Source organism: Capra hircus, chromosome 4, assembly GCF_001704415.2.
Source record: "Capra hircus breed San Clemente chromosome 4, ASM170441v1, whole genome shotgun sequence".
Lineage (NCBI taxonomy): Eukaryota > Metazoa > Chordata > Mammalia > Artiodactyla > Bovidae > Capra > Capra hircus.
This window is the reverse complement of record NC_030811.1, coordinates 1-72089: the sequence shown is the minus strand read 5'-3', so window position 1 is coordinate 72089 and position 72089 is coordinate 1. Positions and strand designations below refer to the sequence as shown.

Here is a 72089-nt window from a genome sequence, read left to right as displayed (position 1 = left end):
TTTTTGACAAAGGAGCTAGGGTAATTTTACAGAGAAAAGATTATCCTTTGACATATATTATCAAAAATATTGAATATTTATATGGATAAAAACAATATTTACCCTTATTTCACACCATAGTAAAAAAAAATTAACTGGAAATGCATCATAGATGTAAACTTTAACATAAAGCTATAAAACTGCACAAAACAGTAGGAGTAAATCTCTGTGACCTTGTTGGGAAAGATGAACTAGATATGACATCAAAAGAACAGATCATAACAGAAATAATTGATAATTGGGCTTTCTTCAAAATTAAAATACTTTTCCCTTTCAAAGATACTCTTTAAAAATACTGAAAAGGCAAGGTTCAGACTGGCAGAAAAATATATCTGAGAAAGCACTTGTATCCAGACTATGTAAAGAACTCTCAAAAGCCATTAATAAGACATACAATCTGAGTTAAAGTATTTGTGGAAGATTTGAACAGGCACTTTAACATTAAAAGATACTTGCATTAGGAAAATGAAGACGAAAAACAGAAACAATTCCCTAAAGAACAGCATGCCTAGAGTAGAAAAGAGTGGCAAAGCCGAGCGTTGGAGAGGGCATGAAGAAATGGGAATCTGCCTATTTTGCTGTTGGGAATGCACAATGGTGCGCTTTAAAAAGTAGTTTAACAATTTCTTACAAAATTGAAAGTACACTTACCATTTAACCCAGCAATTCTACTCCAGGTTTTTACAAAGTCTTGGGTAAAAGTTCCACAATAGCTTTTTTCACAGTTGCCAAACCTGTAAACAGTTAAATGTCTTTCACTTGGTAAACGGATAAGCAAAATATGGTATATCTGTATAATGTTATATGATTAAGCAGTAAAAGGGAGTGAACTCAAAATAGATTGAGGATCTAAACATAAGACCAGAAACTATAGAACTCTTAGAGGAAAACATAGGCAGAACACTCTCTGACGGAAATCACAGCAAGATCCTCTATGACCCACCTCCCAGAGTAATGGAAATAAAAACGAAAATAAACAAATGGGACCTGATTAAACTTAAAAACTTTTGCACAATGAAGGAAGCTGTAAGTAAGGTGAAAAGATAGCCTTCAGAATGGAAGAAAATAATAGCAAATGAAGCAACTGACAAAGAATTAATCTCCAAAATATACAAGCAGGTCGTGCAGCTGAATACCAGAAAAATAAGTGATCCTATCAAAAAATGGGCCAAAGTACTAAACAGACATTTCTCCAGAGAAGACATACAGATGACTAACAAACACATGAAAAGATGCCCAACATTACTCATTATCAGAGAAATGAAAATCAAAACCACAGTGAGGCACCATCTCACGCTGGTCAGAATGGCTGCCATCAGAGAGGCTGCGAGCAGTAAATGCTGGGGAGGAGGTGGAGAAAAGGGAGCCCTCCTCCTCTGGATATCTGTTTGAAAAGAAGCTTTTTTTTAATATACCGAAGTTAATGCCAAACAGATGAGAGATATAAATGCAAAGAATGAAACCATATAAATATCAGATGGAAACACGGGCACACTTTCTCAGAGTCTGGAACTGAGGGAAGCCTTTGTGACTCGGCCTCTGAGTCCAGGAACAGAGGCTGACGTGGCAAACAGAGCGAAACGCCACAGACAACGTTAGAAGCTAAATGACAAATATTTACAACTCACAGCACAGATAAAGGGCTCATCTTTGCAAAATATAAAGAACTCTTTACTTAGACCCACTAGTCACACCTGTAGGATAGGTCCTAAAGATGTTGTTGGTGTTTAGTCGCTGAGTTGTGTCTGACTCTTTGTGACCCCACGGACTGTGACTTGCCAGGCTCCTTTGTCCATGGGCTTCCCAAACAAGAATACTTGGGTGGGTTGCCATTCTCTCTCCAAAAATAAAAGGAAGAATAAGCAAAAGAGAAAAGAAAAACAGAAAGAGATACAGTTGCCTAAATAATAGACTACCTAAAGTGGAAAAGACCAGCAAAACCGAGTATTGAAGAGGATAGAACAAATGGGAGCTTGCATATTTTGCTGTTGGGATGCAAAGTGGTGCAGCCGCTTTGAAAAATAGTTTAAGAGCTTCTTACAAAACTGAAAGTACACTTACCATTTAACCCAGCAATTCTACTCCAAGTTTTTACAAAGTCTTGTGTAAAAATTTCATAGTAGCTTTTTTCACAGTTTCCAAACTTAGAAACAGCTGAAAGTCTTTCGCTTGATAAATGAATAGGCAGGATATAGTCTATCTGTATAATGTTATATGGTTAAGCAGCAAAAGGGAGTGAACTCATAAACAGCAGTGTGAATGAATGAGTCTCAAAAGTGCTATGTGATAGGAAGAAGAAGAAAGGATGATTCCAGTAATATGAAATTCTAGAGAAGGCAAAATCAGATCAGGAAGCAGGGCCGCGGCTGCCTGAAGAAGGTGTGATGGTGGAAGGCGAGGACAGTTGGGAGGCGTGGCGGGAATGGGCTCTGTGTTGATGGTGCAGTGTCTACACCACTGTACACAGTTTGCAGAGCTCATTGAATTTCCTGCTTCCCATAAGTGGATTTGATTGCGTTCACACTAGACGGCAACGCAACAGGTTATAAGAGAAAGAACACACACTCCTTGTAGGAAGCAGGAGTGTCTATTTGCTTCTCTTAAATGAAAATAATCTGAAAAAATTCCTAATAATTTGATGCATAGTCTTCTGGATTGCCAACAAAGGTCCATCTACTCAAAGCCATGGTCTTTGAAGTAGTCATGTGTGGGTGTGGAACTGGACCATGAAGAAGGCTGAGCACTGTAGAACTGATGCTTTTGAACTGTGGTGTTGGAGAAGACTCTTGAGAGGTCCTTGGACTGCAAGGAGATCCAACCAGTCCATCCTAAAAGAAGTCAATCCTGAATTGGAAGCACTGATGAGCTGAAGCTCCAGTACTTTGGCTACCTAATGTGAAGAACTGACTCATTGGGAAAGACCCTGGTGCTGGGAAAGATTGAAGGCAGGAGGAGAAGGGGACGACAGAAGCTGCAATGGTTGGGTGGTATCACTGAATCGATGGGCATGAGTGTGAGTAAGCTCTGGGAGTTGGTGATGGACAGGGAGGCCTGGCGTGCTGCAGTCTGTGGGGTCACAAAGAGCCAGACATGCCTGAGCGACAGAACAACAGCAACACCAGCAGCAACCTTCGGGACTGCTTTTTATCGACATGTGCTAAGTACACTGCTCATGAACTTTTCCGTATGATTGCCATCGTGATCACTTCTGCATGTCAGTAAATGCCTCATGTACTGTCTTTTGAAAGTTCAGTTTATAAACAAGTATTTAACACATCACCCATGTTTGAATATTTGAGTACTCTTTCATTTTTCAGTGTTGAAGACTATGTTATAGCTTCAAGTACTCTGATTTTAGTGCAGTAATTTTGGTCACATTTGGCTTACAGTTTCGTGAGCTTGATAATGGCTATGAAAGGTTTGTCAGAGGAATGGTGAAAGTCCTGTTTGGGTCATGGGGCTGACTCATGCATTTCAAAGTGTGATTACAGACAACTGTGGCTGTCAATGGAAGACACATTTTTGGTTAATGGAGATTTTTATCTGCTTCTGTAGACCACTGTGTAGAAATGACCACTTCAACCCTGGCTTGTGAAGGCAACTCTAACAGAGAGAGACCTCACTAACAGCTGACACTTCAATACAAGCCAGTCTTGCTGGGAGATGAAGGTCCACAGAGTTACATGTCCTCATTTTCAGCCCCACCCTTTACAGCTAGAAGGTTACACTGTGAAGACAGGAGCCAGGGTCTGCAGTGAAGCTCGGGAGACTCTGAGCTTTATTCCCCAGTCTCTGGAGATCACACTGTGATGGCAGGAGTCAGGCTCTGCAGTGAGGCTCGGGAGACTCTGAGCTTTATTCCCCGGTCTCTGGTTGCCAGATGGTCACAACACCCGACACTTTTATGTCCACTAAGGACTTTTGCGTCCATCAGTTCATCTACCACTTGTCACAACCAACCCATGAACAAACAAGGAGCCCACAGCAGAAGCGAAGGAGACTCATGCTCAGGATGCTCATGGATGAAGGAACCAGGGTGAGCACTGCAGGTTTCTCATGTCAGATTCGACAGTCCTCGTTGTAAGCATTCCCTGTGAGAATGATTGCCTGTTGGGAGAATGTACCACCTTTCACTCTGAGGTGATGGTTACATGAATCTACACTCTGGATAAAATGGCTTTGGGTGGTATGCACATGTCCCAATGTCCCTTTCCCTCATGTTGAAGACATTTGTTACAATACACAGGACCTCTCTGTATTGTCTTTGCAACTTCCTACGAATCTAAAGTTGTTTCAAAATTTTTCCAAAGTCAGTAACAAGTCGAATTACTGTGTGAGATGAAGAATAAATAAGAAACAATTCTTTAAAGATAGCTAGCCATTCTATGCCCAGTTCTGGTTTCCCTCGTGGCTCGGTGGTAGAGGGTCTGCCTTTCGATGCAGGAGTCCCAGGAGAGGCAGGTTTGATCCCTCAGTCGGGAAGATCTCCTGGAGAAGGAAATGGCAAGCCACTCCAGGGTTCTTGCCTGGATAATCCCTTGGACAGAGGAGCTTGGTGGGCTGCAGTCCATGGGGTCACAAAGACTCAGACATGACTAAAGCAGCTGAGCGTGAACACACAGACATATACCAATTCAGGTGTCCAGAAACTCTGATCATTATTCTTAGTTTCACTGAAAACTGTTAAATCCTAAAGCAGTTCTATTCAAGTGAAAACATTTATTGATCACTGTTTTGTTTCAAGATGGTCAATTTATTCAAATGATATACTTTTAGGTATATTTATCTGCCTTTTATTCCCAATTTAAGTTCAAGGAGTTTGTTTGGTATGAGGAGAGTATATCATCCCATCTACCCCCGTGATAGCCCCAAGATGTAGGTAACAGCCTTACCACCAGATTACAGGTGGACAGACTACTCATTTAAGGAAAAATTTCCACACTATTCCAGTTTTTACAGGAATCTGGGGTGGTAGCCTAGCGATTTCAATCTAATTTTATTCAAAGCCCATAATGTCTTTCAGGGAACCAGCTCAGGCAATTTCAGCACTGGTGGCTCAGAGGAACAAAGTGTTTGCTTTGGACTCACATTGTCCTGAAGCCGTGGCGTGCCAGATCACATGCACGCGTTCGGAACAGTGATGCAGTCAGCAGCGGGGAGCTGCTCCTCTTCCCCGGGAAGGGGCAGCTTCGAGCTTGCCCTCGAGTAGACGCGTAGACGGCAGTGACGGTGAGCTTAGACCATTTTGTTCAGCAAGTTTGAGGAACCATGGCCTTGCTGGCTGCCAGGCAGGGACAAATGGGGGATTTGCACAGAACCCTACAATTCAGTCAGCTTCTCAGAGGACAGAAGAGGAAACTTCTGGGCAGCCAACCCAAGATTCGGAGGCATTAGCTGCTGGACCCCAAGTCCTTGGCTGTTCTTTGTTCTTGTCACAGGAGAGAAAGCAGCTGGCCCACACAAACGAGGTTCCTTCCCACAGAGCTGTAGCCTGCTTTGCCTGGGAGAACTTCAGACAAGATCTCATTTCCCCCCAAGAGGTTCAGTGTCTGCTTTGTCCTGTGGTTGCCTGCAACATAAATCACAACACAGGATTGTTCCACAGGATTCTCCCATCTTGCATATTAGGGGTCATCTAGACAGCAAATCTGAAGGGAACCTGGAGTGGGCAGCCAGATACAGGCTTTACCTTTACTTATTGAAGATAAAAAGGAAGAAGCCGGCTAATGTTTACAACAGAGAGGAACCATGAAAAAACTTTTACTTGTTGAGTTTGCGAATGTCTTTATTGTAGTTTTTTCCTTTGACAAGAGGAATTAGCACTCAAATGTTAGCTGAGCCTCACTTCTGATAAAAGAAAAAAGCAAAAACCATAAACTAGGCAAATAAAATTATGTTTTAATCTATCAAAACCCGAACTTTACTGAAACAAGTGATTGCATTTGGCAATAAGAGGTAAAATCAAAAATAATTAATTTTTATCCTTAACTTACTGCTATAGACATTGATTTTCAACTTGCAAGGTATGATTCTCACCATATAAACAACAAAAAATAAGTATTCCAGAAAAGTTGTGAAGAAAATGAAGCTAGATGTAGACTCTTTCCTTTGTGTACTCAACCGCAAGTGCACATTCAAACGCAGTGAACCAACACAACATTGCCTGCATGAGTTTGAAGTTCATGGTTTAGAGATAGCCACTGTAGCTCAGACCAGAAATGAGACAGAAGCTACTCTGGACAAACAATGGTTCTCCTGAGATAATCATTAACTCTGCTGAGAGTACAAAGTCAGATGAAAGATTCCCTTTCTGGAAAAGCTATGGTGAGTTCAGTGAAACTCTGGCAGCCTGATTTGAGAAAGAATGCTCTGTTTTCACTCTGGGGAGACAACTAGAGCAGCATTGCCTGTGAGCTATAGAATGTCTTAGTTTTCAAACACATCAGCTCCATTTCTGCTTAAATAGCCTGAACAAAACTCCCAGGGTACCTCAAGGTATCTTTTGGGTTCCAGGTATTTGTGACTGGCACAAATAAGACTGGGTGACGACTGATCTTAAAAATATTTTAAGACAAAATAATGGTAGGGCTGCAAGACACTTTTCCAAGTAAATCAACTTGAACTTCATTGACCACATTTAATTTATTTTCCTCTGTGTATTCATGGCTAGAAAATTGAATACTCATGGGATATTTGTTTCTATTTCATTTTTCCATGCCATCTTATTGTTTGCCCCACTGTTTTCCCATATAGTCATAATGACTCTATTTATGTAGGTGCTACATGGTGAATAATTGGTCATGGGTTAGGAATAACGCATAAACTGTGTTTAGACTTGGATGATGAAAGAATCAATGTGTAATATTTGATCCATGCATATGTGTTTTGTCTATACAAATCTAAGTGTTATAACCAGTATGTTTTGGTAAATTATACTTCCTTTTTAAAAATTAAATAGTAAAAACAAAAGTTAATTGATGTGTTCTAAAGTTCAAATAGTATATCCTTCTTATGAAACATGCTCAGCCCTACCCAGCTAAACTTTTCTCTAACCCTCGTGGTGGCCTCAGGACGTTTTCTTGGCTTCAGCTCCAACTCTTTGTATTATTCCTGGATGTCCACATGATTTGCCAACCAGTTTTTCTTCTCCAGATTTATGGCTGGCTTGTTTTCTTAATCCTTACCACTGAATTTCCACTTTCAAAATAGAGACACACAATGCTTTCAATCTGCTAACTTCTCGTGACTCATCTGGAGCCTCTTTCTCCTAGGAAGTTGAGCCTCCATTTTATTGCTTTGTCTCTTTAAGAAGCTAGACCATTTTCTCCTAAATATTCTAAGCTACCCAACATAACACAGCAGTTTATAAGTAGGATTAGTGGCCTGTTTGTAATGAATATGATATCATTTGCAGACTTTATGCCCCAAGTTTTTGTCCCACTCTATTACCAGTGGTGGTAACCCCACCTCACGCAGGTTTGTGTCCAGTCATTGACCTGACTCTTGCCAATGTTATCATTTTGCTAAATGATGCTAAATAATGGCCTCTCTTTTGCTAAATCCACTAGTCACCTCATCGTCCCCAGCTGTTACTCAAACTCTCAGCAACATTCAGCGCAGCTGGCCACTCTGTCCTTTGACGCTTCCTCTCCACTTCGAGCACTTTCTTCTCAACAGCGTGACCTTCCGGGGTTTGCGCTGGCCTCACTGGCTGTGCCCTCTCGGTGTCCTTGCCTAGGGTCTTCTCCTCCACCGCGGTTAGAGAGCACCCGGGTGTGTCGTGCGCCACCTACCTCTGTCTTCCCTGTCTGCAGGGCCTCTCTGGGAATTCCCATCCAAGGCCATGGTATCAAGTGACATGAAAGTATTTACTAAGTCTGTACCTCCACCTTTCAGCCTACATGGCTTGGCCACTGGATGTGTGCCAGATTACCAGTGTGGCCCGTCCCAGGGAGAGTGCTCGCTCCCTCCGCAGCCTGCTCTTCTTCCTGGTCCCCTGGCAATTCTCGGTGCCACCATCCCCTACGTGCCTTGACCTTGGTTCCTATTCCCATCCTGCCTGGCATTCAGTCTTGCAGCAACTTCCGTCATCTCTATGTGCAGACTCACCCTTGGTCCTCCCACCCAACTCACCTCCCCTACTGGCCTGGGCCATGACCCCCTAGCACACCTTGATCATTCAAAGTCTTCAAGCTGTCTGCCTGTACCTGCCTTTGCTACTCAATCTTGTTTTCTACAATAAAAAGTGACCTTTGAAAACACAAGATGGAAGTCACAACAACTAGATTCTTTGTTCCCTAACCCAAACAACACCCTAAACCAGCCGTTCACCTGTTTCTGCAGTGGAAACACAAGTGACTCCCGCCGCCTGACACAGACCCCTGTGCTTTGCTTGTTCTTTTCAGCCATTTTGGCCACTTTGCTGTAAATTTTGGAACCACCCCCTGGCCCCTGCCATTCTGGAGCCCTGTAATCCTGAATGATACAAGAAAACCCAGCTCAGCTTCACTTCACACTGTCAGTCCCGGACTTCAGCACTCACACCATGATGCCGTACGATGCCAGCATCTCTTCATCAGTAGACTTGTCAGCCTTGAAGGGGACGCTCTCCTTGGTGTCTCAAAGGAGTATATTGGTATCGCTCGATGAATCTGCTTTAATATTCTCACCACTCCAAAACCATGGTCTCTCCTCAGCACTTGAGCAAGGTGGATCTGCCATCCCTGCTCTTTCCTGGAGGACGTCAGTGCCCCGGGAGCCACCCTGGCCACACTCAAGAACCGGCCGCAGGGGTTCTTGGCGGGGCCGGTAGTTCCTAAGCCAATCACCTTCTCTTTTTCAAGTCTTCCAAGCAGTTAACAAAAGCCGACTCTGTCCGCGATCATTTCCCTTATGTTGTTCCTAGATCATCTAACTCCCAGAGCCCAGCAGGGCCTGTGTTCCAACTGCTTCCATCCCAGCTACCAGGGAAGTGTCCTAGTTGGGGTACTTGTGAGTGGCCTGGCTAGCAGCTCAGCTGGTAAAGAGTCTGCCTGCAGTGCGAGAGATCCCAGTTTGATTCCTGGGTTGGGAAGATCCCCTGGAAAAGGGATAGGCTACCTAATCCAGTATTCTTGGGCTTCCCTGGTGGCTCAGCTGGTAAAGAATCCTCCTACAATGCAGGAGACCTGGGTTCAATCCCCAGAGAAAGGAAAGGCCACCCACTCCAGTATTCTGGCCTGGAGAATCCCATGGACTGTATAGTCTGTGGTATCGCAGAGTCAGACACGACTGAACTGCTTTCACTTCACTTTGCTCGCAATGGGGTCCTCGTTGCTGTTAGACCTGGCTCCAAAATCTCCCATTTTAAGGGCCCATTTTAGTCTGCGCTCTCTCAAAACAGAACCAAAGGCAAGATTTTACATGCACACTATTTACCTTGGAAGTGACTTCAGAAGCAGAAATGAAAGACCAAGGAAAGTGAAGCAGGAAAACAGGGATAGTTTACACAAGAGGGCAGTATCTGTTGGTCACTAGGACCTTCTGCAGTGTATATAAAATGCCTTCCAAAATCATCCGCTAAAGAGGTGAAGGCAAGGGGCATCCGCTCCGGGCCTTTCCCACTCACACTGGCAGGGAGACGGCCTCCCTGTGCTTACAGCTTGTGTGTGCCTGAATGCAGGGCAGGCGTCAAGAAGCCTCAAGGTGGAAAGTGTAGCTCGAGCCTGAGATGAGGCCCAGGCATCACCAGGTGGGCAGCAGTGTGGGGTGACCTGACGCTCTAAGGTGCGGCTGGGGTGTGAGGTCTGTCTGCGGAACAGCCAGGCCTGGGCAAAGTCAGTCCGCCAGCAGTGGGAGGGACATCAGATCCTTTCTGCTATGACACTTCAGACGGTTGCTAAAGTGCCCTGGCCCTCACTCAGCTTATTCATTTGTAAATCGTGAAATGCGGGCTAAATTTGTGGCTCCGAAACCTATCTTTAGAACAGAACTACATTGGGAATTCTTAAAGTCACATGAATTTGGGCCCCAGAAATCCTGTTTCAGGGAGTCCTGGCTACAGTACGAGAAATCGCGTCTCATAAGCCTCCGGGGTGATTCCGATGTAGTTAGTCCCTACACCCACTTCCAGAGTCCCTTTCCATTCTGTGACTTGGTGGATTATTTAGCCATTGGATAAATGATGTTGCAATTTCAAGATAGATATAGCATGGAATTATTCCATTTACAGGTTTGCATTTGGATGAGTTTACAGAAAAGAAGCAGTACGTTTGTAACATAGGACGATATCCAGCCAGATGTCACAGACCACACAACTTTCACCTGTGAAGGTGGCTTTTCGGCAATCATCACATTGCTCTCTTCATTCTTTTTTACCCGATGTAATAAATACTTGCTGAACACATTCTATCTAGCAGATTGTACTGTTTGTTGATACTGATCGTTGCTATTATAAAAAGACAAATAAGACATTGTCCTTGTATGAAAGAAGTGTGTTACAGCGCGACAGATAAAGAATTACGGCAGAATGAGGTGTCCTGGTCAGGGGGTGGGGGAGATACAAAGCCTGCAGATTCTTCCAAGAAGGAAACAATCACATTTCACCAAATAAAGAATGTAAGATTTTTTGGCTATAGTTTATTAATTCCTCCAGCTATGTTCAACAACCAAGGACAGCATAGAAGAAAGCAGAATGTGAGGGAGATGGACATGGAAGTAAAGACAGTGAAGAGTCCTCAGGACCCCCCAAGAGCATTGTTGGACTGAGTTGGAGGCCAGTGAAGCTAGAGTCAGAGGACATGGACTGCCCTGGAAAGATGAAGAAACAAGGCATCATGATGCGGGGGAGTGAGCACAAGTTTAAGGTCACCGAGTGACAGACTTCAACAAAATTCTGGGTGTGAATGAGGAATTTTCAGTTCGAAAGCTTGAATGGTTGGCAGCTTCAAATAATGGGTGTGGTCCGAAGGTTGCCCTAGACCACAGTCGAGGCTGCCTGAGCGGCAGGAGCAGTCCCACTGATGTGGGCCTGACAGCCGTGACTTCACGAGGGTGCACGCTTGGCCAACCAGACCCGGGCTTCAGGACAAAGAGGCTTCTCGTCCTCAGTTTATCTCATGATACCATTAAGATGCAGGCTATGGATTGAAAGTCAAGGACAATCTCTGACACCAGGACTTAGAGGTTTGCTCTGCTTAATTGTGCTGGCCTCATGACCCCACACTCCCAGTGGCCCTTAGGATGTTGCCATGCCAGTAACTTACAGATCAGGGACCTCCAGACGGGGTGGGGGGGGGGGCGGGGGCTTGCTCACTCACTTGGCCCAAGTGCTCTGGACTGAGTGTGGCTGCTGGTCCTTCGCACCCCCGCGCGCACCTCCTTTCTTCCGGAGATCTGGGTTTTGGGACGGGTCAGTGCAGACTCTGCTGCAGGCACGCACACTTGGCTTCTGTTTCAAAGCACCCAGATCAACTTGGCGACCCTGAGGGACCCAAAAAGTGTCTGTTAATCAGCTGGCAATCAGCAGCCCTGACCCTGATGAACAGCAGAGGGTGGCCAGGCTATTCCGGGAAGCCCGGCCTCTGTTTGGAACACTTGAGATCACAAACGCTCCCCACGCGCAAGTGCTCCAGCTCACTCCATCACTGGAGACTAACTGCCCTCAAACTGTCACTCCTCTTCCTGAATCATCAATTTTCTTGGAAAAAATAATTAGACCCATAAGAAGAAGAAAAGAAAAGAAAACACTATGAAAGGCAAGATAAGCCAAAATGAGCAAAATGTTTCCAGTCAAAGAGTAGGGAAAGTAAGGCTTGTCAGCAACCCCTCAAAAATAACATGATTATGTTTTATTGCCCCCTTCTTTTTTTCCTGGCATTTCTGACGTAAAGACTTTGTATACATTAGAGAAGTTGTAAAAAAAAATATTTCAGAGTGCTGTAGCTTCCTACTGGGGACAATGTAAGTCTAATCTTGCCAGCAGGCAACAGGCAAATTACTACACACACTCCAAGCTTTCTGTGATGCTTAAAAATAGATGCTGAGAAAAGTTTCTGAATGCTTCTTCTCAGGAACATAAGAAATGTTGAAATCATTATGTGATCATTCAAAATATAGGCTGCCATATAATCCAAGTTAATAGAATTTGCTATGTTCATTTTGCTTTTAAGGCATAACCTGCATAAACACACTCTGCTCTAATGGCTTGCTGCTGCTGTACATAACAGGCACAAATAGGAATTTTGGAAACAGTATATTTTCACTTGATTAAAACCAAGGAAGAGTTCCAAATATGAAAATGAACTAAATAAAAAATGAGATTGACCTCTTCATGAATAAAAGATGTATATGTTTATGAATTTAAAAATGAGCCCTCAAAGACAGATTATTAAAGACTTTCATATTTATCATTATCTTCTGGATAATAAACCTGGAATTAAATTTAATTCCTATAACATAGAAACTCACCATAAAGGAAAGGCATTAATAAGAAAAATAATATCACCCAAAATATCTGATAAATAAGTTTGATGGTTGCAGAATATAGCTTGTGTTGAGGCTTTTTGGTCTTAGAAATCTGTCAAGCTTTCTCTACTCAAAACACGCTGCTGAGGTGGGGAAAGCTCTAGATACTGTGCTTTGGGAAGTATTCCATTCAAGGAGGAGTGAGTCTCCTGTGTGCTCTGCACAGTGAGGGCTTGGGGGATACCTTCCTGTCACGTCTCCTGAGTACCAGCAATGCGCACAGTTTAGATGCTTTAGACAGACACCAGACACCACGTGGGAAAACTGGCAGGGGCGTCTCCAGAGGGCCTGGCATTCACGAATGCACCTTATGATGAGAGGCAGAAGTGTCTGCAGATAAAGGGGTCAAGGTGTGGACAAGCAGCAGATGTGGAGAAAAGAGAGACAGATTTGGGGTCCAACAGCAGGGAGGAGAAGAGCCCTGAGGCAACAGAAGCTGCTGCTCGGGGTCCTGTGAGCTCCGCTGGGCTCAGGGGCTTGGGTCAGATGTAAGACCCGTCTGGCGAGTTTTATTTTGAAAAGCTAGATCTAAAGTTTCAATTCCAACTGGCACTGATGAATTAGGTTATACATATTTTTATATTGTCCACAGTTTCAAGCAATAAAAAATTTAAAAATACTTTCAGGAGCCATTGATTGAGCACTCAGTCTGTGCTTTACGTCAGCTTTAAAATCTATTCTCCCAACAATCACATTATCACATTTTGTATGGAGAACTGAGGGCTAAGAGAGAAGGAATACCTTGCCCAGTGTCGTGCAGGAATATTAATACCAAAATTGAGTTTGAACCCAGTTCTTCCCGACTCTGAAGATCACATAATTAAATGTGACATTATGCCAAATTATTTCAGTTCATAGATTAAAATATAATGCTATTTTTGGTCCTAAATTCAACCTGATTCAAGTCTCTAGCAGTTTAGTCAGAATGACTGTATTTCAGGCGTGTGCACTATACTCACACACACACAGCAGAAGCCTAATTGCTCATCGTCTGATATCTGCCTACACTTTTGTAATTGAGCAAAATACCTACAACCTGATTTTTTAAAATAAAGAAAATCCCACAGAAGGAAAAAAACAATCATTTTCCATATAAACCTTGATGGAGTTGGGTTTCCTCTATGGTGTGGTAAAGGAAGACGTCTTGTTCTTTCTGTAAATTGCTTTCCAGCGTTCAGGGATCCTGCCTGCAGGGTACCCTTCAGATAACACCTCTCGGATTTTTATCTGTCATAGTATTATTATGGCACTCTTTATTTATAATCAATTAGGGGAAAATGTAAAGAATAATGTGCTTCAAATGTTTTTTGAAGTAGCGCCAAATCTTCACATATGTTCCTGGCAGATCACTCCTCTCTGCAGAAGGGTATCTGCACACGGGACTTCCTCATGTGGCATCTGCAGTCACACTCCACTTTCCTGCTAACTGAAAGAGACTAAATGACTACTTTTTGCTTCACGCTACCAAATGCACAGTTGAGAACAGAAGCACCCTTATTTTCTGATGCTGCTTTCAAAGACATCGACAGCCTTGAAGAGAGTTCACTCAGGCTGAAAAGTCTTTCCCAGCTGTGAAATGGGGCAGTCACTCACCACAGAATTGCTGTGGCCTCTCAAATTCTTGCAAGGAGTTGTGTTCTCTAAATCTGCTACCAAGCTCACAGAATCTTCATTCTTACAAAAGAAAATGTAAACAGTACAGGAAAATGATAAATCTATTACTCACTGAATCTGTCCTGACCATTAACACACAGAATTGCTTCCGACTCAACCATCCTACTGCACCCTTCCTCCAAAACTAACAATTTCCTTTTGGTAGGTCAGCTGAGCCCACGTGACCATTCACCAGCTACCAACAATTGTCTATGTATGTGGAAGCTATGGCATCTGATAATTATTGCTGGAATTCTTGGTGGAAAATTTAACATGCCTAGACATTTCTGAGAATAATATGTATTAACAAGTTCAGATACAAAAGACCTAAAGAGATGCTTCCCCAAAGTAGACACACACATTGCAAACAGGTCTATGAGAAGACGCTCAACATCATTAGTCATCAAGGAAATGCAAATTAAATCCATGAGATTCAAATTTTACACGCTTTAACTTGGCTAAAATAAAAAAGACAATACAAGTCTCAGTGAGAATATGGAGCACCTGGAACTCTCAAGCACTGCTGATGTGAAACAGTGCCACTATTTAGCAAAACAGTTTAGCAGTTTCTTTAAAAGTTAACATACTCCTCAGTTCAGTTCAGTCACTCAGTCATGTCTGACTCTTTGCGACCCCATGGACTGTAGCACGCCAGGCTTCCCTGTCCATCACCAACTCCCAGAGTTCACTCACATGCTTGTCCATCAAGTCGGTGATGCCATCCAACCACTGCATCCTCTGTCATCCCCTTCTCCTCCCGCCTTCAATCTTTCCCAGCATCAAAGTCTTTTCCAGTGAGTCAGTTCTTCTCATCAGGTGGCCAAAGGATTGGAGCTTCAGCTTCAGCATCAGTCCTTCCAATGAATACTCAGAACTGATCTCCTTTAGAATGGACTGGTTGGATCTCCTTGCAGTCCAAGGGACTCTCAAGAGTCTTCTCCAACACCACAGTTTAAAAGCATCAATTCTTTAGCACTCAGCTTTCTTTATAGTTCAACTCTCACATCCATACATGACTACTGGAAAGACCATAGCCTTGACTAGATTGACCTTTGTCAGCAAAGTAATGTCTCTGTTTTTTATATGCTGTCTAGGTCAGTCGTAGCTTTTCTTCCAAGGAGCAAGTGTCCTTTAATTCCATGGCTGCAGTCAGCATCTGTAGTGATTTTGGAGCCCCCCTGTCCCCCCTGCAAGTGAAGTCTCTCAGTTTCCATTGTTTCCTACTATACAGCAGAAACATTCCACTTCTGGATTTTATTTATGTATATATATATATATATATATATATATATATATATATATATGTCGTCCATGACTGCTCATTGCAGGATTTTTGTTTTTGTTTTTGGCAATAGCTCCAAACTAGAAGCAATCCAAAAGCCCATAAACAGGTGAATGGGAAGCAGATAGCTTCACTTCATATAGTGGAATGCTACCCAGCAATAAAAAGGAGTGAATCATTGATAGATGGTACCACATGGATAAATCCCAAAAGCCACCAAGCTGAATGAAAAAAGTGAAGCAAAATGAGTACATACTGCATGGTTCACTTACAAAACATCTATAAAATGCAAATTATGACTCCCCTAGAGGATATTTGTGGAGGACAGTGTTCCTAAGACTTATGCAGAATCAAGGGAATGCCCACACACTCTAACATGTTGCATGCAGAAAGGCATTTGTTGAAACTTAAGGCCCATCCCTTATTTGTAAAGCATATTTTAAGCAACTCTAATCTCACCATCCCAAATATGACTCATCTTTCAAGCTCCAATCAAGCCTAGGACTCTTTCTAGCCCTGTCTCTAAGACAGGGATTGTGCAATTGTTGGCCAGTTGCAAGGCTGCTTCCATTTGGCCTTCTCCCCAGAAACGATGCTCACACCTAGGAGTGGTCCTGACTCCCAGGCCACGGCCTGTCAGTCCAACCTGACTGGGACCAAATTCCAGTGTCCTCAGCATCTCTGAACACTGGCATCTGCTCTGTGCTGGCCTCCCATGGCTGTTGTCTCAGGCCCCGTGCGTCTGCTGCTCTGAGTAAGCCAAGGGCACACGAAAACCACACAGACTTTTGGACTCCCTTCCCTGGAGCTCTGTGCTCTCCCTTCCCTAAATCACAGCCACTTAGCACTGAGTTCTGGCCTCCATTTTTCTGTCCAGAGAGCCTGTGGTCTCCACGTGGGCTCCAACCCCTGTGCTAGAGTCTGGAAGATGCTCTCAGGGAGAAGCAAGGACGCATGTGAGGCTCACATGTGTGCTTCTCTCATCTCGGGGATCACAGCCTGTTTGTTGTCAAAAGCCTGCAAAGAGCAGCTTTGAATATTTAATTTAGCTTTTCCACTTGTTCATGGCAGGATAATAAACCCAATATCATCCATTCCATCATGGGCAGAGCATGGTGAGATCTTTTATGTTGAGAATATTACACTTGGAAACTAGCTGTAGAGATAATTTGTGTCTTAGGAGGACACTGTCTTCTCTCTCAGGGGTATTTTTTGGTTTGCTCAGCCATATGTCAGGTTTCCAGGGCTGAGCTGGGTCACAGCTAGGTGGTGGTAACCACTGCAGTCAGCTAGTTACTTCCAGTTCTCCTTGTTCCTGCGGGACTGATGCTGTAACCCTCTGGGCCCTGGACATCAGCGCCCCCTCCAGTCCAGGGTGTCAGCCCCACAGGCTGTCCCAGGGGAAGAAAGGCCTCAGAGTCTGGGCACTTCTCATGATTCCACCCTCTCAGGGAAGTTGTGTACACCGACCTACATGTACATCAAATGTCTGCATTGATTCAGCTTTTCTAATCATCTTCAGCAGGGGGCTGTCACGCGATCTAGACCAGGGCTTGGCAACATTTCTGTGAATGGCCAGACAGTGCACGTCTGAGCCAGCGGGACACACTCGCCACCACACCCCTCGACTGTGCTGCGCAGCACCAATGCAGCACAGAAATGCGTGGGTGCAGCTGTGCTGCAACAGACCTTCACATGCATTCAGGCGTGGGCCGGAGGCCACTTTTCCCTTATCCGGGGGGCTGTTACCAAGGTCCCAGGTTTCTACCTTGTTTGTTGGTATGGTCTCCTCATCAATGAATTAGTTGAGAAATGAACCATGTTTCCTATTTCTCTGGCATCTTCTTTAAGCTGACGCTCAGAGGGACACACGCCGTCTGTCCTATGGACACTGTTAGCTGTTTAGGAAGATGGGAGGGCGCAGGTGTCCAGTTGTGGCTAGAATCTAAGCTGAGAAAAGTGCTGTGTCATGGGAAATCAAGTTTAAAATGGTCAAGCCAAGATCTTTTTCGAGGTTTTGAAAACTCAGGGTTTGAAACTCTCAAGGGGTAATCCTGTTCTTTAGATTTGAACCAATTAAAATTCAAGAAGGAAGAGTAGGCATTAAAATGTACTCTAAAGGTTTCTTATCAGAAGGCTTGAAACGCACGCAGTCATGCATTCAGCTTCAGTCGTTTGCAGCTTACCGTTCTAAGAGCTATCAGCTCCGATCAGATATCAATTGCATATCTAAAGACTGAAGTGCTTTCAGAGCTACTTTATAAGTGTGAGTAATGTCTGTGCATCTTTCCTTGGGTAAATTCAATGGTTAAAGTACATTCAGACTACAAAATTGGATAGAAAAGATACTGTTAGTGTTGTTTATAAAGTGAAAGAGCACTAATGGGACGTTTTGAAATGGGACCCGATAAAGTGGGTAAAATTGATATCTCTTTGAATCCAAAAAACGTTTACAAGATTTAAAAGCATTGAGCTAGCTTGGTATTGAAATATTTACCTGAATAAAAACAGCTATAATACAGTGAAAGTTCTTGAATTAATATGAATCATTTTTTTTGTCATCATAGTGATGAGGCAGAACATGGCTTGAAACCTAAATGCAGTTTCAAACTAAATCCTTGCCATTTACCTTGATTTGTTTTTACTTAGTTTTGCTACTTCTACTTTGTAGCTTAAAATAAGGCTGTTGAAAATGTTAGACGTGTTTTATGTTCCTTTTTTTTGGCTATGAAAATGGAAAATATTAGAATAAAGTAATATCCAGCATTAGAGTTTGAGTGAATACTCTGACACATGGATGTAATCTTTCTGCAGAACAATTTGTTGGGGCATAGCAAAAGTCTTGGAAAACTAATCATAGGCTCTTTAACCCAAATTTATTATTTCTAGGCATATATCCTAAGGAAACATCAAGGAAATTTAGCTTAGGTAACAATAATATTATACAACCATCAAATTATACCATGGCAGTGAGCTTATGAACCTGAACAGACCTTGTGTGGGTTAGTTCACTCTACGTCACCCTATGTCTTTATTATTAGATACAGAAATGGAAATCAGTTAGATGTCCAGACTCCCTTGCAGCTAGGGATCCACATATAACCTGAGGTCTGCCAAGAAAGTCCACCCATCTGGAACTGGATGCAGGAGGGAGTGATGGGAAGGGACGCAGTGAAGTGTCAGCAGTGTTGGCACTTACTTGTCCCTGAACTCACGTGGCTGGCTGGCTTCATAGGCAGCTGACAGAGAACGGCCAAGATCATCCCCATTCCAACTGCAGGGTGCTCAGGGCCCATGAGCACGTGGTGATCCGCACAGTCGGCATTCTTCTGACCGAAGCCAATGCCATATTCCATCAGCACAGCGGATAACAGAGTTACAGCCTTGCACCTCCAGGGAGGCTGTATCAGTGACTCAGTCAGGAGGTGGAACGTGGAGAGCGATCAGCTGTGCCCCACAGGCCTCAGTCCTATGAACAGCTCTGAGTCACCAGCTGGTGACAGCTTTCTCTTCAAGTTCACAAAGTGGAGTCAAAGTTTAAACCAGAGCAGGAGGCGGGGGGCAGTGCTCAGGAGAGGAAGACTCTTCGTGATGGACTCTAGTCACCAGCAAGCGGCCCGACAGCTCCCCACCCACCGCAGCACGTGGTGCAGACCCTCTGCCTAGGCACCCGCGTGTGCCTGAGGGTGCGTGTGCATGCACTTGCGTGTGCGTGTGTGGGTTTGTGCACACACACCCAGGCTCAATTTGAGAAGTGGTTTTCAACATTAAACTGTATAAATCTGGCCAGAGTTTCAGTTAATGATTTTTCTCTAGAGGGCCTTTCTGATATCTGACAATTTCTCAGAATACCACCCTCTTTACTGGGAAATAATGCAGTATGGAGGTATTTCCTCTTCATTACAAAAGCTGGATTTTAAAAAATAATAGTACTGTATATAAAACATAACTAGTAAGGACCTGCTGTATAGCACAGGGAACCCCACTTAATATTCTGTAATGGCTTATATGGGAAAAGAGTCTAAAAATTAGTGGATATATGTATGTTGTTGTTCAGTTGCTAAACTGTGTCTGACTCTTTGTGACCCCATGGACTGCAGCACGCCAGGCCTCCCTGTCCAACACCATCTCCTGGAGCTTGCTCAAACTCATGTCCATAGAGTCGGTGATGCCATCTGACCATCTCTTCTTCTGTCGTCCCCTTCTCCTGCCTTCAATCTTGCCCAGCATCAAGGTCTTTTCTAGAGTCAGCTCTTTGTATCAGGTGGCCAAAGTATTGGAGCTTCAGCATCAGTGCTTCCAATGAATATTCAGGATTGATTTCCTTTAGGATTGATTGGTTTAATCTCCTTGCAGTCCAAGGGACTCTCAAGAGTCTTCTCTAACACCACAGTTCAAAAGCATCGATTTTTCAGCACTCAGCCTTCCTTATAGTCTAACTCTTACATCCATACATGACTACTGGAGAGACCATAGCTCTGACTATACAGACCTTTGCTGGAAAAGTGATATGTGTGCTTTTTAATACACTAAGTTGGTCATAGCTTTTCTTCCAAGGAGCAAGCGTCTTTTAATTTCATGGCTGCAGTCACTGACTGCAGTGATTTTTGAGCCCAAGAAAATAAAATATGTTATATCTTCCACTTTCCCCCTTCTATTTGCCATGACGTGATGGGACTGGCTGCCATGATCACCCCTTTTTTACTGTTGAGTTTCAAGCACACTTTTCACTCTCCTCCTCTATGCTCATTAAGATGCTCTTCAGTTCCTCTTCACTTTCTGCCAGTAGAGTGATATCATCTGCTTATCTGAAGCTGTTGACATTTCTCATGGCAATCTTAATTCCAGCTTGTGGTTCACCCAGCTCAACATTTTGCATGATGTACTCTGCATGTAAGTTACATAAGCAGGTATATGTTTATGTATAACTGACTCACTGTGCTGTACAGCAGAAAGTAACACAATATTGTGAATCTATTATACTATAATAAAAGTTAAAATAATAATAATACTTAACAGTTGTTGGATGGATCCTTTGTATCTGAAGATGTTCCGAGTGCATACCTAATCATTTCTGCAGCATTAATAACAGCCTTGAAGTAAGTAGCATTATTACTCCCTTTCCAGATGAGAAGTGCCTCACCTGAAGTCCAGACTTACTAAAAGGCAGGGCTAGTTTCCTCCCATATCTGGAAGGTGCGCTCCTCACTGTGACGTGCCCAAGCAGGACATAAAGGAACACTCCTATACCCCACATGCTCCTTGTAGAGCTGTTTCCACCCTCAAGACCCAGACAGCCTTTCTCACAAGTGCTTCCGACACATCCTGAGAACAGCTCCAATTGGAGCTAGTTCCCCTCTTCCTCTCTAGATGGAACAAGGGAACGCCCACCCCACCCCACCACCACCCCCCCTCGCCGCACCCTGGCCTTCCTATCTCCAGGTCACTGGACTCCACTCCTCTGAGTCTAGGTAACCCTGACCTGGTAGATGTCAGGCTGCAACATGCCGAGCGGCCTCACTTCACTTCTGACCACAAACCCTATGTGTTTTCCACCCTCAAGGCCACCGTCACCCCCCTACCTTTCCTGTGCTGGACTCAAGCAATGTCTTACTTTTATTTCACAAATGAAACAAGAGCAGTCAGACTGGAAGCTTATCTCCCAACCAAGAATCTGCCATCTGGTTGTACCGAAGCCCATGTGGCCAGCCTGTGGCCAGTCTTGGTGGATGAACCTTGTGTCCCTTCAAGACAGCAAGCTCCACACACCTGCTCAAGGACATCACCACACTCTCTCCCACACCTTTCATCATCAACCATCGACTTTTTCCTTTAGGTAATTGTGTACCCAGGTGCTCAGGCCAAAAGCATTTCCCCTCCTGGCTCACTGTCAGGTCCTGGGGTGATGCTCCAGAGCCTGGTTTGGCCAGGTCACGTCTCAGCAGCTGCTTCTCTGCCCAGACTGTGGATAAGCCTCCTGACCATGTGTCCTGTCTCCCCCATGGTGCCCAGAACCACAATCTTGGAGCTGGCATCATAGCCCGGCTCTGCCCTGAAGGCATCTGAATGATCCCTCTGGAACACTGAGGATAAAAATGCAGTCTTCGCTGAAGCCTGTCGTGATGTGCCGGTCTCCTCCTACCCCAGCCCCTGAGGCTTTGTCCCCAGCCTTAGAACTCTCCCCAAGCTCTGCACAACATCATCTTCTCCAGCTCAGTGTCTCCTCGGCAGTCTCAGGGATCCTCCTCCCCCCGCTGTTGTTTCTCCCCAGCACTTATTCCCATGAGCAATGCTATTATCTATTTTCCTCTTTGTTAGCTTGTCTCCTTCACTAGAACAAAACCTCCACAGCAGGGGCAACCAATCTGCCGGTTCACCACGTGTCTTCAGTGAGCACACAGTAAGAGCTCAATAAATGCTGGTTTGAATTAGTTAATTAATTTGGCCCAGAGCCATGTGCACCACCACACTGCAGGTTTGACATGGGGAACCCTGGGAGGGAAAGTGCCTTTCCCAAGAGAAGTCCATGTGCCTAGGAAGTTCCTATGTGCTGGACTTCTCTGTCATATATATTTTTGCATCAAGAGACAAGGCCAAAGTATTTTTTTAAAGGTATTTACAACCAGTTTATCCTGAAATTATAAAGCTTGAAACAATGTACTTTCTCTAAATGGCAGTCCACTCCAGCATTCTTGCCTGGAGAATCCCATGGATGGAGGAGCCTGGCAGGCTATTGTCCATAGGGTTGCAAAGAGTTGGACATGACCGAGTGACTTGGCACTTTGAGACACATATAGCTAATTTTGCAGCTGATGCAGACTATGGAGGGATTTTGAAAGCAAATTATTATCCTGGAATTAGTTCTTTGTTTTTGGTTAATAAAAATTTATATTTTACATTTCCAGTAAGCTTTAGATTGGAACTCCCCCAAAAGACATAAACAAATTAAATCTCACACATAAACTGGGTTCTTGAGAAGCAGCCCAGTGTCAGAGCATGACATGCCCACTCCCCGAACATGGTTCTAGGGGTGATGCTTCAAGGCAGCAGGCTCCCTGGGCCTTTACTCACAATGCCCAGCGCCATTACTGGGCCCTGCTGAAATAAATCTTAGGTATTTATGGTCCATTTTTCATGGATGTTAAATTAGTAGTGAGTTGTTTGGGGGAAATAGACAGCTGTATTATTGCAATTATTTATGATAAGAATTTTTTGTTTAACACCGACAGCATATTCCTCTTCTACATTAGAGAATTTTCCAAAAAACCAAAGCATATTTCCACTCATGTACATGCAAGTCTTCTCCATCAGAGAACACTGATCACACTTTGGACTTTGCTTATAACTCACAGTCATTATAATTTAAATTTTTTATAAAACTATAGTTTTATTTTTATAATTTTTAATTAGGCATTGAATATTAATAAAGTGCAAACTTAATTAATTCTTTAGTTTAGTTGGATGGTGAGACCCTTTCCATTGATATAGTTGCTACAGCAAGTCTCAACTGAGAGAGAAAAGCTAGGAACAGGCAGAAGGAGCTTAGACTCTGGAGATGGAGAATGAAGAGGATGTGGCGCAATCCAGGAAAACGTCACCAGCTTACAATTCACTTCAGGTGATGGGGTGAGAGGGGTTCGTAAAAGAACCCAGAGAGGAGACAGGTCGCAGACCGAGCAGCCTCACTCTGTCAGATTCTCCAAGGGTCCAGAAGAGTTTCTGTTTCCAAGATGGGCACACTGTCCCTGACCTACAGCCTTCATTCCCTCGGCGGTGCTGTTAGTTGCTTCCACGTTAGTTGCTCCATGACCTCCCCATTGTTAGATACGTACACAAAGTTATATAAAATGAAAAACAGGAGCTTGGGCACCGATAATGGCATCCTATATTTAAATAGTACTTACATACTTTAAATGCATTTTAGTAAACTCATGAGCTTCCTATTTCCTAAACTCTAATAAGCACGAAAACCTACAACATGATAGAAAATCTTTGTAACCAAGAAGCTAATCACACTGTCTCTACTGCATAAAATGCTGTACTGCTCTAGAGTGTATGAAAATTAATGACGCAAAAAAATGTAGCTCTTCCTTCAAACAGCTTGTGACTTCATTGATGAGATAACGCAGAGAGAAGAAAGCAAAAAGCCATAATTAATGGATGAGTTTATGGTTAAGTTCTGTGGGGACTGTCTTGGGATGAGCTTCCTCCAGAAGGAGACCCGGAGACAAACGTGTGTGCGAGCAATGTGTTTGGAGCATGTTCTCAGGAACTGCCCCCAGGAGGAGGGGCAACGTGACCAGTGGGCGGGAAGAAGAGCTTAACGGGGCTCAAGCCTCCAGGGGACTTTGGGAGCTGCTACAGAGCAGGCTGCCCGCTCCCGGACAAGGTGCCACAGCTGGGGCATTCACCGCCAGCTCATGCCACTGCTGGGTGGAGCTGCTCCCAGGAATGTCGGGGGGAGTCCAGAAACCAGACAAAGGCTCTGGGGACGTGGTGAGGATCCACAGGGTCTGCCTCCAGGGTGCTCCCTAACAAAGAAAACGTATCTCAGAGCTTGGATCGTTGAGGAAGTCTTCTTGGGGACCTACATCTTAAAAAATAGTTCAGATTCTGAGCAGAAAGAAGAGCGAGGGCAACAGTTTGGACCGCTGGCTGGTGAGAGCCAGAGTCGGCAGCAGCAGGCAGCATCTTGCCAAGGTTCTCATGGAGACCAGAAGGAACTGAGGGTACACTCTGGAGGAACCTGAGTTCACACGGGGCTGTGGGCAACTTAAAGACTGAAAGTAGACGGCAGCTCCTGCACTGGAACATTGGCAGAACTGCTGATAAGTTTCCTACTGGGAAAGAGACTACCTCAGGGGTTATTTCACGGTTGAGCTGCTTTCAAAATTCTCAGACTGCGGGGGCTGGCAATGGGCCTTGCAGTGCTGGGTACTGCCTTTTAGAGGTACTAGGCCATAAGTCTGAGAGGTCTATGTGTTTTTAAAGTGCTTTAGTGATAGATGTATGTCTGAGGGTCTTCCCAGGTGGCTCTAGCGCTGAAGAACCTGCCCGCCAGTGCAGGAGACGTGAGACCTGGGTTCAATCCGTGTGTCGGGAAGATCCCCTGGAGGAGGGCATGGCAACCCACTCCAGTATTCTTGCCTGGAGAATCCCACGGACAGTGGAGCCTGGTGGGCTACAGTCCATAGAGTCACAATGAGTCGGACACACCCACGTATGTCTGAGAATTCAGAAGCACTAGGAATCTTGGTTGGAAATCTGCTTAAATACACTAGCAGAGGGCTGTCTTTAGCCCCTGGGCTGTCCTCTCTGGGATGAAAAGAGAAGCAGAGGCTGAGGGTGGGGAACTTTCCCAGGCTCAGCTCAACATCTCCATCCACATTGTACCCCAGAAACCATGACTTCAGCCTCCAGATCTGCCCCTATTTTCTTTACGTTATTATTATTATTTTTTTTTTGTAGTGTTTGTTTTTTCCCCGTGTAGCAACTGGATTGACTGTGGGAAGCAGTTATTTTTAGACCATCACAAGGTTTTCTTTGGAGCCAATTCAGTGACTTGAAGTTCTCCAGTATCCAAACCAGAAGGAAAAAATCTGCTTCTCTTTGTTGGGGGGACCTGCTGAGAGGCCAGCTCTGCCTCATTGGATTCCGCCTCTACCGTACTTTCTTCTGGCTGACTCGCCCCAGAGGTGGAAGCCGCCAATCCCTATGCCCCAGGGTCTGAGCTACTGAGGCTCCTGGCACACAGCTGAGCTAGAAGAAGGTTGCAGGGGCCCTGGTCTCTTTTCCCCTCTGCTGTGACCTCAGCACAGTTCCAGACATGGTTGTCAGCCAGACTGGATGAAGCACAAGCTGGAATCAAGATTGTCGGGAGAAATATCAATAACCTCAGATACGCAGATGACACCACCCTTATGGCAGAAAGCGAAGAAGAACTAAAGAGCCTCTTGATGAAAGGAAAAGAGGAGAGTGAAAAAGTTTGCTTAAAGCTCAACATTCAGAAACCTAAGATCATGGCATCCAATCCCATCACTTCATGGCAAATAGATGGGTAAACAAAGGAAACAGTGAGAGACTATTTTCTTGGGCTCCAAAATCACTGCAGATGGGGACTGCAGTCATGAAATTAAAAGACGCTTGCTCCTTGGAAGAAAAGCTATGACAAACCTAGACAGCATATTAAAAAGCAGAGACATTACTTTGCTGACAAAGGTCCAGCTAGTCAAAGCTATGGCTTTTCCAGTAGTCATGTATGGATGTGAGAGTAGGACTATAAAGAAAGCTGAGAGCTGAAGAATTGATGCTTTTGAACTGTGGTGTTGGAGAAGACTCTTGAGAGTCCCTTGGACTGCAAGGAGACCCAACCAGTCCATCCTAAAGGAAATCAGTCCTGAATATCCATTGGAAGGACTGATGCTGAAGCTGAAACTCCAATACTTTGGCCACCTGATGGGAAGAACTGACGCATCCAGTTCTAACTGTTGCTTCCTGACCTGCATACTGATTTCTCAAGAGAAAGGTTAGGTGGTCTGGTATGCCCATCTCTTGAAGAATTTTCCACAGTTTCTTGTGATCCACACAGTCAAAGGCTTTGGCATAGTCAATAAAGCAGAAATAGATGTTATTCTGGAACTCTCTTGCTTTTTCCATGATCCAGCGGATGTTGGCAATTTGATCTCTGGTTCCTCTACCTTTTCTAAAACCAGCTTGAACATCAGGGAGTTCACGGTTCATGTATTGCTGAAGCCTGGCTTGGAGAATTTTGAGTATTACTTTACTAGCATGTGAGATGAGTGCAATTGTGCGGTAGTTTGAGCATTCTTTGGCATTGCCTTTCTTTGGGATTGGAATGAAAACTGACCTTTTCCAGTCCTGTGGCCACTGCTGAGTTTTCCAAATTTGCTTGCATATTGAGTGCAGCACTTTCACAGCATCATCTTCCAGGATTTGAAACAGCTCAACTGGAATTCCATCACCTCCACTAGCTTTGTTCATAGTCATGCTTTCTAAGGCCCACTTGACTTCACATTCCAGGATGTCTGGCTCTAGATGAGTGATCACACCATCGTGATTATCTGGGTCGCAAGATCTTTTTTGTACAGTTCTTCCGTGTATTCTTGCCACCTCTTCTTAATATCTTCTGCTTCTGTTAGGTCCATACCATTTCTGTCCTTGATCGAGCCCATCTTTGCATGAAATGTTCCCTTGGTATCTCTAATTTTCTTAAAGTGATCTCTAGTCTTTCCCATTCTTTTCTTTTCCTCTATTTCTTTGCATTGATCACTGAAGAAGGCTTTCTTATCTCTTCTTGCTATTCTTTAGAACACTGCATTCAGATGCTTATATCTTTCCTTTTCTCCTTTGCTTTTTGCCTCTCTTCTTTTCACAGCTATTTGTAAGGCCTCCCCAGACAGCCGTTTTGCTTTTTTGCATTTCTTTTCCATGGGGATGGTTTTGATCCCTGTCTCCTGTACAATGTCACGAACCTCATTCCATAGTTCATCAGGCACTCTATCTATCAGATCTAGGCCCTTAAATCTATTTCTCACTTCCACTGTATAATCATAAGGGATTTGATTTAGGTCATACCTGAATGGTCTAGCGGTTTTCCCTACTTTCTTCAATTTGAGTCTGAATTTGGTAATAAGGAGTTCCTGATCTGAGCCACAGTCAGCTCCTGGTCTTGTTTTTGTTGACTGTATAGAGCTTCTCCATCTTTGGCTGCAAAGAATATAATCAATCTGATTTCGGTGTTGACCATCTGGTGATGTCCATGTGTAGAGTCTTCTCTTGTGTTGTTGGAAGAGGGTGTTTGCTATGACCAGTGCATTTTCTTGGCAAAACTCTATTACTCTTTGCCCTGCTTCGTTCCACATTCCAAGGCCAAATTTGCCTGCTACTCCAGGTGTTTCTTGACTTCCTACTTTTGCATTCCAGTCCCCTATAATGAAAAGGACATCTTTTTTGGGTGTTAGTTCTAAAAGGTCTTGTAGGTCTTCATAGAAACCGTTCAACTTCAGTTTCTTCAGCATTACTGGTTGGGGCATAGACTTGGATAACTGTGATATTGAATGGTTTGCCTTGGAAACGAACAGAGATCATTCTGTTGTTTTTGAGATTGCATCCAAGTACTGCATTTCGGACTCTTTTGTTGACCATGATGGCTACTCCATTTCTTCTGAGGGATTCCTGCCCGCAGTAGTAGATATAATGGTCATCTGAGTTAAATTCACCCATTCCAGTCCATTTTAGTTCACTGATTCCTAGAATGTCGACATTCATCCTTGCTATATCTTGTTTGACCACTTCCAATATGCCTTGATTCATGAACCTGACATTCCAGGTTCCTATGCAATATTGCTCTTTACAGGATTGGACCTTGCTTCTATCACCGGTCACATCCACAACTGGGTATTGTTTTTGCTTTGGCTCCATCCCTTCATTCTTTCTGGAGTTATTTCTCCACTGATCTCCAGTAGCATATTGGGCACCTACTGACCTGGGGAGTTCCTCTTTCAGTATCCTATCATTTTGCCTTTTCATACTGTTCATGGGGTTCTCAAGGCATGAATACTGAAGTGGTTTGCCATTCCCTTCTCCAGTGGACCACATTCTGTCAGACCTCTCCACCATGACCTGCCCATCTTGGGTTGCCATGCAGGCATGGCTTGGTTTCATTGAGTTAGACAAGGCTGTGGTCCTAGTGTGATTAGATTGACTAGTTTTCTGTGAGTATGGTTTCAGTGTGTCTGCCCTCTGATGCCCTCTTGCAACACTTACCATCTTACTTGGGTTTCTCTTACCTTGGGCGTGGGGTATCTCTTCACGGCTGCTCCAGCAAAGTGCAGCCGCTTCTCCTTACCTTGGATGAGGGGTATCTCCTTACCGCCGCTGTTCCTGACCTTCAACATGGGATAGCTCCTCTAGGCCCCGTTCGTATCTCTTAACCTTCACTTGTTTCATGTCCCCACCTTCCTCCTGTGTATAATCTTGCCTCCTTTGTTGTAGATTAATTAACCATGTACCTGTGCATTTATTTCTCGGCTCCATTGCTGTCTCTTTTGCTCCAGTGACAGCGTGTCTTGATACTGTAACTCTGCAGAATAGTCTGAAGTCAGGGGTCTTGGTGCCACCGGCTCTGCTCTTCTTCCTCAAGATTGCTTTGGTTATTCAGGATCTGTTGTGCCTATTCTAAATCTTTTAGAATTATTTGCTCCAGTTCTATGAAAAATGCCATTGCTATTTTGGCAGGGATTGCGTTGAATCTGTAGATTGCCTTGGGTAGTCTGGTCCTTTAACAACGTTAATTCTTCCAATCCGCCAGCAGTTTATCTTTCCCTTTATTTGTGCCATCTTCACATCCGTCGTCAGGTCTTACAGACACGTCATATCGCCATAGTGCACAAGTTGTTCAGCTTTTTGGTTAGATTCATTCCTAGGTGTTTTATTCTGTTTGATGCAATTGTAAATGAAATTATTTTCTTAATTTCTCTTTCAGATAATTTGTTATTATTGTATAGAAGTATTACAGATTTCTGTGTATTAATCTTGTATCCTGAAACTTTGTGAGTTCATGTATTAATTCTAATAGGTTTTCTGGTGAGGTCTTCAAGATTCTATATATGTCGTTGAGTCACTAAGTTGTGTCTGACTCTTTGAGACCCAGTGGACTGCGGCACACAAAGCTTCCCTGTCCTTCACTATCTCCTGGAGTTTGCTCAACTTCCTGTCCATTGAACCGGTGGTGCTATCTAGCCATCTCATCCTCTGCTGCCGCCTTCTCCTTTTGCCCTCAGTCTTTCCCAGCATCAGAGTCTTTTCCAGTGAGTCAGCTGTGTGTGTGTGTCTGTGTGTGTCTGCATGTGTCTGTGTGTGTATCTGTGTGTGTCTGTGTGTGTCTGTGTGTGTGTCTCTGTGTGTGTGTCTGTGTGTCTGTGTGTGTGTCTGTGTGTGTGTCTGTGTGTGTGTGTCTGTGTGTGTGTCTGTGTGTGTGTCTGTGTGTGTGTGTCTCTGTGTGTGTGTCTGTGTGTGTGTCTCTGTGTGTGTGTCTGTGTGTGTGTGTCTGTGTGTGTGTGTGTCTGTGTGTGTCTGTGTCTGTGTGTGTGTGTGTGTGTGTGTGTGTGTGTGTGTGTGGTACATGGTCATTTACACGCAGTGACAGTGTTATTTCTCCCTTTCCAATTTGGGTTCATATTATTTCTTTTTTTTTTGTCTGATTGCTGTGACTAGCACCTCTAGTGGGCTTCCCTGGTGGCTCTGATGAGTGGTGAGAGCGGGCATCCTTGTCTTGTTCCCAGTCTTAGAGGAAATATTTTCAGCTTTTCACCATTGATGATGTTTGCTGTGGGTTTGTCATATATTGTTTTTATTATGTTGAGGTATGTAACCTCTCTACACAGTTTGTTGATAATTTTTGTAATAAATGGATGTTGAATTTTGTCAGGAGCTTTTCCTGCATCTGTTATATGATCACATGATTTTTATTCCTTAATTTGTTAATTTAGTGTATCTCCCTGATTGATTTACAGATAAACTTGCATCTCTGAGACAAATACCATTTGATCATGGTATATGATCCTTTTAATGTGTTGTTGAACTTAGTATACTAATATTTTGTTAAGGACTTTTCAAGTGAACACTGATGCACCTGTGGTCATCAATATTATGGGTCTGTAATTTTATTTTTTCTTTTCTTTTGAGGTGTCTTTGTCTAGTTTTGGTATCAGGGTTATGATGGCCTCACAGAATGAGCTTGGAAGCGTTCCTTGCTCTTCAATTCTTCTGAACTAGTTTGAGAAGGATAAGTGATAAGTTCATTAAATATTTTGTAGTATTTACCTGTGAGGTCATCTGGTCTTGGACTTTGTTTGTTGGGAGTTTTTTGATTATTGATTCAATTTCATTACCAGTAATTGGTCTGTCCTTGTTTTCTCTTCCTGAGCAAGTGGGACACTACACATATATAGAAATTTATCTATTCCTTGTAGGTTGTCCATTTTGTTGGCATATTTGTATTTCTGTGGTGTCAGCGGTAACTTCTCTTCTTTCATTTCTAATCAGCTGCCTAAGACATTGGATAACAGTGGGGCAAACAACAGTCTGACCAGAAGCATAAAAGGAAAAGAGGCCCATGAAATGCGCACAGGGGTTTGTTAGAGCTCTGTGAGGACCTCCCTGGGAATCTAGACGGCCACACGCATGCCCAGGGCTGCAGACACGCTGAGAATGAACCTGAGCCTCTGAGCCGGTGGGAGGTGAAGCCACGGCAGAGTTCCTGGCTGCCTGGCTGCGTCCTGAGGGCCTGCCACGGCACAGAACCTTGGCAGGGCCTAGAGACTTCGAGGTTCCAGGTGTTCAAGAAAACCAGTCCAGTTGTTTTTGACCACTAAGCTAGCTGGGCAGAGACTGCCGTGGCCACACAAGAAAATAGATTCACAGAATTAGTTCAGAAAGGTCACCAGAAAAGCAACAGCGATGAAAAGTGCCACTACTGCACAAAAGGCAGCAGCAGTGAGCGCTGCGCGGGGCGAGCCTGACTCAGCGTCTCCGCGTTACATTGCTTACAGTGCCGCTTACAGGGCATGCAGAGAAGCCAGAAAGCCCCGCCCATAGGACATGCAGAGAAGCCAGAAAGCCCCGCCCATAGGACATGCAGAGAGGCAAGAAAGCCCCGCCCATAGGACATGCAGAGAAGCCAGAAAGCCCCGCCCATAGGACATGCAGAGAAGCCAGAAAGCCCCGCCCATAGGACATGCAGAGAAGCCAGAAAGCCCCGCCCATAGGACATGCAGAGAAGCCAGAAAGCCCCGCCCATAGGACATGCAGAGAAGCCAGAAAGCCCCGCCCGTACACAGGGAGCAGCACTCACAGAGACTCCTGAGGATGCCCACGGTAGAGTTACCAGTCGAAGCCTCAAGTCAGACACTTTAAATGTGTTAAAAAACTGAAGAAAGCCGTGCCTAAGCAACTAAAGTATGACTGTAATGTCTCATCACAACGGAGCACGTCAACAGTGAGATTGAAATTATAAATACATGTTTAAAATTTAAATTGTATGTTTAAAAGTTTTTTAAATTTGAGAGTTAATATAAAATATAAAAATACATATTAAATAAGTGAAAGAATATAAATACATGTTTCAAAATAGAAATTGTGGACTTAAAAGTACAATAACTGAAATAAGAAATAAACATCTTGCACATAAATCCTCACAATTTATTGCTGCTTTGCCTCAAGCTGCAATAGTTAGAAGTGCATTTACTTTTTGTGATATATTCACTTTTTAAAGTATAAATATTCGGAGACGGTTAAGCCACCCCTCAGCCCTGCCACAAGCGTGACTCAGCTCCTGCGGGGCACAGAGGCTGATGGCCCTGGGACTCGGCGCTGGGGGGACGGGAGGGAGGGAACTCTAAGCACCGAACGCCCTCTCCCGAGGACGCCAGCCATTAACCGCTCCAGGAACGGGAGGGCAGACAGTGGGCAACTGAGCCGCAAAGCCGGAAGGAACACAGGGAATCAGCGCTGGGGCACCAGGGACAGGAGCAAGTCTGACAGAAGCCGCGGTGATTAGACCGTGCGCTCACATTCAGCTCCATTAGCGTAAAGTAAACACAGGAGAACGGACATTCGTAATCATATAGTGGTCTCTTCCCCAAATACAGCGCAAGGCAAATATTTAAAGTTTCCAGTTGGAAGTGCTGTGCACGGCCCAAGAGGTGGGCTTGGGTCACAGGTGGGCTTGGGCATTCTGAGAGGCCGGCCTTCGCTTCCTGTCCTTGGAGCTCTTACCTTTTCTAAGCGTTACAGATGGGAGAGCCTAACAGAGCCGGTAAAATGTGTTTGTGGAGAAGAGCCAAAGCCAAACCCTGAGAACAGCTTGTTTACACATCGTAGGTGAGCACCTAGGCTCCGTGCTTGCTTCCCTGTTGACAGCCTCCTGCTGAAAGACTTTAGATTACAGAAGTCAGCTGCTTGATTCAGCTCTGACCTCCGTCAGCTGTATGACGCACGCACACTAATCAAGGTTGCTGAGCATCAATTTTCCCATTCCCCCCCGCCCAAAAAAGAAATACCCGTTTCCTAAGGTTCTTACAAAATAAGAACTTAAATGGCATGTTGTTTAAAAAGAACGTAGGCCAGACGCTGGTGTAAACACAGACTCAAAGACTGGTGGTGCTGTTACTGTTCGGAACTGCAAATCCGCCAGTTCTCCCCGAGTGCCTGAAATATGCAACGCTGCAGAGCTACTGTTCCAGGCCTGTACGCTTGTTCCCAGAATTTCTCTTTTAAAATGTAAATGAGTTTAGGAGGTGATAACTTCTCTAGCCAGTGTAATTACTAAGACCTTGGTATTTCTTAATAGCTGAAAATTTGATCCCCAATTATTTAGGAAAAAACCAAACTCTGAAAGAGATGGGAATACCAGACCACCTAACCTGCCTCTTGAGAAACCTGTGTGCAGGTCAGGAAGCGACAGTTAGAACTGGACATGGAACAACAGACTGCTTCCAAATAGGAAAAGGAGTACATCAAGGCTGTATATTGTCACCCTGCTTATTTAACTTCTATGCAGAGTACATCATGAGAAACGCTGGACTGGAAGAAACACAAGCTGGAATTCAGACTGCCGGGAGAAATATCAATAACCTCAGGTATGAATATGACACCACCCTTATGGCAGAAAGTGAGGAGGAGCTAAAGAGCGTCTTGATGAAAGTGAAAGAGGAGAGAGTGAAAAAGTTGGTTTTAAGCTCAACATTCAGAAAACGAAGATCATGGCATCTGGTCCCATCAATTCATGGGAAATAGATGGGGAAACAGTGGAAACAGTGTCAGAATTTTTTTTTTTGGGTTCCAAAATCACTGCAGATGCTGACTGTAGCCATGAAATTAAAAGACGCTTACTCCTTGGAAGAAAAGTTATGACCAACCTAGACAGCATATTCAAAAGCAGAGACATTACTTTGCCTACTAAGGTCTGTCTAGTCAAGGTTATGGTTTTACCTGTGGTCATGTACGGATGTGAGAGTTGGACTGTGAAGAAAGCTGAGTGCCAAAGAATTGATGCTTTTGGACTGTGGTATTGGAGAAGACTCTTGAGAGTCCCTTGGACTGCAAAGAGATCCAACCAGTCCATTCTGAAGGAGATCAGCCCTGGGATTTCTTTGGAAGGAATGATGCTAAAGCTGAAAGTCCAGTACTTTGGCCACCTCATGGGAAGAGTTGACTCATTGGAAAAGACTCTCATGCTGGTAGGGATTGGGGGCAGGAGAAGAAGGGGACAACCCAGGATGAGATGGCTGGATGGCATCATGGACTCGATGGATGTGAGTCTGAGTGAACTCCAGGAGATGGTGATGAACAGGGAGGCCTGGCGTGCTGCAATTCATGGGGTCGCATAGAGTCAGACACGACTGAGTGACTGAACTGAACTGAGAAAAATTTAAACATAAGCCCAATAAGCTCTTATGGAAGTGAAATCTCTTTTGACCATCTCCTGCCTAGGAAATGGGACCAGACTGTGACTCCTTGGACAGTGAGGTACCAGTGTGGAAATGCTGATATCCCGGAGTGGAAGGGGGATGAAGACGGAGCAAAGGGTGGTGGATCCCTGTGTAGCTTTGGAAGCCCACGGTCACTGAAGCAAGTCTTGCATGAGATGGAACTTTCAGTTGAGTTCAGTTCGGTCGCTCAGTCGTGTCCGACTCTTTGCAACCCCATGAATCGCAGCACGCCAGGCCTCCCTGTTCATCACCATCTCCTGGAGTTCACTCAGACTCACATCCATCGAGTCCGTGATGCCATCCAGCCATCTCATCCTGGGTCGTCCCCTTCTTCTCCTGCCCCCAATCCCTACCAGCATCAGAGTCTTTTCCAATGAGTCAACTCTTCCCATGAGGTGGCCAAAGTACTGGACTTTCAGCTTCAGTATCATTCCTTCCAAAGAAATCCCAGGGCTGATCTCCTCTAGAATGGACTGGTTGGATCTCCTTGCAGTCCAAGGGACTCTCAAGAGTCTTCTCCAACACCACAGTTCAAAAGCATCAATTCTTCGGCATTCAGCTTTCTTCACAGTCCAACTCTCACATCTGTACATGACCACAGGTAAAACCATAGCCTTGACTAGACGGACCTTAGTCGGCAAAGTAATGTCTCTGCTTTGAATATGCTATCTAGGTTGGTCATAACTTTCCTTCCAAGGAGTAAGCGTCTTTTAATTTCATGGCTGCAGTCACCATCTGCAGTGATTTTGGAGCCCAAAAACATAAAGTCTGACACTGTTTCCCCTGTTTCCCCATCTATTTACCATGAATTGATGGGACCAGATGCCATGATCTTAGTTTTCTGAATGTTGAGGTTTAAGCCAACTTTTTCACTCTCCTCTTTCACTTTCATCAAGAGGCTTTTTAGTTCCTCTTCACTTTCTGCCATAAGGGTGGTGTCATCTACATATCTGAGGTTATAGATATTTCTCCCGGCAATCTTGATTCCACATGTGCTTCTTCCAGCCCAGCGTTTCTCATGATGTACTCTGCATATAAGTTAAATAAGCAGGGTGACAATATACAGCCTTGATGTACTCCTTTTCCTATTTGGAAGCAGTCTGTTGTTCCATGTCCAGTTCTAACTGTTGCTTCCTGACCTGCATACAGATTTCTCACGAGGCAGGTAAGGTGGTCTGGTATTCCCATCTCTTGAAGAATTTTCCACAGTTTCTTGTGATCCACACAGTCAAAGGCTTTGGCATAGTCAATAAAGCAGAAATAGATGTTTTTCTGGAACTCTCTTGCTTATTCCATGATCCAGCAGATGTTGGAAATTTGAACTCTGGTTTCTCTGCCTTTTCTAAAACCAGCTTGAACATCAGGGAGTTCACGATTCATGTATTGCTGAAGCCTGGCTTGGAGAATTTTGAGCATTACTCTACTAGCGTGTGAGATGAGTGCAATTGTGTGGTAGTTTGAGCATTCTTTGGCATTGCCTTTCTTTGGGATTGGAGTGAAGACTGACCTTTTCCAGTCCTGTGGCCACTGCTGAGTTTTCCAAACTTGCTGGCATATTGAATGCAGCACTTTCACAGCATCATCTTCCAGGATTTGAAACAGCTCAACTGGAATTCCATCACCTCCACTAGCTTTGTTTGTAGTGATGCTTTCTAAGGCCCACTTGACTTCAATTCCAGGATGTCTAGCTCTAGATTAACTTGGGTTTAATTAAATGGAAGATTCAGAGTGTGAGTCCAGAAAGAAATTACACGAAGCAACGGAAGATGGAATCAGACCAGCAGAAAGAGAAACCAAAATCACAACCTCGTCTCAGAAAACCGCCGGCAGTCAGTGGGACCAGCCTGAGGGTGAAGGGGCTCTGTGTGGTCTGTGACCCAGTGTGCCACCTGCACTTCAGCCAAGTCTTGGAATCCAGACACACTCAAGCTGTAGCTCTTGACCCAGGCTGAACTCCGGAGCACTAACCAGTGTTGGACTGGAGAGCTCAAGTCCTGTTTGAACAAATCAGTTTTCCCTTGTCAGTCCTCATGGCTTTGCCCTCATGAGCCTGAGGCTTTGGGTGGCGAGATCGTTCTCTCCAGGGCTTCTCCCACCACCCGCCTTCATGCAGTCAGTCCTCGTGCTCCTTGCTGACCCCCCGAATCTCGCTTTGCTGGCCATTGCAAGCACCGGTGTGGAGACCCTCATCTCTGCTGTGGAGTCAGGACCTCCAGCCAGCAGTAAGCTTGGATTAGCACTGCTATGTCTCAGAGTCTCTCCACTTGAAAATATAAGTTCCTGCATCTGTCTCCCTCATTAGAGATGTGTCCTAAGGGGGTTGTGAATGTCATCTTGCCAGTATTTAGAAGTGTATCAAAGCACAGATAGTCTGTGGAAGCAATTTTGTCCTTGAGTCAGCATTGAGCCTAGCCCTTTAATCAGCTGACTCTCGCAGGAACACGCAGAGTGAGGTAGAAAGCACAGACGGTGAGGTCAGAGCAGAGACAAGGTGAGGAGGACTGCGAAGCAGCAAGAGGGTAAACTGCTTGAGCAGAGCCGTGTCTCGGTTACCATCCATGGGCTTAGTTTTTCTCTGTTTGAAAGTTCTCTCAAAGCAAGGTCACACTGACACACACGCCAGGAATCTAACCTGACTGCTCATGTGCTCTGCTCTACAAATTTGTAAATCTTCTGTATGATTTTTACAAACACTTCAGTCTAGAATATTCAAAATGTCTCAACAGTTGCTTTCAAACAAGTGAAACCTTTGCTCTGTCTCGGCATTTCCCACTTCTTTGCTTTATAAGATCTAGAGAAATTGAATACAAAAATAAGTAACCTGGAATGCTCAAGTGTTGACTGTGAGTCATACCGTTCAGTTCAGTTGCTCAGTCATGTCTGACTCTTTGCGACCCCATGGACTGCAGCACGCCAGGCCTCCCTGTCCATCACCAACTCCCGGAGCCTGCTCAAACTCATGTCCATTGCATCAGTGATGCCATCCAAGCATCTCATCCTCTGTCCGTCCCCTTCTCCTCCTGCCTTCAATCTTGCCTAGCATCAGGGTCTTTTCAAATGAGTCAGTTCTTCGAATCAACGTATTGGAGCTTTAGCTTCAGCTTTAGCATCAGTCCTTCCAATGAACATTCAGGGCTGATTTCCTTTAGGGTGGACTGGTTGGATCTCCTTGCAGTCCAAGGGACTCTCAAGAGTCTTCTCCAACACCACAGTTCAAAAGCAGCAATTCTTCAGCAACAGAGTGCCTGAAGACCCATGGATGGGGGTTCATGACATTGTACAGGAGGCTGTGATCAAGACCACTCCCAGGAAAAAGAAATGCAAAAGGCAAAATGGTTGTCTAAAGAGGCTGAGAAAAGAAGAGAAGCTAAAGGCAAAGGAGAAAAGGAAAGACATATTCATTTGAATGCAAAATTCCCAAGAATAGCAAGGAGACATAAGAAAGTCTTCTTCAGTGATCAGTGCAAAGAAATAGAGGAAAACAATAGAATGGAAAAGACTAGAAATATCTTCATGAAAATTAGAGATACAAAGGGAACATTTCATGGAAAGTTGAGCACAAAAGAGGACAGAAATGGTCTGGACCTAACAGAAGCAGAAGATATTAAGAAGAGGTGGCAAGAATATAAGGAAGAACTGTACAAAAAGTTCTTCATGACTCAGATAACCACGACAGTGTGATCACTCACCTAGAGCCAGACATCCTGGGATGTGAAGTCAAGAGGATCTTAGGAAGCATCACTATGAACAAAGCTAGTGGAGGTGAGAGAATTCCAGTTGAGCTGTTTCAAATCCTAAAAGATGATGCTGTGAAAGTGTTGCAGTCACTATGCTAGCAAATCTGGAAAACTCAGCAGTGGCCACAGGACTGAAAAAGTTCAGTTTCTATTCCAATCCCAAAGAATGGCAATGCCAAAGAATGTTCAAGCTACTGCACAATTGCACTCATCTCACATGCTAGCAAAGTAATGCTCAAGTCATACATCTGCATATATTGACTATCTATATTGTTTATATGGATACTTTGTATAAATTAAAATGAAAATAGCTGTCAATAGCAACTGGGATTGCAAGGCCATGTAAAATTGCCTGTCTTTTGGCAGATTTTCACTTGGTTTCATTATTTGCAACACTTAAACTAGACAATTGTGTTGTTGGCTGTGATTGGTAATCTGTGACTATCTGTCATTTTAAAGAAGTTTTAAATAACATGTTATGACAAAAATAGAACACAACCAAAAACCATTGAAATAGATTTATAACTGTAGCTGAGATATTTATAACTGAAATAATTATAACTATATTTATAACAGATATAACTATAGCTGAGTTACAAATGATAACTTAGAGAAGACTAGAACTGAATTTCACTATCATTGTAAAAGTGGAAATGTTTATTTTCCCAATAATTTGTCTGACATTCATCAGTCAAAGCTAATGAATATCTATGAATAACACTCTCTGGCCAGGAATTGTGGGAAATTCGATGTCTGAACATCAGAGTCTTGGGTTTTAGGCCAGTTTGGTCACTGACCATTCGTGCAGACCAGGCAAAGCCTTCCTCTGTGATGATATGCTCACCACGTTTTCACAACCAGAATAAAACACAGTAAAGGAATTCCCAAATAATTGTGTTTAAAAATAAAAGATAGAAAAGTAAAGCTGCCAGATTGCGGTTTCCAAACTCTGCCTTAGGAAATCCTCGGGGTTGGCGGGAGAGGAAGAGTTTGGGCCCCGCTTAGCGCCACAGGCTTCCCAGTCTCAGCTCACCACCCGCTTCCACCCAGCCCCACCCCAGGCCTGCTCACCATGTTCTTCCTCTGTGGTTATCACAGTGCACACTCCCCTCTTTCTTTCTGGCCAGTCAAAAGTTATTGCATATAAGTAGTAAACAGATGGCATTTTCTCTCCACATTGAAGAAGGCTTCTGTCTACTTGGGGATGCCAAGGCTTTTATTACATGAACTGATTGTAGAGGATGAGATAGATGGTTAGATAGCATTACTGACTCAATGGACACTGAGCAAACTCCGGGAGACAGTGGAGGACAGAAGAGCCTGGCGTGCTGCAGTCCATGGGGTTGCAAAGTGTTGGACACGACTTAGTGGTTGAGTGTGTACGTAGTAAACAGACGGAACTGTCTCCCCACATTGAAGGGGCTCTGTCTCTTGGCGATGCAAAGGCTTTTAATTACGGAGTCTTTACATGGTAAACCACTCAGATCTTAAAGTTCAGACAAAGAAGGATGAAGACAGGCTGGAATACGTAGGCGACTGGTGCTGGAACAATGTGGTTTGAGGTGAGAAAAGTCAGTGGAGAAGGCCGAACTCTGAGCCAGGACAGCGTGCCCCGCCCCGGAGAAGCTTTCCCCAGGACATGCTGCCCCTACGGAGGTGACCAGGGACCTCTGCTATTCTGGACCAGCTTCCTTAATCGTGGAAGGTCAGCTGTCTCATGCCCCTTCTCTGAAGACTCGATCACCAGTTAGGCTGACTTACTGCCTTTTAGCAAGAGAAGTCAACACCTAAACAATACGTTTTTCTTAGCTCACTTGAGAGGAAAAGTAAGCATGTATTCCAAGAAGCTGGGGAGCAGAGCCAAAGGTCCTGACGTGGTACCTAAGTCAAAACATCTTAATAGTCATGCTTTATCTTTAAAGACAATGAAAAATAAACTTGCTGTGTTGCTCTCCCCCAGATAGCCATGCACACGCCTTGCCCCCCCTTCAATGGGTCTTGGTTCAAATGCTGGGTCTTGGTTCAAATGCCACCTTCTCAGAAGGTCTCTGACCCGGCATCGCTGTGCAGGGCTGCCCCTTGTGTGCGGCTCCCTGAGCCTGGGTCACTTTGCGGGAATTCCTTCCTACTGCCCACTGGTTCTTCGTGCCTCACACTATTTGCACAAAGCGGACGCTCAGTGTTTGTTAATTAAATAGGTTTTACTCTGAGATATGCATGGCTTTCTTTTTAAACAAATATAGCAGAATTTTAGTAGTGAACTTTTATCTACCCAGCGTATATCTGAAGGGACTTGATGCTCCAAGAGCATGTATCTGTTGATCCTGTGGTTTTGTGACCTTCTGTATCTGGTGCTCCTACCCTGAGCTGCCCGGGGCTTAGGCTGCACCTGTAAAGCCCAGCTTAGGACCTGAGGGTGAGCTCTGTGAGGCCCTGGGATGCCTGGGGGTGCTGTCCTGCTGGACGCTATGCGTCCCCGGGGGCAGGACTGAGTGGGCGCCCACCTCTGTCTGCCTGTTTTCCATCTCCCTCCTCCCTCTGCTGATGTGTGGGTTTCCCACCACCCAGGGGTGGTCTCACACCTTGACACGGATGCAGCTGAGCTCTCTATCCACCTCACCAGCTGGTCACAACCGTCTGGAGGTTTCTCTGAGGCTGCCTTATTCTGTGTGGAGGGTCACCATGTGGGTGATTTCAGCTCTAGTAAAGCCACTCTGGGGACTTCCCAGGTGGCTCAGAGATAGAGAATCTTCCTGCGACGTCGGAGCTACAGGAGATGTGGGTTCCATCCCTGGGTCGGGAAGATCCCCTGGAGGAGGGTGTGGCAACCCACTCCAGCATTCTTGCTTGGAGAGTCCCACGGACAGAGGAGCCTGGCGGGCTGCAGTCAGACACGAGTCAGACATGGCCGAGTCACTGAGCACGCATGCGCAGCCACTCTGGGAACCTGGCCGAGGCCCCTTGGATCTCAGCGCAGCTCAGCCACCAACTGCAGTACAACTGTAGGCAGCTACTTATTTTGAGCGTTGGGCTCTTCACTTGCAGAATTAGGGAATGCTTTAGATTAAGGTATCTGTTCCATAGGTATTTCTTGACCTACTTAGGTTTCAGGCCGGTTCCAGGGTTGCTTCCGCCTCCTGAGTTCTGACCCCGCCCTCCTGTCCCGTCCTGATCCCTCTGTCTACACCGTGGGCCCTGAGATGCTCCCAGTGCCGCATCGGGCCAGCACGTATCTCTGCAGGGGGTGCCCGCCTGCCGCTTGTCGTGGCTGAAGGGCTGAACTTTGGTGCTTTGTTGCTCTGAATTCAAACCCAAGGCTTTGGCTAGTCTGCCTCAGGCCATCTCAGCAGCAGCACCTGGATCAGGTCTTCCTCACAGCAGGTGCAGGACGGGCTTGCTGGGCTCTGCCTGGGTCCAGGACTCCAGCCCCGATCCTGGCTGTGCTCCGAGACCCCGAATAACTAATGTGATGCAGCCAGTGATTATAAATCACGGTGGAAGATGTGAAGCTCTGGTTTCACAGAGAAGGACAGAATTAAAGAACAGAATGTGAGTTCCAAGAAGCCAGCTGGAGAAGCCAAGGGGAGTCTGGGAGGAAGCGGCCGTGTGTGCACAGGCTGTGGGCCCTGCCTGACCGATGGCCCCCGAGGGACCTCTAGGAGCACTCGCGCTGCCAATGCCCCGCAGACTCGGGCCTCCAGCCCCGCTGGCGAAGCGCAGCGCCTCCTGCAAGCACTCTGGCTGCTTCTCTTCCGTGGCTGTGGGTTCCTGGTTCACTCTCCTCTGACCAGGACTATGCCCCATGCTTTCACGCTACCCAGTCAGTCCAGTTCAGTTCAGTTGCTCAGTCGTGTCCAACTCTTCCCGATCCCACGGACTGCAGCATGCCAGGCCTCCCTGTCCATCCACCAACTCCTGGAGCTCACTCAAACTCAGTCCCTTGAGTCGGTGACGCCATCCAGCCATCTCATCCTCTGTGTAAGGCCGACCCTGGGGACCATGATGGGCCGCCCCTCCTCTCCCTCCCACCAGCAAGGGCAAGTCCCTAACGGAAGGAGCCTCCCAGATCCCGGAGACCAACGACAGCACACTTCGCCAGCTAAAGCTGCCCCACCCCAGCCACGTAGAAGGACCTGTCAGCCCGCGACACCTCGGCCTGGCGACCTATCCAAACTCCCGTCCATCTAGCCTGACCATCCCTCGCAACGAACGTATAAAAACCGCCCCCAACACGGTCCGGGCGCGGACTTCCTCGACCTGCCTCGTTCGGGTCCGGGAATCCCGCCCCCGAGGGCTTCCCCATTAAAGCCTGTTAGACACTCTTTTCGGTGTCCTGGTCGTCTTTTACCTAACACTCTGTCGTCCCCTTCACCTGCCCTCAATCTTTCCCAACATCAGGATCTTTTCAAATGAGTCAGCTCTTCACATCAGGTGGCCAAAGTTTGGAGTTTCAGCTTCAACATCAATCCTTCCAATGAACACCCAGGATTAATCTCCTTTAGGATGGACTGGTTGGATCTCCTTGCAGTCCAAGGGACTCGAAAGAGTCTTCTCCAACACCACAGTTCAAAAGCATTAATTCTTTGGTGCTTGTCTTTCTTTATAGTCCAGCTCTCACAGCCATACATGACTACTGGAAAAAACAGCCTTGATTAGATGGACCTTTGTTGGTAAAGTAATGTCTTTGCTTTTTATTATGCTGTCTAGGTTGGTCATAACTTTCCTTCTAAGGAATAAACATCTTTTAATTTCATGGCTGCAATCTCCATCTGCAGTGATTTTGGAGCCCCCCGAAATAAAGTCAGCCACTGTTTCCGCTGTTTCCCATCTATTTGCCATGAAGTGATGAGACTGAATGCCATGATCTTAGTTTTCTGAATGTTGAGCTTTAAGCCAACTTTTTCACTCTCCTCTTTTATCAAGGGGCTCTTTGGGTCTTCACTTTCTGCCATGAGGGTGGTGTCATCTGCATATCTGAGGTTATCGATATTTCTCCCGGCAATCTTGATTCCAACTTGTACTTCTTCCAGCTCAGCGTTTCTCATGATGTACTCTACATATAAGTTATATAAGCAGGGTGACAATATACAGCCTTGATGTACTCCTTTTCCTATTTGGAAGCAGTCTGTTGTTCCATGTCCAGTTCTAACTGTCGCTTCCTGACCTGCATACAGGTTTCTCAAGAGGAAGGTCAGGTGGTCTGGTATTCCCATCTCTTCCAGAATTTTCCACAGTTTCTTGTGATCCACACAGTCAAAGGCTTTGGCACAGTCAATAAAGCAGATAGATGTTTTTCTGGAACTCTCTTGCTTTTTCGGTGATCCAACAGATGTTGGCAATTTGATCTCTGGTTTCTCTGCCTTTTCTAAAACCAGCTTGAACATCTGGAAGTTCATGGTTCAAGTATTGTTGAAACTTGGCTTGGAGAATTTTGAGCATTACTTTACTAGCGTGTGAGATGAGTGCAATTGTGCGGTAGTTTGAGCATTCTTTGGCGTTGCCTTTCTTTGGGATTGGAGTGAAGACTGACCTTTTCCAGTCCTGTGGCCACTGCTGAGTTTTCCAAATGTGCTGGCATATCGAGTGCAGCATTTTCACAGCATCATCTTCCAGGATTTGAAACAGCTCAACTGGAATTCCATCACCTCCACTAGCTTTGTTCATAGTGATGCTTCCTAAGGCCCCCTTGACTTCACATTCCAGGATGTCTGGCTCTAGGTGAGTGATCACACTGTTGTGATTATCTGGGTCATGCAGATCTCTTTTGTACAGTTTTGTGTATTCTTGCCACCTCTTCTTAATATTTTCTGCTTCTGTTAGGTTCATACCATTTCTTTCCTTTATTGAGCCCATCTTTGCATGAAACATTCCCTTGGTATCTCTAATTTTCTTGAAGTGATCTCTAGTCTTTCCCATTCTATTGTTTTCCTCTGTTTCTTTGCTTTGATCGCTGAGGAAGGCTTATCTCTCCTTGTTATTCTTTGGAACTCTGCATTCAAATGAGATCTTTCCTTTTCTCCTTTGCTTTTGGCTTCTCTTCTTTTCACAGCTATTTGTAAGGCCTCCCCAGACAGCCATTTTGCTTTTTTGCATTGCTTTTTCTTGGGGATGGTCTTGATCCCTGTCTGCTGTACAATATCACGAACCTCCGTCCATAGTTCATCAGGCACTCTGTCTATCAGATCTAGTCCCTTAAATCTAGTTGTTATTCACTGTATAATCATAAGGGATTTGATTTAGGTCATACCTGAATGGTCTAGTGGTTTCCCCTGCTTTCTTCAATTTAAGTCTGAATTTGGCAATAAGGAGTTCATGATCTAAGCCACAGTCAGCTCCTTGTCTTTTTTTTGCTGACTCTATAAAGCTTCTCCATCTTTGGCTGCAAAGAATATAATCAATCTGATTTCGGTGTTGACCATCTGGTGATGTCAATGTGTAGAGTCTTCTCTTGTGTTGTTGGAAGAGGGTGTTTGCTGTGACCAGTGCATTCTCTTGGCAAAACTATTAGCCTTTGCCCTGCTTCATTCCGCATTCCAAGGCCAAATATGCCTGTTATTCCAGGTGTTTCTTGACTTCCTACTTTTGCATTCCAGTCCACTATAATGAAAAGAACATCTGTTTTGGGTGTTTGTTCTAGAAGGTCTTGTAGGTCTTCATAGAACCATTCAACTTCAGCTTCTTCAGTGTTACTGGTCGGGGCATAGACTTGGATTACCATGATATTGAATGGTTTGCCTTGGAAACAAGCAGAGATCATTCTGTCGTTTTTGAGATTGCATCCAAGTACTGCTTTTGGACTCTTTTGTTGACCATGATGGCTACTCCATTTCTTCTGAGGGATTCCTGCCCGCAGTAGTAGATATAATGGTCACCTGAGTTAAATTCACCCATTCCAGTCCATTTTAGTTCGCTGATTCCTAGAATGTCAATGTTCACTCTTGCCATCTCCTGTTTGACCACTTCCAGTTTGCCTTGATTCATGGACCTGACATTCCAGGTTCCTATGCAATATTGCTCTTTACAGCATCGGATCTTGCTTCTATCACCAGTCACGTCCACAACTGAGTGCTGTTTTTGCTTTGGCTCCATCCCTTCATTCTTTCTGGAGTTATTTTTCCACTGATCTCCAGTAGCATACTGGGCACCTACCGACCTGGGGAGTTTCTCTTCAGTGTCCTATATTTTTGCCTTTCATACTGTTCATGGGGTTCTCGAGGCAAGAATACTGAAGTGGTTTGCCCTTCCCTTCTCTAGTGGACCACATTTTGTCAGAACTGTCCACCAAGACCTGTCCGTCTTGGGTGGTCCTACACAGCATGGCTTAGTTTCATTGAGTTAGACAAGGCTGTGGTCCATGTGATCAGACTGGCTAGTTTTCTCTGGCTGTGGTTTCAGGGTGTCTGCCCTCTGATGCCCTCTCTCAGAGCCTACTGTCTTACTGGGCTTTCTCTTACCTTGGACATGGGGTATTTCCTCAAGGCCACTGCTACTGACCTTGGACATGGGGAATCTCCTCTCCACCGCTTGCCCCTCCAGCGCTTGACACAAATTCTTTCTGAAAATAAATGGGCTATATATCATAGTTTTTTCTAAATTAAACCTGAATATATTCAATTATGATCTATTAGCTCTAAGACCAACCTGAGAATTTAAAAAGCGTATTAATAATTTAGCAGTTTCTAAATATTTGTTTTTTTTTTAACAAAAAAAGTCATAGTTTAATAGTCTATAAAAGTAATCTGTAGACATTGAATGAGCCGGGTTTTACCTCAAGAAGAGCAGGCTTTGTGTCAGCGTTGTGCTAATGTTTATTCACTGTCGCCCCCATGTGGCCGTTTCTAGACAGCACTTTGCAGAATTTGTTACCATTTCATGGCTGGCTCAGAAGTGCAGCAATCCTGGGTTCAGTCCTTGGGTTGGGAAGATCCCCGGGAGAAGGAAATGGCAGCCCCCTGCAGTGCACTTGCTTGGGAAGCCCATAGACGGAGGAGCCTGGCAGGCTACAGCCCATGGGGTCGCAAGGGCTCGGACACCACCGAGCGCCTTCACTGTTGCTGCCCCACCCTTCACGGCTCACAGGGTGAAGAATCTGCCTGCTGGGCGGAGACCTGGTCCATCCCGGGGTCGGGAAGATCCCCTGGAGAAGGGCATGGCATCCCACTCCAGCATTCTTGCCTGGAGAATTTCACAGACAGAGGAGCCTGCAGGGGCTACAGTCCATGGGCTCAAAGAGTGAGACATGACTAAGCAACTAACACTTCCACTTTACACTTCTTCACCATAAAATTGAAAGGAGGATAAGAACAGGGTTGATTTCTGCATCTCCTGGCTCCTAAAACTCATCAGACAGTTTATGAAATGTGTTGTGTGTTAGTCACAGTCAGGTACCACTCTCTGTGACCTCATGGACTGCAGTTCACCAGGGTCCAAGGCCACGGTATTCTCCAGGCAAGAATACTAGAGTGGGTTGCTGCTGATTTCTCCAATTTATGAAATGACCGTATTCAAATTCAAAGTAGATCTTTACTAGCAACATTACATATTTTAGATTAATACCAATTTAATTACGATTTTATAATTTATCATTCCAATTTGAATGGCTCCAAACTTCTAAATAATCTAATAAATATCTCAACTTTTTGGAGACAGTATAATTCATTGACTAAGCTCATGGGCTCCATAGTCAAAAGATCTGGGTTTGAATAATAGTTCTTCTGCTTTCAGTTGGGCCTCAGTTTGCTCAACAGTAAAATGTAGATAATAGTACATATCTCAGGAAATTATCTTGAAGATTAAATGAGGAAATACACTTCCAATACTTCGAAAGGGATGTGCCTGGCAGCCATTTGGATAAGAATTCACGCTCCAGATGCAAGGAGGCCAAGTTTGCTCAATGGTAAGGGAACTAGATACCATATGCTGAACCGCTGAATTGGAAAGTCGACTCTATAAGTCAACTAGTGCATTTAAAATAGAAAAAGAGAATAACAATAAAATGAACACAAAATAAAAAAGAAAGAAAGAAAAAAGAAAGGGAACGCCCCCCCAAACAAAAAAAAAGAAGAAGAAAAAGGGGGAAAAAGGCAACAGAGAGAGAAAAGGAGCTGAAGCAAGGAATCCAAAGTTGCAGCAAGCCTATGCCTTTTGGAATGAGCTCGCTTTGGGGCTTGACCAACGGCCCTGAAGGGAGAAAAGCATATGTGCCACTCTCTGGGCATCTTTTGGTGCCAGGACCCTGAACGCTAGGAGAGTGTCCAGTGAGAAAGCATAGAAATTGGAGCGGACCTCACTGGAGAGCAAAGTTGAGGCAAGGGTTTCTTGTTGTCTGGGGAGGGGTTGTCCTCAGGCAGGGGTCTGGGGAGGGGAGACCCCTAAAGGGGAGAGGGTAGGGGGGCAGACCTATGTTTGCACAAGTGTGTTAGGACGTGAATGATGAGCCCACGGCATTCCTCTGCAGCCCGCATTTGTGTGCTGAACTTGGAAGGCCCGCAGTGACTCTCTAGCGGGCAAGGCTGGAAGGCCCAAGGGCCCCGAATCATTTGCATCCGGAGCCCTTTGGTCCAGGGGGCCAGGTCGGAAGTGCGTGCGGGGCTTCGTCAAGGGGAATTCCCCGAGAAAAGTGTCGGTGGTTGGATGGCGGGAGTGGGAGTGGGCAGGCCCTCGGCCGCCTCAGCGAATGAGGAGCTTGCACGTGCGGGGGTGGGGCCGTGGGAAAGCCCCCAAAGGACCGAGGGGGCGGGGCCAAGGCCCTTTTTGGAGACGACGGTGTGAGGGAAGGAGGCATCGGCGTGCAGCTGCAGGTAGGAGATGGAAACCCTCGCGGGCCTTGTTTGCAGAGACCCGGGGGCTGCTTCTGAGCACGGGGGAGGTGCGTGTCCGGCTCCCTTCAACGTCTTAGCCGGAGGGCGAGGTTGTCGGGCCAGCGCCGCTGGTGCGGATGCCCTTCGGGGACCCTCTGTCCCTGAGGGGCCGTCGCCGGCAGTCGGGCGCCCCCAGCGGGGTGACTTGGCTCCTGGGTCAGCGGGGCTGACGCCTGGCCAGAAAGTCGCCCTGAGTTGGAGGGGGCCGTGGGGGGTGGGCGCTGGGCTTCAGAATCTGGGGAACACCTGCTACGTGAACGCGGCGCTGCAGTGTCTGAGCCACACGCCGCCCCTGGCCAGCTGGCTGGTGTCCCGGCAGCACGCCACCCTCTGTCCGGCCGGCAGCTCCTGCACGCTCTGTGCCATGCGAGCTCACGTGACCCGAGCCCTCCTTCACGCGGGACAGGTGATCCGGCCCCGCAAGGACCTGCTGGCGGGCTTCCACAGACACCAGCAGGAAGATGCCCACGAGTTTCTGATGTTCACTCTGAATGGCATGCAGCAAGGGTGCCTGAGTGCATCCCAGCCGTCGGGCCACGCCTCCGAGGACACCAGCGTCATCCGTCAGATCTTCGGCGGGACGTGGAGGTCTCGCATCCAGTGTCTCCACTGCCTCGGTGTCTCGGACACGTTCGACCCTCATCTGGACGTCAGCCTGGATATCACGGCGGCTCAGAGTGTGGAGCAAGCTCTGAGAGAGCTGGTCAAGCCCGAGAAGCTGGAGGCGGAAAATGCCTATGACTGTGGCGTTTGTCTCCGGAAGGTGCCTGCCACCAAGAGGTTGACTTTGCACAGCACGTCCCAGGTCCTGGTGCTGGTGCTGAAGCGGTTCACACAGCTGAGCGGGGCCAAAAGGGCTCAGGAGGTGCGCTATCCCCAGCGCCTGGACGTGCAGCCCTACACGTCTGAGGGGAAGGCAGGGCCACTGGGCTACGTGCTCTATGCCGTGCTGGTGCACTCCGGGTGGAGCTGTGAGCGAGGACACTACTTTTGTTACGTCCGAGCCGGCAACGGCCAATGGTATAAGATGGACGATGCCAAGGTGACCGCCTGTGACGAGACTGCTGCCCTGAGCCAGAGCGCCTACGTCCTGTTCTACGCCCGGGAGGGTGCGTGGGAAGGGGGCGCTGGGGGAGGGGCAGCGGCCCCCCTCGGGGCTGACCCCGCAGACCCCGGGCAGCCTGCAGGAGACGCCAGCGGCAGAGCTCCTGGGTCGCAGGAGTCCCCGGGGGACACAGAGGCCGAAGGGATGAGCTTAGAGCAGTGGAGACGCCTGCAAGAACACAACCGACCGAAGCCGGCCTTGGAGCTGCGCAAGATCCAGGCTGCCCTGCCTGCCGGCGCAGTCGTGATTCACCGGTCCAGACCCGGAGGAGGGAGAAACCGCCCGCCGCCCGCACAGGAGCACCACCGGCTCGACCGGCCCAGCACGGACACCCCGCCTCCGCCTCCGGGGCCGACGTCGGCCACGGCCCTTGTGCCAGCGGGAGGGCCAGAGCGACCAAGGGGAGGAACAAGAAGCCGCGGCCATCTCTGGGGCTGTGGCGGTAGGCCGGCTCTGATGCACATGCGTGCAGACGCCCAGGCACACTCTGCGTGGGGCACGCCCTGGGCGACGCAGCAAGAGTGCCGACGAGGAGCGAGTTCCTCTCTGGCGGTGAGGACGATGCGGCCTCCGGGGAAAAGGCGGTACCTGGAGTGTGCCCGGGGTCTCGGTGTTCCCTGGGAACGGGTTTGTGCCCGAGCGGCTCAGCTCTCGAGGGCTGGCTCTGCTGGGAAGTCGGCGGAGCGAATGGGGTGCGTGAGCGGGTCTGAGCACGGTGCCAGGGCCTGCCACTTCTGCGAGGGTGGCAGAGTCCTCTCTGGATGGGACTTTGGGTGTGGCTTTGCCTTTCTTCCCCCGTCTCCAGTCCCTGGCCGCACCGCTGGCCTCTGGTGAGTGACGCGGCCTGGAGACGCCTCACAGAACGCTCACAGCCAGCCGAGCAAGGAGACGATGTCCGGAGCCCTTCGGCGGGGAGGTGCAGGGAAGAGCGGGTGCAGGTCCACGCACCGTGTCCTTCCGGCCGGCCAGGCTCTCGAAAATGCCCCAAACGTCGAGCAGCATCCGGGGTGGGGGGGTGGGGGGGAGATGGGCAAGCAGTCTTTATGGGTGGCTGTCCTCGGGAGGCCTCGTGCTACTAGGCAGAGGGTCCGGCAGGAATGAGGCGGGGATCCGTGCGTCCCCGGCAGGACGCTCGTCCGCAAAGTTCCCTGGGGCTCCATTTCCGGTGCAAGGAGCATGCTGGAGAAGCGCCAAGTGCCAAACAGGAGAAGCGATCCACGATGCCATGAGCACCACCACCGGCACCACCAGCACCGACACGAAGGCCAAGGGGAGAAAGGCGAGCCAACCAGTCCCAAAGAAACCTCTCCACCAGCAGTGCACCGGGGCCTAGGTGGAGATCCGTCACGCAGCGTTCATTTCTGGAAGCAAAGGTCCTCCCCACACTGAGGAAAGACCCGAGCCTACCCTAGATTGGGATAGCAAGACAACTGGACTTCCGACTCTGCCCGTCCTGCCTGGCAGTCAGTTGTCTCTTCCAGCTGGGCCCCGGACAAACGCCGCTGGACGCGAGGAGATGCGGCCGGCCTCCAAAGTGCCTGGGGCGGTGGGGAGACTGTCCTCCCCTAGCTGCTTTCCCGACTGCCTCATGATTCCCGTGACCCGGTGGAGGGGCGCCTGAGGACCCTTATCGATCACCTCTTGCGTTTTATTTCTGTTTCTTGGCTGACGGCTGCGAACCCCAAACCCTCCAGCAAAGGGCAGACCGGGAATGTGCGGTTTAACATCTCAGACCTCGAGGGACAACTCTGGCTGCTGACTGCGCCAGTCGGCGTGGCAAGGAACAGAGAACGTTCCGATGGCTCGTTTCCCCCGCATGCTCACCTACAGCGCACCATGCCCTCCACACGTGGAGAGGAAAAAGAATGATGAGCAGTATCTTCCCCCAAGAACACGAACAAGCGTGCCCCGCGCGAGGACGTGGAGCCACCCACAGCCCTCCCTCATCATCACCACCCATCCTCCTCCGCCCCATCGTCTCCAATGGACTTACTGCTTGCCCCATCCACCCCCTCTGAAGAAGAGGGAGAAGGAGAAGGAGAAAAAGGAGAAGAATGGCGACTGGAGCGGCGTGGCAGAGGGAGTGGGAAGGTGGCCTTACGCTGGGGGAAATCCGTGCAAAAGCGAGAAAGATACTGGCTGATCTCGCTTCTCTGTGCCATGGGAAGGAGGCAAGAGGACAGCAAGGGTGTGAGCACTTGGACGATAAAGCACAAAGTGGTAGGGTCCTGGGATGGGATGGGGAAGCGGGACGTGGGAGGGGTGCAAGAGGCTAAGGAAGAAAGCGGGGTCAGGGCCGTTCTTTCCTAGTAAGGATCCACGGAATCAAGGCTTCAGCTATGTATGGGAAACCCATGGACCGTGAAACCCCCATCGTCCTGGAAGGCAAGCATAATGTCCAGGACGGGAGAGCAAACAAACACACCTGTCCCACACCCAGAAGGAAAGCAACAGTCATCCTCTTCCAGGAGGGAAACCTTTCTTATACCTTGACTTATAGCGCGTTTTAAGCCCTGGAATTGGAAAGACGACTGTATGAGTCACCTATTGTATATAAAATAGAGAAAGAGAATAAAAGCAACAAAAAAATAACAAAATGAACACAAAATAAAAAAAAATTAAAAAAGGAAAACCAAAAAAAAAAAGAAACCCCACAAAAAACCGCTCAACCCCCCCCAAAAAAAAACAAAACAAAGAAAGCAACGACAACAACAACAACAACAACAACAACAACAACAACAACAACAACAACCACTATCAAAACAAATGGAAGAAGGAAAAGGAAGGGCAAAAGGCAACGGAGACATAAAAAGAGCTGAAGCAAGGAATCCAAAGTTGCAGCAAGCCTATGCCTTTTGGAATGAGCTCGCTTTGGGGCTTGACCAATGGCCCTGAAGGGAGAAAAGCATATGTGCCCCTCTCTCGGCATCTTTTGGTGCCAGGACCCTGAACGCTAGGAGAGTGTCCAGTGAGAAAGCATAGAAATTGGAGCGGACCTCACTGGAGAGCAAAGTTGAGGCAAGGGTTTCTTGTTGTCTGGGGAGGGGTTGTCCTCAGGCAGGGGTCTGGGGAGGGGAGACCCCTAAAGGGGAGAGGGTAGGGGGGCAGACCTATGTTTGCACAAGTGTGTTAGGATGTGAATGGTTTTCCCTCGGAATTCCCCTGCATGCATGAATTCGTTCATTTCTTTTCAGTTATGTAGTACGTAGTGTTCCTCTCTTGGCAACCCCATGGACTGCCATTCGGCAGTCTTCTGTATCCTTTGCATATTCTCAGATTTTTTTCAGTGTGATATCCTTTGTTTTGTTGTTTCTATCCTTCGGTCTCATCATCTGTTGTCTTCTTTTCCTGCCTCAATCTTTCCCAACATCAGGGTCTTTTCAAATTTGTCATTTCGTTCCTCAGGTTTCCACATGATTGGAGTTTCACCTTCAGTATCCGTCCTTTCAGTAAGCATCCAGGACTGATTTCTTTTTGGATGGACTGGTTTTATCCCTTTGCAGCCAAGGTAGTCTCAATAGTGTTCTCAAACAGCACAGTTTTCAAGCATCAGTTCTTCAGTTCTCAGCTTTCTTTGTAGTCCATTTCTCTCGTTCATACACGCCTAGTGGGCAAACCGTACCCTTAACTCATAGAACCTTTGTTGACACAGTAATGTCTCTGCTTTTTCATATGCTGTGTTGGTTAGTCATAACTCTTTTTCCAAGGAGCAAGCATCTTTTAATTTCCTAGCTACAGTCACTGCCTGCAATGATTTTGAAGCTCCAAAATAATATAAGCTGAGTTCTCCGCCATAGCAGCAAAGAGACTTTGAGGCAGAAACCCCCATATAAGCCATTTCTGGCTCACAGACTGTGAGGAGTTTAATAGGCAACGTTTAAGAGTGCAGTCTTGAAGTAATGCTGTCAGAGAGGAACAGAAAGCACGGTCTACCAGGAACCGGGAACTGACCCCATCCCCGAGCACCATCGCCCACCAGCCTCCCTCCAGACACAACGCTCACATTCCCAGCCTCACCTGGCGGCTCACTGCTGCCTCCATGTCTCTGTGTAAGGGCTGCCTGCTCTCAGACGTGCTTCTCCTAGAATTGTGCAGGCCCAGAGCCTTCCCTTCAGCCTGGTCACCGCAGCAAGGCCTTTTAGACCCTCTTGACCAGTGACTCCAAGCCCTCCTTCACAATGCCCTTTTTAATTTTCTGTAGAGCTCTTGTTCTTTTCCTTCCCCTGTCTGGGTTCCGTACTTTTCTGTTTCTTCACTCCAGACTGAGAGCTCCTTGAAAGGCAGGGGCCGCTGGTCATTTTCAGCACTGTCCTTGGTACCACTGAGTCACCTGGCATAGAGTGAGTACTCACAGCCTGGGTGCTGAGTAAATAAACGGGAGGATCCTGGGGCTCCCCTTCCCCTTCTGTCCAGGTCAGTTTCTTGAGCTGATCACTCTTACTAGGACGCGCATGCTGTTTCGGAGGCGGGAGCATGGCCACAATGACCTCCGCCATCCTTTTTCTCTCTCCAGTTGCTCCAGCAAAGCTCAGCCAGCAACCCCGACCTGGTGCCTCCTGGTGGCCCTCACTAGCTTTGCAGGACTAACCGGAACCTTCATTCAAGTCTTCAAGGCGGAGGCTCTCCAGAGTTCCAGAGGTGAAAGTGTGCTTCAGGCAGGCTTCCAGGGCTGTGGAAAGACCCAGGAATCGCCTTCTGATGTTTCATTTCCTCTCCTCTCTTTGGTGTTTAGTTCGTTCATGTTGCATCCTCGGCTTACACTGGACAATGATTTCCTCCTGCTTTCAGATGAGAACCTCTAGAACCCGGCTAGGGCTGGTCTCCTTTCTGGAACTGACTCTGAGTCCACAACTGTGCCCTCTCCTGCTCACCACAAGCCCTTGTTCCTTCAGCTCCTCTCTCGTCTGAGGGGCCTCTGTGAGTGGAAAGCATTTTTCCAAGCTCTCAGAACACAGGGGTCAAAGGTGGAGAACCAAGGTCGACAGATTTCCCAAGCGTACTGAGTGAACCTTTGGGGGGTCCAGTAGCAAGAACACAATGTTTAGGAAAGGAAAGCAAGTCCTTCTGTCCTGTAGCACCGTCTATACTGGGGAATGGGGTGTGTGCTCAGCCTGGGTTTAAAAGCCTGGAAAGGTGGACTGTGGGACTGAGCCAGTGTTCACTGGAGAACACTGTGGAGAGGGCCCACACCCAGACAGGACTCAGGGAATGTGGAGAATCCCCTCACGCTTTGGACTTCTGAACGCATCGCCCATTGCCAGGAGCAGGGTGTGGAGGCCCCTGCTCCATGGCAGAGCTGCCTCCAGCCCTTCCTGCGCTCCCAGCACTGACACTGTGTGTTCTCTTCCTTTACCATCTCACATCGTCCCCCACCATGGACCCTATTTCTGTTTGTGCCTGCTTGTGTGAGCATGAAAATGCACAGAGAATAATGGCCCAAATGGGGCCAGGTTGGTAGAGTTCACCAGGAACTTAGGGTCTCTCACTTCCAAAGCAAGCATGAAGGATAGGACTGTGAACTGGCTTAGGGAGCTGGGGTCCTCACCTTCCTACTGGCCTCTGCTCACATACTGTGTTCCAGACAATCTGCCTCTTTCTAGGCTTTAGTTTTCAAACTGTACCGAGAGGGCTTGGATCAGAAGCTGCATAAGCGCAGGCACAGGCAAACGTGTCCTCTGACTCCAGCAACAATAGGCGGGTCGTTGGCATGGGTGTTCTCAGGAGGCCTGTGCTCCTGATGTGCGCAGAGGCAGGCGAGCTTGTAGCAGGAGTGGCCAGGACACCTGCCCTGTCCCAGCTCCAGCCAGAGGGCATGTGCAGGCCCGGGGACAGTGAGCGCACCTGTGCCCCGCCTCCCTGCACAGGCACCAACACTGGACCAAGGGCTCTGCTCAGAAGGTGAGTTCTTTCAGATACCCCACCTGCAGCCTCTAAAAGGCACACATTTTCTGGAGCCCTAAGGACAGATAATTCACATGGAAGTGGTTCCCAGCAACTAAATGGTATGTGGAAGGGGTATTTGCCGTGTATACACTCCTGCTATGAAAACACGCCCCGTGATGTGCCATACATTTCCCCTTTACGACCGAGTGAAATAAGCCCAAGGAACATACCTGTGTTTGAACACACATATTGATGATGGAAAATCCACAAATTAAAGGTTGTTGGTCCCAGAATCTCTGACTGGAGGAAAATCAACAAGAAGGATCACTTGCCCTTTGAAAGTGATTTTTATTTTATTTTTATTGAGCTGTTAAATGAAGAGAGCTTGCCAGGTGGTGCTAATGGTAACAACTGAGAGTGTTAGCAGCCTCGGTAGGGAGGCCAGGGGCCCCAAAGCAGCAGGAAGAAATAAGCTGCAAGTGACACCTGGTTCTGTCTGAGCTTAACTTTTCCCAAACCTTGAGCTAACCAATGCGTTTTTCTTATGGAAATGTGTTTCTTAAGCTATGCTAATGAAACTATGTACTTACTTTGGGATCTCACTTTCTTCAAGTCTGTTCTGCCTGAGACTAACTTTTGTCTCAAACCTTGGGCTGATAATGGCTCAACAAATCAGTATTCATGTCAATTGTTTTATGGCTGGGGATGACACACCTTGTGCCATTCTATCTCAAAAATACTTATTGTGGGAGAGGGGCCTGGTGAAATTCCCTCAGCCTTGAGTCATCTCTCTACCTGAGATGAAGTCTGCCCAAACCCATGTCCATTGAGTCGGTGATGCCATCCAACCATCACTTCCTCTGTCGTCCCCTCCTGCCCTCAATCTATCTTTCCCAGCATCAGGGACTTTTCAAATGAGTCAGCTCTTCGCATCAGGTGGCCAAAGTACTGGAGTTTCACCTTCAGCATCAGTCCTTCCAATGGATATTCGGACTGATTTCCTTTAGGATGGACTGGTTGGATCTCCTTGCTGTCCAAGGGACTCTTAAGAGTCTTTCTCTCAGGACTATGTACCTGGTAGCCATGGGGATAAGACACTTTTGGCCGAACTGGCCTCCCAGACTGACAAACATGAGATTCCATACCAAGATTTCCCATTGCCAAAAAGATTGTAATACTCCCCTCTACAGTCAGTCACCTTTGTAAGCTTTCTGGCACCCACTGGTGTAGGCTGCAGTGTCTCACCAGCTGGCTTCTGGTTGTGAATCGCGGCTGTAACCTGACTGTGCCTCCCTTTAACACTCCCCAGGCCAGGCTTAAGGAGTCGGGGGAGGAGTACACTTAGGGTATATAAGGTTTCCACAGGAGTCGGTCGGGGTCCTTGGCTAAGAGGAGGCTCTGCCTCGGGCCCACCGGTGTAACAGACTGCACTCCACTGTCTGCATGCCAAAGCCTTTGGCTGTGTGGATCACAAGAAACTGTGGAAAATTCCGAAGGAGATGGGAATACCAGACCACCTAACCTGCCCTTGAGACACCTGTATGCAGGTCAGGAAGCAACAGTGAGAACTGGACGTGGAACAACAGACTGGTTCCAAATAGGAAAAGGAGTACGTCAAGGCTGTATACTGTCACCCTGCTTATTTAACTTCTATGCAGAGTACATCATGAGAAACGCTGAGCTGGAAGAAGCACAAGCTGGAATCAAGATTGCCGGGAGAAATATCAATCACCTCAGATATGCAGATGACACCACCCTTATGGCAGAAAGCAAAGAGGAACTAAAGAGCTCTTGATGAAAGTGAAAGAGGAGAGTGAAAAAGTTGGCTTAAAGCTCAACATTCAGAAAATGAAGATCATGGCATCCGGTCCCATCACTTCATGGCAAATAGGTGGGGAAACAGTGGAAACAGTGTCAGACTTTATTTTGGGGGGCTCAAAAATCACTACAGATGGTGACTGCAGCCATGAAATTAAAAGATGCTTACTCCTGGAAGGAAAGTTACGACCAACCTAGAGAGCATTACTTAAAAGCAGAGACATTACTTTGTCAACAAAGGTCCATCTAGTCGAGGCTGTGGTTTTTCCAGTATTCATGTATGGAGGTGAGAGTTGGATTATAAAGAAAGCTGAGCGCTGAAGAATTAATGCTTTTGAACTGTGGTGTTGGAGAAGGCTCTTGAGAGTCCCTTGGACGGCAAGGAGATCCAACCAGTCCATCCTAAAGGAGATCACTCTGGGGTGCTTATTGGAAGGACTGATGTTCATGCTGAAACTCCAATACTTTGGCCACCAGATGCGAAGAGGTGAGTCATTTGAAAAGACCCTGATGCGGGGAATGATTGAGGGCAGGAGGAAAAGAGGACGACAGAAGATGTGATGGTTGGATGGCATCACCAACTCAATGGACATGGGTTTGGGTAGACCTGGGAGCTGGTTATGGACAGGGAGGCCTGACGTGCTGCAGTTCATGGGATTGCAAAGAGTTGGACAGGACTGAGCAACTGAACTGAACTATCTGCATTGTCCTTCTGAGTGAGTTTGTTTCCCAGAACGCGTAGCTACAGCTGACTCACTAAATGAGGGAAAAGCACAGTTTGATTCCCTACCTGACAAGCTCCAAGGTATGCCAGCTGTATTCCATTGCTTCAGATGGCTATTGATTCCTTGGAATTAACTCTGGCCTCCTATTCTCAAATGGTGAAAAGTCCATAGATTTTCCACTTCCACCTTCGGTTTCAGTTATTTGTGATTGTGATCAAGGCTGTATAGTAGTTTGGAAAACTTTATTCCAAGCACAGCAGCTGTCCTCTGTGTCTAATGGGTTAAACATCCAGTGGAGAATCTGATGGTGGATATTGGGGGCTCTTTTCTAGGAATTGAAATGGATATGGTGACTGTGGCACAGAATAGAGTCATCTCCCCACCCCACCCCCGAAGACCTAAAAGCCAGATGACACTCTTATTCTTCAAGCATGGCTCCAAGGAGTCAGGCAAACCCTAGGCATGAGAGCAGGCACGGCTGGATCAGAGCATCACAAGTGCCATCTGCAGACAGGCTGAGCACTGAGATTATCCGTGACTTAGCATTCATGAACAGTATGAAAAAGCAAAAAGATATGACACTGAAAACCCTCTCAGGTCAGTGGGAGTCCAGTGTGCTACTGGAGAAGAGTGGAGAAATAGCTCCAGAATGAATGAAGAGGCTGAGCCAAAGTGGAACCGGCTCCCAGTTGTGGAGGTGTCTCGTGGTGAAAGTAAAGTTGGATGCTGTAAAGAACGATATTGCATAGGAACCTGTAATGTTAGGTCCATGAATCAAGGTACATTGGAAGTGGTCAAACAGGAGATAGCAACAGTGAACATAGACATTTTAATCAGCGAACTAAAATGGATGGGAATGGACGAATTTAATTCAGGTGACCATTATATTTATTACCGCGGGCAAGAATCCCTTAGAAGAAATGGAGTAGTCTCAAGGTCAACAAAAGAGTCTGAAATGCAGTACTTGGGTGCAGTCTCAAAAATGACAGAATGATCTCGGTTCATTTCCAAAACACACCATTCAGCATCAAAATAATTCAAGTCTGTGCCCCAACCACTAATGCCGGAGAAGAACAACACCTTCTAGAATTAACAAGAACAAAAAAATGTTCTTTTCATCATAAGGGCTATTGTTCAGTCGTTCAGTCATGTCTGACTCTTGTGACCCTATGGACTGAAGTACAGACTCTCTGTCCTTCAACATCTCCCAAAGTTTGCTCAAACTCATGTCCATTGAGTCGGTGATGCCATCCAACTGTCTCATCCTCCGCCATCCCCTCCTCCTCCTGCCCTCAGTCCTTCCCAGCATCAGGGCCTTCTCTAATGAGCCAGCTCTCCACATCAGGTGCCCTCAGCCTGTCCCAGCATCAGGGTCTTCTCTAATGAGCCAGCTCTCTGCATCAGGGCCAGAGCACTGGAGGTTCAGTTTTAGCACCAGTCCTTCCCGTGAACATTCCGGGTTGATCTCCTGCCAGGTTGGCTGGTTTCATGTCCTTGCTGTCCAGGGGGCTCTCGAGAGTCTCCTCCAGCACAACAGTTCCAAGGCATCAGTTCTTTTGTGCTCAGTCGTCTTTATTGTCCAACTCTCACGTCCATACACGACTCCTGGGAAAACCACAGATTTGACTCTATAGACCTTTGTAGGCAAAGTCTCTCTGCTTTTTAATATGCTGTCTAGGTTCATCCTAGCTTTTCTTCTAAGGAGCAAGCATCTTTTAACTTCATGGCTGCAGTCAACAAACTACAGTGATTTGGGAAACCAAGAAAATAAAGTCTGTTACTGTGTCTGTTTTCCATTCTATTTGCCATGAAGTGAGGGGACCGGATGCCATGATCTTCATTTTTATTTTTATGTTGAGCTTTAAGCCAGCTTTTTCACTCTCCTCTTTCACCTTCATCAGGAGACTCTTTTGTTCCTCTTTGCTTTCTGCCATAAGGGTGGTGTCATCTGCATATCTGAGGTGATTGATATTTCTCCCAGAAATCTTGATTCCAGCTTGTGATTCATCCAGCCTGGCATTTTGCAAGATGTACTCTGCATATAAGTTAAATAAGCAGGGTGACAATATACAGCCTTGACATACTCCTTTCCCAATTTTGAACCAGTCAGTTGGTTCCATTTCATGTTCTAACTGTTGCTTCTTGACCTGCATACAGGTATCTCAGGAGGCAGGTAACATGACCTGGTATTCCCATCTCTTGAATTTTCCACAGTTTGTTGTAATCCACACAGTCGAAGCCTTTAGCATAGTCAAGGAAGCAGAAGTAGATGTCTTTCTAGAACTCTCTTGCTTTTTCTATGATCCAATGGATGTTGGAAATTTGATCTCTGGTTTCTCTGCCTTTTCCAAATCCAGCTTGAACATCTGGAAGTTCTTGGTTCACATACTGTTGAGCCTGGCTTGGAGAATTTTGAGCATTACTTTGCTAGCATGTGAAATGAGTGCAATTGTGCAGTAGTTTAAGCATTCTTTGGCATTGCCCTTCTTTGGGATTGGAATGAAAACGGACTTTTTCTAGTCCTGTGGCCACTGCAGAGTTTTCCAAATTTGGGGGGCATATTGAGTGCAGCACTTTCACAGCATCATCTTTTAGGATTTGAAATAGCTCAGTTGGAATTCCATCACCTCCACTAGCTTTGTTTGTAGTGACTGGAATGCAAAAGTAGGAAGTCAAGAGATACATGGAGTAACAGGCACGTTTGGTCTTGGAATACAAAATGAAGCAGGGCAAAGGCTAACAGAGGTTTGCCAAGAGAACGCGCTGGTCATAGCAAACACCCTCTTCCAACAACACAAGAGATGACTACACATGGACATCACCAGATTGTCAGTACCAAAATCAGATTGAAGGGGACGACTGAGGATGAGATGCCTGGATGGCATCACGGACTCGATGGACGTGAGTCTGAGTGAACTCCAGGAGATGGTGATGGACAGGGAGGCCTAGCGTGCTGCGATTCATGGGGTCGCAGAAAGTCGGACACGACTGAGCGACTGAAATGAACGGAACTGAACTGATATTCTTTGCATCCAAAGATGGAAAAGCTCTGTACAGTCAGCAAAAACAAGACCAGGAGTTATCTATGGCTCAGATAATGAGCTCATTATCGCAAAATGCAAACTTAAATTGAAGAAAGTAGGGAAAACCATTAGGCCATTCAGGTATGATGTACTCAAATCCCTATGGTTATACAGTGGAGGTGACAAATAAATTCAAGAGATTTAGGTCTGATAGAGTGTCTGAAGAACTACGGATGGAAGTTCATAAAATTTTACAGGAGGCAGTGACCAAAACCATCCCCCAAAGAAAGAAATGGTTGTCAGAGGAGGCCTTACAAAGAGCTGAGAAAAGAAGAGACGTGAAAGGCAAAAGAGAAAAGGAGAGATATACCCATCTGAACGCAGAGTTCCAAAGAATAGAAAGGAGAGATAAGAAAATCTTCTTAACTGAACATCGCAAAGAAATAGAGAAAAGCAATAGAATGAGAAAGACTAGAGAGCTCATTGAGAAAACTGGAGATATGCACAATGTGATAGTTGCCAAGCTAAATTTTATTCTGGGAAAAATGAGGACTGCAGCCCAGGAAACAGTGCCTCAGATAACTCTGAGAGTCTACTCCAAAGAGGCAGTGGGGGAAGGTCAGTATATAAGATTTTGGTGAATGGGGAGTTCAATGCAATCAAGCGCTTATTTTACAAAAGGTTTTCTGCTGGTCACGATGTCACCAAGAAGGGATTTAGTGATTTTCTAGATATGAAGAAGTGTGAGAATTGGGATCAAGAAATCAGTTCCTGAAAATATTTGACTATCTAACAGGCCTGTTCCGCCAGTTTCCCTGGAGCAGGGTGCCTGCTTCTCCGCCCTGAATCCCCCTCAGCAGCTGCTGAAGGTCGGCAGCCTCAGCAGCACAGGGTTCCGTCTCCGCTGAGGCAGCTGGCAAATCCCCTGCTGCGGGTCAGTCCCTGGCGAGTGCTCTTTACAAGTGCCGATTTGTAGCTGACAGTGATGTCGTGTGGAAGTAGTTGAGAAAATGTTGAAAAGGTAGAACTGAGCTGTATTAAAACGCACTCGGTTAGGCTTGTCAACCGCAAACTGGCGCTTGCAATGGCCACGTGCCTTCCGCCTCTGCAAGGATTAAATAATGCGCTGCTGCAGCTGCTGATTCTCAGCACCCCCTGAGAGGAGTTCAGGGTGGAGAGCAGAGACGAAGCCCTCTCTGCTGTGGGAGAAGCTGGTGGGACAAGTCTTCAGATAGATATTTTCAGGAGTCAAGTTTATAAGACCGATTCTTGTACCTCCTGGTATCTAGGAAAGTGCTAAAATCCTTCATGGTGGTTGAGTCGGCAGGTTTTATATTTTAAGGAATCAGAATTTATTATACGTTTGCTTTCCCATTGAGAAATGGAATATTTCCTGCCATAATGAAGAAGGAATTCATAGGGCCTGGACTCCATCTTAGGCCTGTTCATGCTGGTCATGCTCGGCCACCTTTCCAATGGACTCTGAACTCTGGGTTTAGTGCCTATGAAAACAACAACAGAAGGTTAAGACCCCCTCCAGACAGGGGAACCGTGAAGATCATATCTAGGTTCCTCATCGCCTAAGAGAAAACATACACTATCACCCCTTCCTCCAGACAGGCCATCAAGTCTTCTGTATCGGAGTGTAACCTCAGGCTTACTGATATTTGGCTTATTGTTTGACTCTTTGAGGACATGAGCACATAGCACGTGAATGATGGGTTTATTGGGATTGTATTTTCCTTGGTTTATGTAAGTCTCAAGGAATTTGGAGTGGTGATTCAGACACGTACACATGGGGTATAAAAGATTTTCACAAATGCTGGTCGGGGTCCTTGGCTGAGAGGAGACTCTGCCTTGGGCCCGCCGGTGTAGTAAACTGCACTCCAGTATCTGCATTGTCCTGAGTGAGTTTGTTTCCCGGAATGAGTGGCTACAACAGTATTAGTAAGAAATGATTTCACAGTCATCAGTGCTGCAGCCGCCAGCCAAAGCTGAGCTGGTGACGCCCTGAGGGGACTCGGGAGGGAAAGGCTATCTGCCCTTTGGCAGCCTTCAGACTGCAGCTGTGCCCCATGGCGAGCCCCGAGGGAACTCAAGATGGGAAAATGCGGTAGGATAGAGATGGGTCCCAGCCTGGACACTTGGTGATTGTCAAGGGGAGTAAAGTTGAAGCTTTGCTCTCACCCAGACACTCCAAGGACAAAGCTAGTGGCAAACACTGAGCTCTGCTGAAGTAAAGAGATACAGTGCTCACTCCTTAAGAGGACATCTCTGTCCACACATGTGCAGGAAGGCTTGTTGAGGGTCAGAAAGGGAAGGGAGTCCCGCACCATAAGTGTGGACATATACCTACTGGCTTGTGTGGTGGAATCCATAATAGCAAAAATTTGCACAAGCATCTTAGGGTCGAAGGACCAGCCAGGTGTGAGAAAAGAAACAAAATAATTGGCCAAATGTGAACAAAGACCCCATATAAGGGCACTCCTATGTAAGTGCTTTAAATCGGCTCCTTACTGCGCTCCCCGTTCAGCACACCCGTGCTCCTCTCCCAGTCTGTGTTACTGTCATGCTTCTGACGTAATTAATTAGTTCTCTGCATGCTCTCCTGCATGTTGCGCTCTGTCTCTATTTAAACATCTTTGCACCTGTTCTGCAGTCTTTCCTTCCTTGAAACATTTTTGCTTTCAAATGGAGTAAGAATCAAGGAACTTAGCCTGTAGCCTCTAGCCACTGGTGGACTGGCAGCTAGGCTCATTTCCTAGATGGGGAAATAAGATCCTACTTCAAGACCAAGACTGTGCCCCCCAGTGCAGGGGGCCGGGGTTCCATCCCTGGTCAGGGAATTAGGTCCCACATGCCACAACTAAAATGTCCCACGTGCCACAGCCAAGTCCTGGCACAGCCAAATAAATAAATAAATAAAGACTGCTATTCCTTTCAAAGCAAAACCACAGGATCCTGTCCCCAAACAGCTGAGATGCATATCCAAGGAAGGATTTCAGTGAGCCCAGCCTCTTGCATCTTCCCACACATAGAAAAGTGCTAAATTCATTCACTTGAGATATCTGGCTTTCTTTTAATTAACAATAATCGCTGATGTTCTGACTACTTGCCCTTTGTGCAAAACTTCTACATAACCTGGTTCCCCCCTCACCTCAGAGCAGTTCCCTTGGGTTTTCTTGAGATGCTCTCTCCCTGTTTTGAAATCCTAAAAATTTCTGCTGAATAAAACATAACTCTAAACTTTTAGGTTGTGCACAATTTTTAAGCCAGCACTTTACTGTCTTTAAGGGAATAAAATTATTTGTAACACATGCAATATACACTTCTTGGGGGCTTCTGTGGTGGCTCAGATGGTACAAAATCCACCTGCCAATGCAAGAGACTTGGGTTTGATCCCCGGGTCAGGAAGATCCCCTGGAGAAGGAAATGGCAACCCACTCCCGGATTCTTGCCTGGGAAATCTCACGGACAGAGGTCTCAAGGGGTCAGACACAGCTGAGTGACGTTACAACATCTGCAGCAACAACGCCGTCTGCTTAGACTTGCTTATGTCCTGTCTGTCACGTTATCTGTCCACGGAGAAGGTTTTCTGTAGACCTGAGAAGATGTGTATTCTGGTTCCGTTGGGTGGAATGTTCTCTATATGTCTCTCAGTTTAACTTGGTCTAAAGTTTGGTTTAATTCCAACATGTCATTCTTGATTTTCTCTTTGGATGATCTATGCATTGCTAAGAGCGAGATGTTGAAACCCCCTACGTCTTTGTAATGTTGCCTATTTTTTCCCTATAGATCTGTTATTGTTTGCTTAAAATGCTTGGGTGATCCAATGTTGTTTTATATGTTTGCATATGTAGGAGTGTGTGTATGTATACTTTTTGATGTATTAACCCTTTGTCATACAATGGCCTCCTTGATGTTTGTATCGTTTTTTCTTAAAGTCTGTTTTGTCTGATATAAGAATTACCATGCCCCCTTTCTTTCTGATTTCAGTTCTGTGAAATACCTTTACTATCCCCTCGCTTTGAGCCTTTGTGCATCCCTAAAGCTGAAGTGCGTTTCTTGTAGACAGCACACAGTCGGGTCTTATTTTCACAAGCACCTGTGTCCTTTTGTTGGTGCGCCCACTCTGGCTGCATTTAGACTGGGTGTGGATGTGTGAGCACTGACTCCTGCCGTCTGGGTGATGCCTTCTGGTTGTTGTTTGTCTCCATTGATTCCTCTTCCCTCCGTTTCTGACTTTTGTAAATTGGTGGCTCTTCATCGGGGTATTGTTTCCCCTTTCTATGTTTCCTGCATCTACTCTAGATTTTTACTGTGGTTACCATGAAGCTTACAGTAAAATGTATACCTAAAGCCGTTTCTCCTGTGCTGATTGCAGCCGGTCTTTATTCGCCAATTAAGCGGCCCCCATTCACCTCTTCCTCTGTAAGGCTTTGATGGTCCCGTTCTCTCTTTTATGCTGTCTTTGGTAATAAGGTGGATTAGCTGTAGTTACTGTTACTCATCCTTTCCTTGAGCCTTTATACTTGAAGCTGTTCATATAGCCCTCTTCTAAGTAATCGGAAGTAACTAAATCTGACTACATATTTTTACCTTACCTAGTGTGTTATATACTTTTGTGTGTTTTCATGTGTTAAGTTAGTTAAGTCGCTCAGTCGTGTCCAACTCTTTGTGACCCCATGGACTGTAGCCCACCAGGCTTCTCCATGGGATTCTCCAGGCAAGAGTACTGGAGTGGGTTGCCATTTCCTTCTCCACTGGATCTTCTGGACCCAGGGATCGAACCCACGTCTCCCACATTGCAGGCAGATGATTTAACCTCTGAGCCACCATATGTGTGTTCATGTGTTTCTTTGCATCTTTTTTGTTCTGCTTGAACTTATTCAGCTTCTTTGCAAGGCCGGTCTGGTGGTGATGAACTCCAGAAATAAAGCCTTTATCTCCTTTCATATTTGAAGGATAAGTTTGGTGAATAGAGTTTTCCTGGTTGGCAATTTTATTGCTCTGCCCTCTGAATACTTCATTTGACTCTCTCCTGGCCTGTAGTTTTCTTCTGAGACATCCCCTGATAGCCTCGTGGGGTTTCCTGTGTCAGTTACAGTCATCCTTATAAGTAAATCAGACATTCCTATTTTAGATAGGAAAATTTAATCAGTATTTTGTAACAGCAGTAAGGAAAATTGTGGTCTGGGCGCTGGTTGGAAAATAATTTCCTGACATGAGACAGCGTGAGAGGGAAATAAAGTTTATTCGAGTGGGAGATGCTATTAGAGGGCCAGCTCAAGAGAGAACCATCTTTGAACAGGGGCCCTTAGTTCAATTTTATACCCAGGGTACAGGGAGCAGGATAGGGGTCTTGCGGGTCATTTGCTGATTGGATGAGAAGGGGAGGGTGGGGAGTAAAGCAAAGACCTTCTCCCTATGGGCCAGGAGGGGAGACAGGTTATACTGCTCAGGAGGACCTGAAATCCATTAGTAGGCACACCATGGGGGAGGGAAGGATGGTCAGGGCGGGTCCTCCGTTCCTGCGTTCCCTTCCCCTTGGTCTTCTCTGCTCTTCCATCCTTGGGTCTCCACCTTCCTCCCTCTCTTTATTTTTAGGGCCCATTCTTTGGCCCCGTTTGATACCCTGCTCACGTCTAACTATCTACCTATTTCCCTTCTCAGGCAATGGGAATCTGGCCTCAGGGGAAAAGGGGGCGATGACCACTCTGGCTTCTTCAGGCTGTAGGGGCGTCGTGGGGCTCTAGGTTCCCTTTGCCTGCTCTCTGCCAGGGTGCCTTTACAGAACGAGATGAGAGTCCATGGAATGATAAGGCGGCTTGTTTCAGCGTTGTCTGGGTGTTGGCCAGGGAATATTCTTGTCAGACTATCAGTTGGAGATTTGTTGTATTCTAGAAGAAGCAAACTTAACAAGAAAGTTAAAGATACATGGCCCAAAGATTGAGAGAAGCAGAAAAGCTCCCGAGGAGCTGGGGGAGAACCAGGATCAGACATTGGGCCGTGACATTAGTGTCTCTCTAGGTGCAAGAAGAGGCGAGAAGCTGGGCTCATAATAACCTTTACCTGAAAACACCCGACTCTCTGCCGGCCGGTTCTTCTGGGTTTTTCCCAAAGCACAGAGTGCCTTATTTCTGATCTCCACCCTGAACTCCTTTCAAGGTCAGCAGCTTGCAGTGGTCATGATGTAATCTTTGTTGAGACAGCTGGCAAGTGCCAACTTCCAGTCAGCAGGGTCCCTTCATAGCCACAGATCTGACCATGCTTTGGGGGCATTTCACGGCCCTTGTGTCCCGGGTCTAATGAAGATTCCATTGACAGGCCACTGTGTGCTGTTACTAGACCAGACCTTGCAAGTAGCAAAAGCCTCAGGGCCATACCTGTCTTACTAGCCTCTTGGCCCAGGAGAATACTCCCTCTTGTTGCTTCTTTCCATATCTAGAGTTGCATTATTACAGTCATTGACATCATACGGGACTGCATATCAGCATTTTATCACAGGTCAGTCACACATTTAGTAATGTAAGAAACAATCTTCTGAAACAGGCGACAGTAAATAACATAGCTAGCAGTTATTAGTAAGGTCACAAGCAAGAATTTATGTCAAGAACTTTCATTAGGTAGAGCCCAGTATATCAGGCTATCTGACTTAGTTAAATGATTATAGCCAGGTGTTAATCTCCTGGTTGTACATCATGGAGGACCTGACCTTTATCCAAAGATTGGTTACTGAGATAAGCTTTAGAAACAAACTTAGAGTGTCCTTTTAAATAACTTAATTAATTAAACCTTTTAGCAATATAACATAACAACAAGGAACTATCTCAGAAGTGAGTCGTAGTAAATACAGACCTTAACTAACAAAATTTCACTTAATATTAAGTGAAATATAATTTTTTTTGTCATTGTGAGGGCATTAACCCTGTAGCCAGGGAAGGCTTTAACCCATCAACTAAAAGTGAGGTTTGTCAGGGAGCCGGGAAAAGCCAAGTGGCCGCCCTGACTCTTTGATTTACAGCTACTGTTCATGCATTTTTAATTCCCCATTTTAGGAGTAGACTGTTGCCATGTTTTAAAGACATCAGAATAGCAAAAGTCTAACAGTGAGGGGTTATTTTTTTGTGGAAGCAGAATGAGCTTTTACAAGTTCCATAATCTTGAAAGTGAAGTCGCTCAGTCGTGTCCGACTCTTTGCTACCCCGTGGCCTGTAGGCCACCAGGCTCCTCCATCCATGGGATTTCCCAGGCAAGAGCACTGGAATGGGTTGCCATTTCCTTCTCCAGGGGATCTTCCCAACCCAGGGATCCAACCCGGGTCTCCCACATTGCAGGCAGATGCTTAAACCTCTGAGCCACCAGGGAAGCTCCAATCTTAAATAATGCCTATTTACTTTACCAAATTAACAAAAGATTTTAAAAACAAATGTAAATCACTTAAAGGCAAAGAAATTCATAATCTGTTTTTGAAGGCCTCATTCTAACAAAATTTTGTTCTTTTAACACAGAGAAGACTGAATTCCAGTCTGGTACCAGCTTACCAGATAACAAACAAACAAAATGTGTTTATTGTTTAATCTTAGAAGTCTTTTCCATAAATCTTGAAGTAGCAGTATTCTTGCAAAGGCATCAGAATGAGACCATAGAAGGCATGCTTAAAATCTGATTAAATTGCAATTGACAAAGTAGCCTGATCATTGCTGTGATATGTAACACTTTAATATGATAACTAGAATTATAACTAACAACATTTTACCAGGACATATCAGATTTTCATGAATTCCACATACCTTCTAGGATATCCATATTAGTAACATCAACCATACAATATAACCTGACAAGGTTCATCACTCCTCCAACAATGCTCCCCATGTAATTTAACATGTCAGATGGACTCAGGTAGTTTAATACCTCTTTTCAGGATGTCTCAGGGGCCCTGAGAAGCACCCCAAAGTTAGCTAGAAGTCAATGACTTAGGAAATGTTTTCAATAAATATCAAACGGGTTTATAACACTCAGTCGGATTGGATCATATAAGTCACTATGAAACAATAGTTACTCACATAGCCAAACTTAACAAAAGATTTCAAAGGTAAACATAGATTACTTCAGAGATGAAGAAACTTGAAATCCATTATCAAAGGCAGTTCAACATCTCGAGAAAACTTGTATTTATGCACAAAACTCTTCCCTTGGGGTCCACTTCCCATAAAACCTTCTCATCACGTTCTGTATCCATTTCTTTGTTCTCCCATCCTGAAACAGCCACCTGTAAGTCAGACCTACTTCCTTCTCCCTTCATAAAATGTAATTTCATTTCTCATATCTTTTTTACTGATAACATACATCCTGCTTTCCTTAATCAACCAAGAACTGACCTTTATATTAGCATTCTATAGATTGGTGAACATAATTACCAATGATAATTTCTAAGGAAAATTCTAGAGAACATCTCAGGATGGATTCAAACATTATTCATTAATGGTCCAAAATCTCTAGTTTCTCTCTAAGAGGAAGTTAGTGTTCAGTAATGAATGTTTGAGAATCTCATTTTATTTGGAAATGACCTAGCTATTCAATAAGCTTCTGTCACTTAGTTTAGCACACCCCTAGAAACTCAAGTTACCCCAATCTGGAGAGACTATTTTAGACAGACGTTCCTAAAATATAATTATTCTTAATAGTGTATCTAAAAGTTCACATCTCATTTACATTTCTTAGGAGTTTTTTTTTTCCCCTAGAGTTTTCCTTGTTGACAAACTTGTAGCAGATATAACAATATAACAATATTTAACTTATAATAAACCTAGGCACATTGAAAACATTATGCTTAATGTTAATGACTCTTAGACATGTCTACATTAGATTAGCAAACAAACATTAATACTAGATATTTAATACTGAATATTTCCCAGTTCATGTGAATCGGATATTCATTTAGGTTAACTTCACTTGTATTTAGAATTGTCTGATTTGTAAGTACTTATTTTTCTTTGAAGTGAAGTGAAGTCGCTCAGTTGTGTCCAACTCTTTTCGACCCCATGGACTGTAGCCTAACAGGCTCCTCTGTCCATGGATTTTCCAGGCAAGAACACTGGAGTGGGTTGCCATTTCCTTCTCCAGGAGATCTTCCCGACCCAGGGATTGAACCCGGGTCTCCTGCATTGTAGGCAGACACTTTACCATCTGAGCCACCAGGGAAATGTGACCCTCAAATATACGGCCAGCTGACTTGCAACAAGCATCCTGAAACGGTGGTCTTTTCAACAAGTGGTGGTGGAACAACTAGAGAGCCATTAAGTGAAACAAACCAACCAACTACCCCCAACCCTTACTTTAAGAATCTTTGTTATTCAACTTTTCTTTCTTTCTTTCTTTTTTTACTTTATTTTACTTTACAACACTGTTTTGGTTTTGCCATACATTGACATGAATCCACCACGGGTGTACATGCGTTCCCAAACATGAACCCCCCCTCCCACCTCCCTCCCCATAACATCTTTCTGGGTCATCACCGTGCACCAGCCCCAAGCATGCTGTATCCTGCGTCGGACATAGACTGGCGATTCGATTCTTACATGATAGTATACATGTTACAATGCCATTCTCCCAAATCATCCCACCCTCTCCCTTTCCCTCTGAGTCCAAAAGTCCGTTATACACATCTGTGTCTTTTTTGCTGTCTTGCATACAGGGTTGTCATTGCCATCTTTCTAAATTCCATATATATGTGTTAGTATACTGTATTGGTGTTTTTCTTTCTGGCTTACTTCACTCTGTATAATCGGCTCCAGTTTCATCCATCTCATCAGAACTGATTCAAATGTATTCTTTTTAACAGCTGAGTAATACTCCATTGTGTATATGTGCCACAGCTTTCTTATCCATTCATCTGCTGATGGACATCTAGGTTGTTTCCATGTCCTGGCTATTATAAACAGTGCTGCGATGAACATTGGGGTACATGTGTCTCTTTCAATTCTGGTTTCCTTGGTGTGTATGCCCAGCAGTGGGATTGCTGGGTCATAAGGTAGTTCTATTTGCAATTTTTTAAGGAATCTCCACACTGTTCTCCATAGTGGCTGTACTAGTTTGCATTTCCCACCAACAGTGTAGGAGGGTTCCCTTTTCTCCACACCCTCTCCAGCATTTATTGCTTGCAGATTTTTGGATCGCAGACCATTCTGACTGGTGTGAAGTGGTACCTCATTGTGGTTTTGATTTGCATTTCTCTAATAATGAGTGATGTTGAGCATCTTTTCATGTGTTTGTTAGCCATCCGTATGTCTTCTTTGGAGAAATGTCTATTGTAGTTCTTTGGCCCATTTTTTGATTGGGTCGTTTATTTTTCCTGGAATTGAGCTGCATAAGTTGCTTGTATATTTTGAGATTAGTTGTTTGTCAGTTGCTTCATTTGCTATTATTTTCTCCCATTCAGAAGGCTGTCTTTTCACTTTGCTTATATTTTCCTTTGTTGTGCAGAAGCTTTTAATTTTAATTAGATCCCATTTGTTTATTTTTGCTTTTATTTCCAGTATTCTGGGAGGTGGATCATAGAGGATCCTGCTGTGATTTATGTTGGAGAGTGTTTTGCCTATATTCTCCTCTAGGAGTTTTATAGTTTCTGGTCTTACATTTAGATCTTTAATCCATTTTGAGTTTATTTTTGTGTATGGTGTTAGAAAGTGATCTAGTTTCATTCTTTTACAAGTGGTTAACCAGTTTTCCCAGCACCACTTGTTAAAGAGATTGTCTTTACTCCATTGTATATTCTTGCCTTCTTTGTCAAAGATAAGGTGTCCACATGTGTGTGGATTTATCTCTGGGCTTTCTATTTTGTTCCATTGATCTATATTTCTGTCTTTGTGCCAGTACCATAGTGTCTTGATGACTGTGGCTTTGTAGTAGAGCCTGAAGTCAGGCAAGTTGATTCCTCCAGTTCCATTCTTCTTTCTCAAGATTGCTTTGGCTATTCTAGGTTTTTGTATTTCCATACAAATCTTGAAATTATTTGTTCTAGTTCTGTGAAAAATATGGCTGGTAGCTTAATAGGGATTGCGTTGAATTTGTAGATTGCTTTGGGTAGTATACTCATTTTCACTATATTGATTCTTCCGATCCATGAACATGGTATATTTCTCCTTCTATTAGTGTCTCTTTGATTTCTTTCATCAGTGTTTTATAGTTTTCTATCTATAGGTCATTAGTTTCTTTAGGCTAGATATATTCCTAAGTATTTTATTCTTTTCATTGCAATGGTGAATGGAATTATTTCCTTAATTTCTTTTTCTACTTTCTCATTATTAGTGTATAGGAATGCAAGGGATTTCTGTGTGTTGATTTTATATCCTGCAACTTTACTATATTCATTGATTAGCTCTAGTAATTTTCTGGTGGAGTCTTTAGGGTTTTCTATGTAGAGGATCATGTCATCTGCAAACAGTGAGAGTTTTACTTCTTCTTTTCCAATTTGGATTCCTTTTATTTCTTTTTCTGCTCTGATTGCTGTGGCCAAAACTTCCAAAACTATGTTGAATAGTAGCGGTGAAAGTGGGCACCCTTGTCTTGTTCCTGACTTTAGGGGAAATGCTTTCAATTTTTCACCATTGAGGATAATGTTTGCTGTGGGTTTGTCATATATAGCTTTTATTATGTTGAGGTATGTTCCTTCTATTCCTGCTTTCTGGAGAGTTTTTATCATAAATGGATGTTGAATTTTGTCAAAGGCCTTCTCTGCATCTATTGAGATAATCATATGGTTTTTATTTTTCAATTTGTTAATGTGGTGAATTACATTGATTGATTTGCGGATATTGAAGAATCCTTGCATCCCTGGGATAAAGCCCACTTGGTCATGGTGTATGATCTTTTTAATGTGTTGTTGGATTCTGATTNGCTAGAATTTTGTTGAAGATTTTTGCCAATCTATGTTTCATCAGTGATTA

The 72089-nt window shown here is 45.7% G+C and overlaps 1 protein-coding gene across 1 annotated transcript; it reads left to right on the top strand.

Moving 5' to 3' along the window:
* On the top strand, nucleotides 47535-61049 carry LOC108635864 (ubiquitin carboxyl-terminal hydrolase 17-like protein 13). The gene is made up of 3 exons (XM_018047461.1): nucleotides 47535-49522; nucleotides 53206-53330; nucleotides 60952-61049. Exons 1-3 carry the CDS (start codon nucleotides 47535-47537, stop codon nucleotides 61047-61049), a joined length of 2211 nt encoding a protein of 736 aa, XP_017902950.1.

Bases quoted from the DNA above. Each gene is read 5' to 3' on its own strand.
- LOC108635864 (XM_018047461.1), top strand. From the start codon at position 47,535: ATGGAAACCCTCGCGGGCCTTGTTTGCAGAGACCCGGGGGCTGCTTCT. The intron at 49,523-53,205 runs GTGAGTGACGCG...TTCTCTCTCCAG, and splicing joins GGCCGCACCGCTGGCCTCTG to TTGCTCCAGCAAAGCTCAGC. The intron at 53,331-60,951 runs GTGAAAGTGTGC...CTGTTCCGCCAG, and splicing joins GGCTCTCCAGAGTTCCAGAG to TTTCCCTGGAGCAGGGTGCC.